General features: G+C 36.4%; 7 protein-coding genes across 10 annotated transcripts in view; 2 read left to right on the forward strand and 5 right to left on the reverse strand.

Moving 5' to 3' along the window:
- Nucleotides 1–676, reverse strand: part of LOC122308054 (RNA exonuclease 4-like) — a 2,317-nt gene extending 1,641 nt beyond the window's left edge. The window contains exons 1-3 of the mRNA XM_043121213.1: nucleotides 520–676; nucleotides 199–350; nucleotides 1–107 (exon numbers count right to left, since the gene is read on the reverse strand). The exon at nucleotides 1–107 is cut by the window's left edge and continues 24 nt beyond it. Coding sequence (XP_042977147.1) covers nucleotides 1–107; nucleotides 199–350; nucleotides 520–554 — 294 coding nt within the window. The 5' untranslated portion in view covers nucleotides 555–676. The remainder of the gene's footprint in view (nucleotides 108–198; nucleotides 351–519) is intronic.
- Nucleotides 677–13,507: 12,831 nt separating this feature from the next.
- On the forward strand, nucleotides 13,508–16,967 carry LOC122307218 (protein KINESIN LIGHT CHAIN-RELATED 2-like). Its single transcript, XM_043119948.1, has 3 exons — nucleotides 13,508–13,817; nucleotides 14,328–16,322; nucleotides 16,538–16,967. Exons 2-3 carry the CDS (start codon nucleotides 14,332–14,334, stop codon nucleotides 16,749–16,751), a joined length of 2,205 nt encoding a protein of 734 aa, XP_042975882.1. The 5' UTR covers nucleotides 13,508–13,817; nucleotides 14,328–14,331; the 3' UTR covers nucleotides 16,752–16,967.
- Nucleotides 16,968–17,524: 557 nt separating this feature from the next.
- On the reverse strand, nucleotides 17,525–22,903 carry LOC122307220 (L-aspartate oxidase, chloroplastic-like). Of its 3 annotated transcripts, none has more exons than XM_043119950.1 (9): nucleotides 22,732–22,903; nucleotides 22,490–22,592; nucleotides 21,676–21,817; nucleotides 21,132–21,486; nucleotides 20,646–20,888; nucleotides 20,321–20,377; nucleotides 20,136–20,216; nucleotides 19,219–19,280; nucleotides 17,525–18,752 (listed from the first exon to the last, which is right to left on the reverse strand). In XM_043119950.1, exons 3-9 carry the CDS (start codon nucleotides 21,807–21,809, stop codon nucleotides 17,744–17,746), a joined length of 1,941 nt encoding a protein of 646 aa, XP_042975884.1. In that variant the 5' UTR covers nucleotides 21,810–21,817; nucleotides 22,490–22,592; nucleotides 22,732–22,903; the 3' UTR covers nucleotides 17,525–17,743. The 3 variants fall into 3 exon arrangements, with proteins under 3 accessions (XP_042975884.1, XP_042975883.1, XP_042975885.1); XM_043119949.1 differs by having other exon boundaries at nucleotides 21,676–21,820; nucleotides 22,732–22,902; XM_043119951.1 differs by lacking the exons at nucleotides 22,490–22,592; nucleotides 22,732–22,903 and adding an exon at nucleotides 22,339–22,446 and having other exon boundaries at nucleotides 21,676–21,820.
- Nucleotides 22,904–26,256: 3,353 nt separating this feature from the next.
- Nucleotides 26,257–29,856, forward strand: LOC122307540 (protease Do-like 1, chloroplastic). The gene is made up of 8 exons (XM_043120466.1): nucleotides 26,257–26,846; nucleotides 26,939–27,061; nucleotides 27,476–27,647; nucleotides 27,970–28,007; nucleotides 28,459–28,657; nucleotides 28,786–28,938; nucleotides 29,100–29,234; nucleotides 29,528–29,856. The coding sequence occupies exons 1-8, from the start codon at nucleotides 26,383–26,385 to the stop codon at nucleotides 29,603–29,605; spliced, it is 1,362 nt and encodes a 453-aa protein (XP_042976400.1). The 5' UTR covers nucleotides 26,257–26,382; the 3' UTR covers nucleotides 29,606–29,856.
- A 790-nt stretch (nucleotides 29,857–30,646) lies between these two features.
- On the reverse strand, nucleotides 30,647–34,286 carry LOC122307541 (carbonic anhydrase 2-like). The gene is made up of 9 exons (XM_043120467.1): nucleotides 34,047–34,286; nucleotides 33,244–33,305; nucleotides 32,990–33,136; nucleotides 32,845–32,893; nucleotides 32,602–32,718; nucleotides 32,370–32,423; nucleotides 31,674–31,759; nucleotides 31,441–31,546; nucleotides 30,647–30,980 (listed from the first exon to the last, which is right to left on the reverse strand). The coding sequence occupies exons 1-9, from the start codon at nucleotides 34,236–34,238 to the stop codon at nucleotides 30,816–30,818; spliced, it is 978 nt and encodes a 325-aa protein (XP_042976401.1). The 5' UTR covers nucleotides 34,239–34,286; the 3' UTR covers nucleotides 30,647–30,815.
- Nucleotides 34,287–37,337: 3,051 nt separating this feature from the next.
- Nucleotides 37,338–38,788, reverse strand: LOC122306932. Its single transcript, XM_043119507.1, has one exon. The coding sequence runs from the start codon at nucleotides 38,544–38,546 to the stop codon at nucleotides 37,677–37,679; it is 870 nt and encodes a 289-aa protein (XP_042975441.1). The 5' UTR covers nucleotides 38,547–38,788; the 3' UTR covers nucleotides 37,338–37,676.
- A 7,977-nt stretch (nucleotides 38,789–46,765) lies between these two features.
- Nucleotides 46,766–53,291, reverse strand: LOC122307805 (probable phospholipid-transporting ATPase 8). Of its 2 annotated transcripts, XM_043120900.1 has the most exons (12): nucleotides 52,832–53,291; nucleotides 51,272–52,626; nucleotides 50,265–50,375; nucleotides 49,897–50,173; nucleotides 49,691–49,779; nucleotides 49,498–49,606; nucleotides 49,185–49,415; nucleotides 48,965–49,090; nucleotides 48,447–48,545; nucleotides 47,927–48,002; nucleotides 47,811–47,837; nucleotides 47,413–47,637 (listed from the first exon to the last, which is right to left on the reverse strand). In XM_043120900.1, the coding sequence occupies exons 1-12, from the start codon at nucleotides 53,222–53,224 to the stop codon at nucleotides 47,564–47,566; spliced, it is 2,967 nt and encodes a 988-aa protein (XP_042976834.1). In that variant the 5' UTR covers nucleotides 53,225–53,291; the 3' UTR covers nucleotides 47,413–47,563. The 2 variants fall into 2 exon arrangements, with proteins under 2 accessions (XP_042976833.1, XP_042976834.1); XM_043120899.1 differs by having other exon boundaries at nucleotides 46,766–47,637; nucleotides 47,811–48,002.
- Between the last annotated feature and the right edge of the window lie 275 nt (nucleotides 53,292–53,566).

Here is a 53,566-nt window from a genome sequence, read left to right on the forward strand (position 1 = left end):
TCTCTCTTGGTGATTCCATCGAGCATTAGAGCTATCAAGGATAGCTAAACAGAACCTGCATCCTCGGATGTTGAAAATGTTTTTACACTCTTGTTTTGGCAATGGCCCTGAAAGAAGCAAATTATGTCTCAATTTATTGATCATGGAAGTAAGTTCCTGGAACTTATGCTAAGCTATATAATTTTGGAGTTCAATTACCTATAAGATGCTCTCTGAGAGATTCAAAGGACCTGCAGTGTTTCTTACAGATTCCACAAATAGGTTCATGAACCGAATGATATGAGGTCCTCATGTGCTCCACGAGGTGCTCAATTTTGTTGAATTGTCTGAAGCATGCTGCACACTTGTTCCTGTTTACAATAGTCACCAAATTAGCATAAAATAAAACAATCATGCATTTCAATATTTGATATATATAAAAAAGGTTACTTTGTAATCTCTATATCTTAGGTATAATCTAAGTTCAATATAAATAATTCAGTGTGCGTGAGTGTGTGAAAGATGTGGGTGAGGAAGAACCTGAGAGTTTCTGATGACTCATTTCTGCTGTCCATGATAAGAGTTGCAAAAAATTAGTGGTTTCTACTGAAGAGAAGATCGAAGAATGTGGGCTTGTGGAAAACACGGTAAGGATGGGAAGGTATTTATATTACTGGCCGGGGAAGAAAGTTGCCTACAACTTGAGAGTAAGAATCATTCCTTAATAATGTTGCCTGAATTTTGGAGTTTTCTCTCCCTCCAGAAGTTGATGTTTCATCATCCTATCATTGAAAACACATTCGTAGTAATCCAGATGTTAGGGGTCCACCATTCAACCAGAATATTTCTCTTGCTACCTGATCATTCTGCTCCCTCTCTCTCTCTCTCTCTCTGCATGAGCTAAGATGCCTACAACTTTTCATTTCATGGCTTCTGCTAAGATGAATTATGCACTAGTAATTTTCTTATTCTCGCAAGAACAGTAGTCACACTATATATTCCAGGTGGATCGATCCTCGCCAGTACCATCGATTTAAGGCGGATCATAACTCATTTGCCTAATTTTTTTTTTTTTACTCTGCTATGTGAACGCTTACAACCTCTGCACATCATGGAACAAAATTAACGGTGGTGGCCAGTCGTATTGGAGAATGTTTCTTTTTTATGTATGCATGCATGAAAGGCACAGAACAATTCAGCTGTATGCCAAAAGTGATCATCCCTAGTAAGGTTCTTCTCTACTTAACGACAAAAATCTACTTACAATCAAAAGAATTTCGAAGAGAGAAAAGTAACAAGGTAGAGTCTTGAACATTCTACATTCTATTGATACCAATAAAAGATTACTTCCAAGAAGGGGATCAGGGGGAAACCTGCTTAGAAAGGCTGATATCCGGGGGTTTTTATTGAATATCCTTTCATGTGTTTTGTCTTGTAACAGGTATCAAAGAAAAAAAAAAAAAAAAAAGAATGCAAGCAATTGGTAATAGGCATGTAGGGTTAATAGATAGGTAATTACCGAATAGTAGTACTAGATCTCGGACAACATGCATTAATATCATGTGGATATCGGATTTATTAGTCTCGATTGCCCAATAATTGCAGTTTCAGGCTTTGTATTCTGTTGTGCTGTTCTTTGCATGATTCTGTAGCGCACTCTGTGTTTATCGATCTCTTGATTAGGACTTAATCACCATCTATATATGACCAAAATGGCATCAGGCGAGGGTTTTTTCATTCACGTACGAATTTTGCAATTAGAAAGTCTAGTACGTACATTGGATATAGGCCAGCTATGACATCTGAGTCCTTTTGTAGAGAATGATCTTTCAGTACGTCGATCAGGCCTTCCAAGTATTCCCATGGGATAATGAAAGTTGTTATCACTTTTAATTACAAGCACATACAAAGCGTAGTCATGAGAGCAGTCACGAATATCTGAACGCGCATGTGGTGCTTAATTTACCATTGAGATGAGCACCTCATATGTCAATCCGATCTTTATCCGGATTTCTACTCGATCCGAGTACTGTTATATTTCTTGCTTTCCCTTTGCATGTATCAGAGATCATACAAGCTGGAAACCCTAAAACTTTAAGCCTTCTTTGGATAAAATTAAAAGTAGCAAAATGGCATGCAGCCTGCTCTGCTATGAGTTTAAAAAAAATGGAACCATGCATGTGTGTCAAATGTCAACTGGTTGTGGGAAAGGTCAATCTTCCTTACAACTTTCGGCAGAGGCGGATGGAGGCTGGAGCTGCAGATAACGAAATTCAACCTTGGCTATCGAAGCTTATCTTCTAATTTGCCCATATAGTATTTGACTTGAGAAACATGGAGAATGTCAGCAGAACTGTCTTTTGACTGCTAAGGGCGGGGACCGTCCTTCATACTGTGAGATTCGGATATCCAAAAGAAAAGTTGCACAGAAGAGAACATTACTTTATATATTGATGATTCTGGTCCACTAACATGCATGTAGCCAGATTATGAATATCCTTGACGTCACTATTTCGAATGTCAAACCAAAAACGAAAGAGAAGTGCATAAGTGCATGCATGCCTTACACAGATCGATCAGAGCGATTTGTCGGGGAGAAAAAATAACTAGGGGAATCTATATATCATGGCCGCGGGGTGTTGACATAACATCTTTAAGTTACTTAAACCAAAACTTCAATTCAAAAACTAGAATACACTACTAAATGTGGGATATGCAGGAATGGACGGTCCACTTGCATGCATGCATGCATCTAATATTCAGTCACTTGGAAAAAGAAGAGAAAGAGATCAAGCTAGGGACAAGGATTGTGGTTGGAGAAGGGGGGATGAGTGCTTAGCTAGTAACCTTACCATGTATGCATGCTGCATGAAAGATAATCGACCTAGCTAGGATATATCCTATGCATTATATATCATACTGATCACCCGGCCAATATCGATTGAGGAAAACGAAGACTGCTTTTCAGTGATCTCTGAATGAGATGATTAGAAACTCAAACCGTAAACTAATTAATTCATATTGGACGTTAATTAAATAAGAATATTATAAGAAATCATAAAATAAAAGTAATTGATCTAGCTAGCCGATCATCAGTACTGTGTGCATATATATATATGCATCCCCTGCGTTGACTTTATTCAATACCTCGCCTCGATTGCCCCACAGATGGTTGCATTCATTATTCATGTCCGTCCGTCGTAAATATCCTAATTATTCGTTGTCATCATTCATCATAATATATAATTATTGTCAAGATCTATATATCAAGATGCCATGATATATATCATTAACGTGACAACGTCATAATAGCCCCCCACTATATATATACACACAATTGCCGTGATCATCCAGTGTAGAAGGGATATTTGTACCTTCTAGCAATCAAGCCCACAACCTATAATATAGCAAAGAGATAAAGTTAAAAACTGACTCAGACTCCTAAGAGAGAGATGACTCACACTTCTAGCAGGAAATGAACTTACACTTCTAAGAGAAAATAGACTTAAATTCCTAAGAAGAGATAGGTTCCTACTTCTAGAAGGAAAATGCTTCACAAGACTAATTGGATTCCAATCACTCTAAGGAAATAACCTCTATAAATAGTCTACATGAGGTAACAAATTCTTAACTCAATTAACTACACTGTCTTACTCTCATATTATATTTCTGACTTTGGCATCGGAGTTTCTTTAGGGCAACCAGTGCCGCCCCTTTATTCATTACAGTAGGTGGCGGTGAAACAAGTCCTTAACACAATACTATTACTATTTAAAATCATTTATTCTAAGTACTGCTACACAATTAATAAGTAGCATAATATATATATATATTAAGAATACTAATGCTATACTCCTCTCTTATTTTCATTTTATTATGTAAGATGTGACATATTTATCATCATTAGATGATACAGAATCATCAAATAAAAAATTATTCAATAGTGATAAACGTGTCGCATCTTATATAGAAAGATGAGAATGAAATATTAATAATATTGTGTATTAAATTTCTCATATATTAATTGTCAATGTTAATTTGAGACATTACTATCGCTATATATCTATCTATAATAATAAGCGCCTATCGCGCTTCTACAGGAATGAGCAGGAATGAGCAGTGAATTGTTGCGTTCCGTTTTTTTCTTCCGTTTTTATTGCATAGTTACCTTTTTAACCTTTTGTTTTCTTCCTTTGTGTCCGTTTATATCAGAATGTTTTAGTCTTTAGTGAGATTGTGTCATTCAAAAGAATTTCAGACCACACAAATCTTTCATTCTCGTCTTCGTATTCCTCCCAAGTTCTCTCTCTAAACTCAGACCCATCCTTTATTCTCTCTCTCTATCTCGCGACTCTCAATTTCTCTTCATCTTGCTGAACCACTCTCTCTCTCTCTCTCTCTCTCCGTTTTTGAATTTATGTATTATTTTGTTTATGAATTTGATGATCTGTGATTTTTGTTTGCAGAAGGAACATATCACTCCGATTGGCTTGAAGATCGTGGTAATTTCAACTCCATGTCTTTTTGCTTTTCAACTCCTCCTCAGGAGAAGAAAAAGAGCAGCTCTTCTTCTTCTCCTCCTCCTCTTCTTCTCCTTCGTCGATGAAGTCCAATATTTACCTGCTCTTTGGGAGGGAAAAGCCTGTGCATAAGATTTTCAGTGGTGGCAAACGTACATTAAAAAACTCCTCTTTTCTATGATTGCCTCATGAAATGATATGGAAATTGTTTTCGAGTTCTTTTTTTTTTTTTTTTTCTTTGCTTCTGTCTATTCTAATTTTATTTCTGGTGTGGAAATTGCTGTTGGTGGCGCTTCTGCTGCTGCTACTGTTGGAGCTACGGCTGTTGGGGGATGGCAAGAAAGAGGGACTTGCGTTCTAATTAAGTTTCTTGATATCTTGGAGAGATTGACTCCATCGATGCCCTCTAAGATGCTTCAAAAACACACGGAGAGAGAGAGAGAGAGAGAGAACACCAAAAACCTTCCGGGGTGACTGCAATTGGGACATTTCTGATCTTCGTTTGGCCTTGTTCTACCCTTGTAAGTCTAATTTCAGCCATATTTAAGAAGAATTCGCAGCAATATTCACTCAAGATGGGGCATTTACAATGAAAAATACACTGAAGCCCGGTGGATTATTAGAGTCACTCGAACGTTATAGAAGTGAATAAAATCCCGAGAAATGAAGAACTGCTTCTTTGACAACAAAACTCTTCTTCTCCAAAATAGCCTCGGTACCTTGTAAACACACAGATATGAAAACTGGAAAGCTGTGTTTTATGTTGACTCTAGGATAATAATTAGAGTGTTAGTGGCTCTTTAATTTGTAAAGTTCAAGAATTTACCGGAAGGATTCCCCTCCCCAAAAAAAAAGTGAAAGTTAAAGAGGCGATGGCTATGAGGCTGGTGTTTCCTACTGCTTTAGCAATTTGTCTACCTCTACTTTTGATGATTGTGGGATTGTGGGTCACCTAAAAAGAAAATTAGTCATATTAATATATTAATATTAAAAGTTTGATAAAATAAATAATAAATTAAAGGTACACAAACCTTTAATTTAAGTCTTTCTTTTCTTTTCTAAGATTAACAATAATTTAAGTGAAAGATTTTCATAAAAATAATTTAAGATCAACTCAATCATATATATATATATATATCTTATATGTATGTCCTTGTCGGAATAAAAATATTAATTAAGGAAACTAGGTATGAAAATAGTTGATATGTATGTCCTTGTCGGAATAAAAATATTAATTAAGAAAACAGGGTACGAAAATAGTTGGGAGGACTATTGAAATTTGCGATCGACGATTGTTTTGAAAATAATTGGGGGTTCGAATAATTGACTTGACTCCACTCGATTAGGAAACGTAATGGGAGATTGAAATAATTCAATAATTGCCCCCACTACTTTTTTTTTTTTTTCCATTCTTTAACCTGTCCCAAACGGCACAAATGTGTGGTTTCGCTGTGATTTCTTTCAAGCTCTAGAAAGAAACACACGTGATTATCGGTTCACAAACTCTATGTTGGAAAGCGATATTCCAGCTACTGTGTATATATTATGGATGATTTTCTTTCTTTGTCAGAGTTCTCAACTTTTCTTGAGAGAAAACGAAATATATATATATTATAGAAAGCCCCCTCCCATAATTAACGTAGCTTTATGTATTAGTGTTGGCTTTAGCGCTTAAAAAGTAAATGGCACTTTTTTTTTGTCAAAAAAACAAAAGGCACTTAATAATTTGTTTGGTGCGTGACAATCATCATTTCAATTCAGTTTTATATATTCCGTTTTACTTTTTTTTTTTCATTTAGCTGTAAATCTCTAAGAAAGTGAGAAACGTTAAAAGTAATTTAGAAAGAAAAGAAAAAAAAAGGACAAAATCTAATTGTAAAATAGTAGTAAAAAAAAGTAAAAAATAAAATAAAATATTAAATAATATTAACAATAAAGTAAAAAATAATAATAAATAATAGTAGAGTAGATTAAGAGGGTAAGCATTGTTTGTTTGTTTTGTCAATTGTGAGGCCATAGAAGTTAAAGTTTAAATGCACTCAACTACATGTTTAAATATTAAATAATATTTAAAATTGAATTGCACTCAGCTGTGTTTATCCTCCAACGAGTTTTTAATGTATGATTATTATTATTATTATTGTTGTGAACAGTTATAATCCTTTTTTTAATTATTTTTAAGGCAAGTTAGGCAACAGCTGTAAGACTTTATACTTCCGTGAACGATGAAATGCACTATATATATATATATATATATATAATGAGTGGAAGTATGTTGGTGCAGCAATCAGTGTGCTTTCAAATCAAGCTAACTTCTAGACTCGGATAGATAAGATTATAAGAAAGCGATTGATACAAATTAACAATTTATTAATTTATTGGCAACTTTACCCTAATCATTTCGAAGATAATAGTGTAGTATGGTCAATAGGATATGGCCAAGTAGAAGGTGTTGTCTTTCTGGGTTGGGTAGGATATCTTATCCTATAAAAAGTACTTATATATCCTATAAAAAAACACACGTGATTATCGGTTCACAAACTCTTTTTCTTTTTTAAGATTAACAATAATTTAAGTGAAAGATTCTCATAAAAATAATTTAAGATCAACTCAATCATATATATATATAAATATATATACATCTTATATTTACATCAGATCAAAAACAGTTTTACAAATTGCCTTCTAAACAAGTTGATTCACATGAATCACCAAAAAGTAAAACCGAAAACTGCTTTAAGGACGCCTGGTTTTCATTTGGTGGTAGAGAATCCACTTCTCAGCACAAATACATTGCATGTGGGTTTCCCTTGTGTGTATTGTCACGTACATAAACCTCCCACATTCCTCTCACGAAATAAAACTGTTTTCCATTGACCCACCCCGACTCCTATCATTTCGCTCCTCACCTTCTCTTTCCTCTCACTTATTTTCTCTACTTTTTTTTTGCCATATCTCATAGAATTTACATGTGGGTTTCCATTTTTGTTGATAAAGCTCTGTAAGAATAGATTTTGGTCGTTGTCTTCTTTGGTTTTCTCTTTTTTGCTCTGTTTGGAGGGTTTTCTGATGGAAAACGGTGCGGATTCGACCTCCTGGGATTTTTTCAGCTGTATCCATGTCTAACATCTTCGGTTTCAGTGGTAAACTCTCGATTGCTTTAAAAAAACATAAATGATATACTTTAAGTGTTCTTCTAAATAACATACTCAGTAAAGAATTCATCAAAATTAAACTGTTAACCTCTCTCTCTCTCTCTCTTTCAACAAAAACGGTGACCCTCTGTTTTAGACCAGACAACTCTGATCCGTAAGATTTTTACAGGTCTTCTGTAGCTGTCAGGCGCCGCAGCTATGATGCTACATCTCTTGTCTCTTATAGAGAGATGCTTCACGAAAGATGTTATGAAGCAATAGAGTGATACTTTGTCATAATTTTCTCTATAAAAGAATTATTCAGCTCATCTTCTTTCGTATCTCATCTTCTTCACTTTTCTAAATTTAGTCTGTATTCTTACTCTGTAATCTCTTTCTGCTTTCTCACTTTGCAATGGCTCAGCAATCTTCCCATCACCAATATATGAGGTATTCTGCACCTCATTCACCAATTGTTTCTGCTTCTTCTTCTTCCGTAGGTGCTATAATGCAATCCAATAATGATCTGACTAATAAGTCAGATAATGAAATTATATACGAGCTTGTGAGTCTCGGTACCCGATACTCATCAACCCTTGTCGCATATTCTCAGCGACTACAATCTAGGACTGGTGGGGTTGACAAACTCCACGAGAATATTTTTATCCTTCAGCGGCTTCTTATGGAGTCCAACATGAAGATAGAAGCAGTAAAGCGAGAGAACGGAGATTTAAAATATTTGCTTAACTCTTCTTTTCGAGTGGCTACTCATTTAGATAGGAAAGACATGCAGATTTTTGAAGAGCAATAGCGTTTAAAGATTGAGGCAAAGAGCCTTAAATTTCTGTAATTTTACTTTGTGATAATAAAATAATATTTCACAAATATTCATATTTGTGTTTCTATCTTCTGTTAGATCTTCTGTGTGTTCCATTTTATTTCTCCTTTAATAATGCACAATTTCTTACAAAATCGTAATATGAATCTGAAATACTAATTGTATTTAAGAGATGGTATTTTAGATCTAATAATTTCATTCATCTCCTCCATGAATGTTCTCTAAATCCCAACTGAAACTTCTCATTTTACAAATTTTGTTAGTTACAGTTCACTTGTAAAATCTTTGCTTGTTATTTGGAAAAATTCCATGGGATCAAGATATCAACAATCATGACAGTGTTGCTGCTCTCCTTCTAAACAGGTTGATTCACATGAATAACATCAGTTGTTTCAGTATACTGAATGAGATGTACTTATTTCTTCTGTTCTTTATTTTAGGGCATTTCACCCCTCTCTTACTTGCTGTTGAGCAGTGCATAGCGGTGTTGCTGATTGCTGAACGTGTTGCTAATTACTATTATTTACTTTCATGGGAAAGTTTTGCATAGTTACTTTTTTAACCTTTTGTTTCCTTTCTTTGTGTCCGTTTATATAAGAATGTTTTAGTCTTTAGTGAGATTGTGTCAGTGATATTTTTTCAAAAGAATTTCAGACCACACAAAATCTTTCATTCTCGGCTTCGTATTCCTCCCAAGTTCTCTCTCTAAACTCAGACCCATCCTTATCTCGACGTTCCTTCCTTTATTATCTGTCTTTCTAATGCATTATTGATATGCCTGTGCTCGAGATCTGTGTGATATCTTCCAAAGTCATCACCAAATCTTGCACTTGTGTCTAAAACAAAGCAAACAATATATAAAACCAAATGAAAACAGGGTATGGGTATCCCAAGTGGGCAGCCCTAATTGAAATGATCTGTCATTTATTAAATGGATTCACGAAGTCTTTCCTCTTTTTCGTCTTTTATGTTTTTAATGAAAGGAGGTCAGGCTGCAGCGTTTTCAAAAACAAAAAGTCACTTCACAGACTAAGTGAAAGAAAAAACAAACTGTAACCTGTTGTATTTGGGACACGCTAAAAATATAGGTTGACAGTCTTATCCTAACACTCTTTTTTTGTCATTTTATTAAGATATAAGTTTATTTAAAATTACCTACTACTTAATTAATTAAATTAAATTAAAATTAAATTATGTCCGCTTAAAAAGTTTACAGCAACAATACTTGCTAGAAATGATTGGTTGAAACAAAAAAAAAAAAAACAGGTTATGTACAGATGGATGACACTTTGAATTATGGAAGCTTGAGGCAGCTTCAAGATCACAATTGGATTGCTTGCCTTTTAGTGCGTGTCACCTTTTTTCCTAAAATATAATCCCATAAATTTCCATAAAAATTAAAATCCATCTACCAGAAGGGACTACAGACTGATGGTCCACTTGTTGAGAATTATTGACATTCGTATTAAGGCAATTGGGCCCAGCTTTATGACTGGAGACCAGAGACGTACAAACTAAAGGGACAGCTGCCGAAGAAAAAGATTTTATTTTTTCCATGTATTTTTAAAATACTCTTAAATATTAAAAATAAAAAATAAGACAACTTGTTATGTTCCAATTTCTAAGACATACAGATGTTTTAATACAATTGCTATATTTTTCTTTTATACTATTATTTGCTTTCATGGAAAAGTTTTACATTTATAATTTGCCTCTACTAGGCAAACGTCCCTTGGACGTTTTAATTCTACTAGTATAAATATATGTATATATTTAACACTCGATCGTCAAAATCCATTTGGATTTTAGGACAGTACTATAAGTACTAATTAGCACGATCACCGCCATCAAGTGCGCGAATATATTAATCAAGGATCAATCAATGGTGATCATTTTAGGCCATGACAAGCCATCTAATGTGACATTGTGGATCGTTTTAGGCTATGATTCTTTAAATATATATGGAGGGCTCATGGATTATAATATATATATATATTAATTCATGATGAGAGTTCTTTAATTTAGATTTTGAGAAGGCTAAAAGAGGTATTTTAATTATTATTTTTTTAAAGCTAGGGTTAAATGATGGATTTTTAGAAATTTTAAGAAATTATATATATTACTAATTTTTTATTCATGTGGTCCATATAACATATATAGTCCATACCATGATCGTCTTTCTTTTTCGTCGTCCCCACCATTTCCATACCTTCTCAGAGTCAGTGGTAAGAATGGCCAGAGGAAAGCTGGAGGGTTTGACTCCTTGGAAAACTTTTCGTGGAGTCACGGTGAAATCAAGAGGCCATGCCATGTCTTGTATATGGAGAAAATTTCATTGACCATTAGATCTTCATAAAGCAACAAAATCTTTAAACAATCAAAAGTCAAACTGAAAAGACTGAGAATCTCCCTTTTATCATTGTCTTTTTTTCTGAGCAGAAACAGAACCTTTCTTTTTTTTTTAGAAAAAAAAAAAAAAAAGGATATATAAACGATGCTTCTCGGACCAAATAATTATCCGACGAGCTTTTATGATTGTTTTTCATTGAAGCCACACGTGAAAAAACAGGATTCTCCTATATATATCCTAGCTATACGATCCTCTCCAGCCAACTGGCAGCTTTATTCCCTTTGGATAAACTCTAACCACAAGTAGGTAGTTCTGATCGATCTAGGGTTGGACATGAGACGACTCGTACGTGGTATAGAAACAAGATGCCGGATATATGTTATGCACGTACATAACATGTAGGGTAGATTTCGTATATGAGAATTTTTATTTTAAATTTTTATCTCATTATTATAATTTTTTTTAATTTTTATATAAAATATAATAAATCATTTAATTTTTTTAAATCTTAATATAATTTTTTTAAATTTTAAAATAATAATAATATTAAAAAATAATATTTTAAACTTTTATCTTAAACTCAAAATTCTTATCTCTACTTCCAAATCTCCCGATAGACTCACCGTGATCATCAATTCATGAGTGATTGTCAGCAAAATTGGCAAGATGCTCCCGGCGGCCATTTCAATCAATATTGCTCGCTAGCTAGCTAGGAATCAAGCAACCAGAATGCATGTAGAATTAGCACTGCTCAGGGGATGGAATTTTCAGAATTTGCGTACCATGCAGCATTGCAGCTGCTTCCACTACTACATTTGAAAGTAATGGCAGAATAAAGTCATTATAATTAAGAAACTCCATCCGGCCTGCAGGTGCAAAAAATAATGGAAATATTATATATATATATATAGAAAGAGAAAAACGAGCAACATCGCATGCATCCACGTACAGTTTAGTAGTTTAATATATAACATGATTAAGCAGTAGTAGTAGTACTGCCCTAGCTAGCTGCTGGCCTGCATCTTTTAATTCCCTTATTGGTTTCAATTATTTCTCATTTCTTTGGTGGGTGTGGTGTCTCATTGTTGTTGTTAAAGATGAGACAGATCATCCATGCAATTCGAATAAGAGAATATTAATTTAATTAATTTTAAGTTTACGCAATTAATAAACATTTAATTAACTTTAATTGATGGTTGGTGCATGATCAAGTTTTAGATTCTCCATTATGAAATTCGCGGGTCACCTACTGGTCATGATGATCATGATCAACTCAATTCATTGTTAATTATTATTCATGTTATGCAAGAAAAATATATACTTTTATATTAATTAACTCTCAAAATTATTAATATTTATATATATAAAATTGTATTCAATCTTTTCTGATATAGCTTTTTGCTCAATAATTACGCACCGTAACCATCAATCTATGTATTAAGCTATTATATATAGCAGCCCCACTCTGCGATATTTTAGACTAATATTTTATATTTGACACAAACCCATAGCTGACTAATTTAAATTCTCATCAATGTCGTTGGGTCCAGCTTATAACCACTAAGCAGGGCGTTGCACCATCATAATAACTGTACACTGTTCATGTTATGAATTAGGATAATATTAGTTATAAAAAGAGAAATGATTTAGTCATAAAAGAATTTCACAAAAATAAACTTACAAACGTCTGACATGGTTTAATGTGGTACCTTAACTCTTAGGATAGTTTGGATTCAGAGATGAGATGATTAATTTTAGATAAAAAATTAAAATTGAATAAAATATTATTAAAAAAATATTTTTTTCATATTATTATTTTTTAAGATTTAAAAAAGTTGAATTGTTTATTATATTTTGTGTAAAAATTTAAAAAAAATATAATAATAAGATGAGATGAAACATTTTAATACATTCAAATATGACATTAAAATTAGTTTTATTCTAAAGTAAATCAAACTGCAGAGCACATGACTTACACCAGTTTGTAATCAATCATGTCTTATTTTGTCTTCTCTATTATTTAATAAGAATAGAATATTTATTATGGTTGTGATATTTCCAAGTTCTCCACTTTGGACCTTAAAAAGTTGCAATCAGCTTATAATTAATTAATATGACTTCCAATTGGCAATAATTTACTCCAATAATTATTATTTGTACTCGATCGGGCTTTCAAATATCCTTTTTATTTAATGTGATTCAGCTAATCATTCTAATAAAATATTTAAAAAATATATAAAAATAATTATATATAAAAATTTTATAAAAAGAGAGTACAGTACAAAATACATATATCACAATAAGAGTGGTGAAAGAACTAAAGAAGCCCTTATAGCAAAGTGGGCCCAAACGGGCCTACATAGCCGTCCGGTTAAGGTTCCACTTCATAATAAAAATACAATAAAAAATGAAAGTAAAACAAGCCCAAAACAGCACCCAGTACGGCTGTTACACTGCAAAAACATCCAATCATTGGACTACATTAAACAAAAAAAGCTGAAACCAGCTTTTGACACGTGGTAATTTCGGAAAGAAATTCTTTAGACGAGACAAAGGCGCTGTCAGCCTATCATTTCCACACGTCTTTTTGGAGTTGAAAAGCCGTTAATCCCGCCAAGTTGTTTTGCTAACTATCACCGCCAAATTATGGTTAATTACTTTAATATCTAACTATTTGTATTTATTTGCTTTTGAATTCCCCAAGGCCGAGGGATTTGGGATGATGCTGGTGGGAGAGAGGTCGCCTTCCTCATTGCTTCAACTTCCAAACTCTGCAACTGCAACCCCACGCGTATGCATATATTTTCTCTAAAAATTCACCCATTTTTGTCCCCTCACTTCACTCATAATTCCACCTCCATATCTCGTATTTAAGCATTCAGAGGCATATCACCTCCCCATGCCTATCCTCTATCTTTCTGCCTGTACATAACACCCAGAGAACTTGGAAATTAGTCAAACCATCTTCGCTTTCTTTTTCTTGGCACATTATTAAGGTATGTTTAACTGTAACTTTTTTTTTTTTTTTTAAGTCTCGTTTATGATATATAAGTGCTTCTACATCTATAACTAAATTCTAATTTAGGCTTACTTGTGTGTTTTCCGTTTCGTGTTGTCTGTTATTTTCTACTTGTTGGCATTTGGAGTTTGGTGTCTGTTTTAATGTTTCAAAATTTTCAATGGATTTATGTGTTGTTCCTCAATCTCTGGTTCTTGATCATTGAATTACAAGTACTTCTCAAGTTGGCAAGGAACCCACTAAAACAGTGGAATTGCATTCTCTTCTGGGTTTTAATTATATGATATTTCATGCTCCTGATTAAAACATATGTTATTATGATTTTGGGTACATAGTTGAGGAATAGGAACAATAATTTGGGATGTGCGGATGGGAGGCTTCACAGCTAGGATTGTGTAATTCATTCTTAGATACTGTACAGCTCTACTTTGTTATTCCTCTCTGATAACTGCGTTTTTTCCTGTTTTATTTCACTATTCCATACTAGGTTGATGCCTGGACTAGCTATGGATGCTGTATATGGGGTTGGTGAGGCAGAGCGCGAATCCAGTGGCAGCCAAGCATCAAATCAGGAAGGCTATACCCAGCAAGGCTCTCCAAGAAGTTCATTGAGTTCACAAAGTGCTCGAAGTGACTCCATTTATCTTGCTGCCAATGGTGCGATCGACACCTCTATCGAGCAGCTGTATCACAATGTCTGTGAGATGCAGAGCTCGGATCAGTCACCCTCGATGGCCAGCTTTGTGTCATACGGGTGGGAATCAAGGATTGATTCAGAATTACGTCATCTTGTTGGAGCTTGTGAGGAATTTGAGGTAACAAAGGAGGTGCTAACAGAAAATAAGCAGAGGAGTAATATTGGAGGGGACTTTACCCCAGAGAAAGAAAACTGGTCCATGACTAAAAAGTCTACAAAGAAGGCTAAGACTCCATCTGCGAGTCCTAAGCAGCTTCCGCGCTTGCAAATGGACCCCGGAGCATTAGCAAAATCAAGTACTCGGAGTAAATCTTCTCATGAGAGACCTCCAATTGATAAGAGGTATGAGAAGAATTCAAGTAAAATAAATGCAATTTTTGCTATGAAAAAGCAGAGAAATGTTGCTTTACTGGGAGCAAAATTTCAGGCTGGATTTGAGGATCCTCTTGAGGCAGGACTAGATAACCCAGACCTTGGCCCCTTTTTGCTTAAACAAAGTAGGGATATGATCTCTTATGGTGAAAATCCTCAGAAAGCTCTTGAATTGGCTCTTCGGGCATTGAAATCTTTTGAGATATGTGCAAATGGGAAACCCAGTTTGGGGCTGGTCATGTGTTTGCATGTTATAGCAGTAATATACTGCAGCTTAGGCCACTACAACGAAGCAATTCCGGTTCTCGAGCGCTCAATTGACATCCCTGTGATAGAGGATGGCCAAAATGATGCGCTAGCTAAGTTTGCTGGATGCATGCAGTTGGGTGATACTTATGCAATGCTTGGTCAGATTGAGAATTCAATTCTGTTTTATACAGCAGGTCTTGAAATCCAAAGGCAAGTATTGGGAGAAACAGACCCTCGATTTGGTGAGACGTGTCGCTATTTAGCTGAGGCCCATGTTCAAGCATTGCAGTTTGATGAGGCCGAGAAGCATTGCCAGATGGCTCTTGACATCCACAGTGAGAATGGTTATCCTGCTTCTCTCGAAGAAGCAGCAGATAGGCGGCTCATGGGACTGATCTGTGACGCAAAGGGAGACTATGAAGCTGCTCTTGAGCACTATGTTTTAGCAAGCATGGCCATGGCAGCCAATGGCCAGGATATAGATGTGGCTTCAGTTGATTGCAGCATTGGAGATGCGTATCTATCCTTGGCTCGGTATGACGAAGCAGTCTTTTCTTATCAAAAAGCAGTCACAGTCTTTAAGTCAGCTAAAGGAGAGAATCATCCCTCCGTTGCCTCAGTTTTTGTGCGTTTGGCTGACTTGTACCATAAGATCGGGAAGTTCAAGGAATCTAAATCTTATTGTGGAAATGCACTTCGAATCTATAGAAAGCCAAATCCTGGGATCGCCTCAGAAGAGATTGCTAGTGGTCTTATTGATGTTTCAGCTATCTATCAATCCATGAATGAATTGGAGCTGGCACAAAAGCTACTCAAGAAGGCTTTGAAAATATTTGGTGATGCCCCAGGTCAACAAAACACAGTTGCAGGAATTGAGGCCCAGATGGGGGTCATGTATTTTATGATGGGGAACTACTCCGAATCTTACAACTCCTTGGAAAGTGCCATTTCGAAATTTCGGGTGAGTGGAGAGAAGAAATCTCCACTGTTTGGGATTGCTCTTAACCAAATGGGACTTGCCTGCGTACAGCGCTATGCAATAAACGAGGCTGCAGATTTTTTTGAAGAAGCAAGGAGTATTCTGGAAAAGGAATATGGGCCATATCACCCCGATACACTAGGGGTTTATAGCAATCTTGCTGGCACTTACGACGCAATGGGCAGGTATCATTCTTTTGTTACTTTTTAGCAAACTGATTGATCTGAGTTTTTATTGTGTTGCACTGTTACGGTATTTTGCCTCTGATCCTCTTCCTCTGCTTCGTGTTTTTGGCCATCAACATAGTATATGACAAGGCGTATGGACAATCCAAACACTGTTTAAGTTTACCTATTCTTCATAACATTATCTCTGTGCTTTTCAACTTGAAATTTGACAGGCTGGATGATGCCATTGAAATTTTGGAACATCTCGTTGGCATGAGAGAAGAGAAGCTTGGAACAGCAAATCCCGATGTGGATGATGAAAGGCGGAGGTTAGCGGAGTTGTTGAGAGAAGCGGGCAGAGTCCGGAACAGGAAAACCATATCACTGGTTACACTGCTTGACACCAACCCTGAGATCATAAATGACAATGGTATTATGGTATTGTAATGATGATTGTGTACATACGCTCCTTTGTCAAATATCTTTCAGAAGAGGTTTAGGTGTGGTTGTTTTGTTAGATTGGTGTTGTAAAATTGGGAAAAATAATCAAACAATAATAGGAGCTAGGAGGAGATTCTGGTTCAAATTGTTTACTCAAGTATTAGGTGTCAAAAGAAGTCGCATTCATATATTCTTGCACATTAATTGATGAGTTTTCTGTCACATTATTCCTTGGTATGTCTCGATATTAAAAAAACTATGGTGTGACATCGTTTTTATCAACTTCAAAGTTGATAGAACTTCATTATCTATGATTGGTGCAACTGCCATTTAGTTTGTTCTGCAAATCTTCACGATTTCAACATCCAGGAGCTGTTATATAACATCTGTGATGCTCAACTCCGTCGAATATGGCGTTTAAATGCTTGGTGGCGGTAGTTGAGCTACAATTGTCTTGAGGTGAAAGATCTGTAAATATTGTCATGGCTCAAAGTAGCAAGCAATTTTGATTGATTAACTTGAACTCAACAGCATCTACAAGCATCCTTGCCCTTCCCTTTCTCTGAAAGTTACTTGGACTAAGAACTATCCTATCATGAAGCTGCTTCGACTTGACTAACGATAGAAGACTAAGCTTTCAAAGACAAATGCCAACACACCCTCTCAACCTACCTCGACGGTTTAACTTCCAAATGTGATTGTAATATATTTTTTTATTAAATTTTATTATAATAAATTAAGCATAGAGGAAATGAGATGTAGTGAAGAAAGAGGAAGTATTCCAAATTTTAAAGTGCCCAAGTGAATTGTAATAATATTTTTTGTCACCTTTTTGCAATTAGTTTAAATTTAAATGATCAAATTTATACGTAACAATGTATGACCTATTGAAATAAAAGCAGAACTTCTGCTTCTTAAATGATAAATGTTGTAGAAAATTATAGATGTTAAAAGACCTAAACATGCGAATCTTGCAAGCACGGCTGAGTTGTTGACTGCTATAAGGGCTGCCTGTATAGTTGTCGTGAACTCCAGGTACTCTGTACTGATGAACAGGGGAAAATAATTGTTGGCAGCCTCTTACTTTCCTCTAGATGAGGAAAGTCAATGGTGTAGTGGAGTCCACGGCTTTCGTGCCTAGCAAGGGCACTGCTAACCACGAGCTTTGCACAACAAAAGAGGTTCCTCATTTCACAAGCCTCAAGCCCCACCATTGTTGGCTCCCAACCGTGTTGAAATAAGTAATCCTCCCATTTCCCCTCCAGCTCACCAATCTTTTGCTCTGCAAATTCCAGCCTTGTTGTTGACCGAACGATTCCAACGTAGTCCCACATGATTGATTGCAGTTCTTTCCTTACTTCCCTTGTCATTATTTCCACTCTGTTCATAGCATCACTTCCAAGTGCTAAAGGAACAACTGGTCTTGCCCACCAATTTGAAGCGCTGGGATCATGTTTGGAGCTCTTCATGTGATCAATTGAGGGCTGGACAGCTCTTCTTGCAAAAACTAGTGCTTCAAGCAATGAGTTACTAGCAAGTCGGTTTGCTCCATGCAAACCTGTGCATGCAACCTCACCAGCCACATACAAGCCACGCACATTTGTCTCCCCTTGGAGTCCAGCACGGACACCCCCGCACATGTAATGAGCTGCAGGAACCACTGGAATTGGTTGGCGAGTTATGTCCAGGCCATGTTGTAGGCACTCAGCAGCAATGTTGGGGAAGTGAGAGAGAATTTTTTCCCTGGGCTTGTGGCTTATATCTAGGAGCACATACTTCTCATTCCGCTTTTTAAGCTGGTCATCTATACTTCTTGCCACTACATCCCTGGGAGCAAGTTCTGCTCTCTCGTCATACAATGGCATGAACCTTTCCATTCCCAAATTGTACAGAATGCCTCCATCACCCCTAACAGCTTCAGTGATAAGAAATGCATTCTCTCGAGATTTGGCTGGTTTGATGGGAAGGCCTTCGTCAGCTAGGGCAGTTGGGTGGAACTGCACAAATCTGAGCAACAAAATAATGCCAAGAAAATATTATTTCCATTATATCAATATATAAAGATAAATAAAATCCTATTGCATACACAGTAAATGAGATCTTCTAATACTAAAATGATTTGCGGCCATGTAAGCAGAGGTGTAATCCTGATTTAGGAAATCTAAATTCACAGGCTAATGCAATTACTCTAACAAAATTGGCGGAAATGATGGGTTTCATTCTTCAAAGCCCCTATATAAGAGCAAAGTAGCTTATCCGGTATTGAGCTATATATATATATTCCCCAATTCCGCTCACCATCCCAAATGATGACCTTGCACATTCAAAAGTTACAAAAACAGGCATTGTGGGTTTGAATTTGGATCTTCAAAATTCTTCCTGAATTCTTGCATGATTACTTCAAAACAGTTTTGTTTGACATTTATCTGGGAGAATTTATAATTTCAAACAAAGTTCAAAGAAATTTACTCACTCCATATTGGATATTACAGCTTGAGCTCGATGGGCCATGGCCATTCCGTCTCCAGTGGCAACCTGTAAGAACCAATTGAGCATAAAGTAGAAAACAGAGAATGAAACTTGTGATCGAACAGGCTATATCTTTGAGATGGTGTTTTACTGCCACGTGCAGTCACAATCCACCAGATATAGGTAGAATTATAGTAGTATCTGAACGAATGCTAAATGGAGTAGTACAATAATAATGGATGAAATTAATATAACAAACAGAGAGAGAGAAAGAAAATCTATTACCATATCGTCAAATGATAAGATTAATTGTGTCTTTATACTCTTTCTCGGGTTTATTTTTTTCTATAGTTATGCAAGACTATCTGTTGAACCCAGGTATAATTTTGTCCTTCTAAGTAAAGAATCCCATCAATATCACTTTAGTGAAATGAATTTCTTTGTTGCTACCTTATGTATAGCAGTTTTCCGTTCAGTTTGTTCTGCTTGACTCAAAATAAGACAAAATTAGTAATTTCTGAATTCTTGTCTTGACTGCTGCCTCATAAGGTTGATGTATTCATATGTGATGAGACTTTTAAGCTTCAAAAATTTGATTTAAAAGAGAATGAAGTGACCTTGTAATTCAGATGTGATTAGACCTTGAAAATTTCAAAAAATTTTAGTTAATAGAGGATGATGTAACTTCGCAAAGACAAAACTCCATGTTTCTAAAATTATATACAGTAATAGAAGTGTTCACACCTATAATACAATGAGTGAAGATTTCAACATTATTAAAGAACCACAAGAAATACTTCTTTCAGATACAAAAACGATTTTTATACTGGCCATGTATGAGAGCATCATCATCATTAAGAAGCAATTGGAGAGTCAAACACCACTTACAATGTTATACACTGAAAGTGTGAAAACATTTACCGGAGGATTTGTAGTTGTCGGATACATGTGTCCAGCACCACCTGATGCAAGTAAAGTCACCTTTGAAATAATCCTAATCACCTGAAAAATACAAAACAGCAAAGGTTACAGAATATAGATACTGATATTTGGAAAAATATTACCACAGAGTTTAAGAGACTTTAAGAGGTAAATTCTTTCTTCACCTCTAATGTTTCAGTATTCAATGTGTCAAAACCAAGACATACTGTGTCAGAACCATCCTGCAATGTTGGCAATATACTTTCTTTAGTGAATGCTGGTATTCAAACTATGGTGGTTTCAAAGTTTGTGCATGTCAAATTGACACAGATAAAATAATGAAGTCCAGAAGAAAATTCAGCTAATATCATATTTGAAACAGTGCCTAAAACTCACATCCAAAATATGCTTAATTTTTCTTTTTTAAGATCATTCGGCAGAAGGGTACCATATAGGAGCATGTACAATACAATGTGAAACAAACATTATAAAATAGAGTGAAAAAGTGACCTGACAAGTTAACAAATCTACTGCAAGATGGTGTTCGAAAACAGATATATTTGGGTCGTTGACAACTGCCTCTAGTAGAGCACGTTCAATCTCCCTTCCAGTCATATCAGCAGCATGAACAATTCTATGATGAGAGTGCCCCCCCTCTCTTGCTAGATGCAGATTGCCATCTTCCCCATGATCGAATGATGCACCCATGGCAATCAATTCTCTGATTCTGTCAGGTCCTTCTGTACAGACAACCTGGATAACATAACCAAACTTGATAAAAAGCTCTACCATTTATGCAAGAGGCAATGGTAATTGACACTCGATGAGACAATATTGAGAGAGCAAACACAACCAAAGTTTGCAGATTCTATTTTTCATTATGGCAATGTTCATTAATGCAAACTTATTCAAAGAAACAATATATCATTTTCAGCTTTTAAAAAAAATCTCAGCTTATATAAATCAAGGGCATTAATTGTAGTTAAGTGCACTAACTCTGACAGTCTCCTCATCACAGAGATAAGCACCGGCTACAATTGTGTCGTGCATGTGACTCTCCACAGAATCTGAAGGGCAAAGCACAGCACTAACACCACCTTGAGCATAGTTTGTGTTGCTCTCATGGGGCTCAGCCTTGGTAATCACAGCAACAGTTCCATGTTTTGCAACTTCAAGAGAATAACGAAGGCCAGCAACTCCACTTCCAATGACAGCAAAATCAAAATACTTTGTGGAACCATCTCTCAAGCAAGATGAAGTGACAGTTCTAAGGGGCTTCTGATTATCACCAAATGGAGATTGGGAAAAATTAAACCTTTGGAACCGCAAGAATTTTGATACACCACATGACCTGGAAGATCAGGACAAAAAAAGCATTCCACAGATTCAGTACGCAAGTGTGAGAAAAAATAAAAATAATGACGTAATATACAGTCAATGGAACTATCTCGGTGCTATCATGAAATAAGTTTCTGCGCTGTGTTTATAGATTAATAAAAGCAGTTCTGTAAAACATAAATATCGGAAACCCAATGAGTACCATGAAAGCTCTTTCTGTGTACTTCTCTTTAATGCTATACCAGACACCCAAGAAGTTTTTCTACAACCATGTCCTTTGCTTAGTGCCACGCTATAATGCAAGTTGCCGCTTCCAGCAGGTATACAAGTAGTCATTTGCAATACTTCTGCCAGATAAAATCAGCATCAATACCATTAAAAAAAATATTAAATCAATAGGGATAGAACTATTATTTCAATCTATCCCTTGAATGATTTCACCTCCCCTCTATTTATTTTTTGTATTTCATCTGAGCACAATCTCTTTTCCATTTTTTACGATCTCTTTGAGCACAATCTGCACAGCCCAACGCCATCATATCCAAGTTTTCAGAGTTATTATGAGGAAGAAAGTAAATGTCAATATGTCATTCCCGTTCATAACAAGCTACCCCCAAGGCGTTGCTTACAATAAATCGAACTTCATAACCAGGCATTAGTACCAAAAAAAAAACAAAAAGAGTCATGATTGACATCCCTAAAATCAGAAACAAGGAAAATACATTAAAAAAATGTAAGGAGCAATTCAAATTAGAAAAGAGCAACAACTCATCACCAAGTAAACAACAACCCAACATCCTCGCATCGAAAACATAACCACCTATTATCCATAAAGAGCAGTTACGACAGAAAACCAGCATAAAACCTTTTAAATGGATAATGACGACTGAACTCCGGCATGTTAAACAGACGTGCCAGAGATTCAAGAGCTCATCAGAACATTAAATCAAACAGCTAAACCTCAAGTCAACCCTCTGCGAAAGGAAAGGAGTAAAAGAAGAGCTTTTAATACTTACAAAAAGATTGTATCTCTCTCAAACTGTATAAAGTCTGGCTATAAGATAATGGAAACAAACGTATTTATATCTGGGTCTCTTCGCTTGTTTTCAGACGATAAACCTGGATCCAATTAACAATAGAAAGAACACATATTGATCCCAAGAATATTTGTTCGCATAAATTAAAGATGACAATAAAACAAAAAATGGGGTCGGAGTAATTTGTAAAGAGACACGCCAAAGGAGAGGGGGAAGCCTACGTTCCGCATGCGCCAAATCCAATATTTGCTCAGGAACCACCATACTTCGAGGCGCCATCCTCCTCCTATATATGTGTGCAGCCAACGTTTCCTCTCTTGTTTTTTCTCCTGTAGTAACGGTTGTTTCGATTTTGTAAGATTCAGCACTATTACGACTTCATACTCTTAATCTTGATATCTTTCATTATAGTTTTTTTTTTTTAATTTTGCAAGCACTATAAATAATTTTATTTACCCAATTCAAATCACAATATCACATCAATTTATAAAATTATTTTATAATTTTTTTTTAGATGTACAAGTACTCATATTTAAATAAATAAATAAAATACTACTATATTTATAAAATAATCTTATAAATTAATATAATTTTATATGATATATTAGATATATTTTACAATAAAAATAATTTTATAATCTCACGAATTATCTCAAATTAAATCAGTTTGTAAGATTAATTTTATGTAATTTTCTTATGGCTAAAACATTTTTATTAAAATAATAATACTTTGAATTTCTCAAAACATTAAAAAAAATTAAAAAAATTAAGGAAACTCCAATATTATGGCTTATGCCATGCAATAATTAAATTGCTGATTAATTGGGTATGAAAATGAAAATTGGAATGGCGATTTTGACACCAAGAAGGCGGTCCACCTGGTCAGAAAAAGGTTGTGTTTTTGTTGGGGTAATGAAAAAGGTCGTTGTTGAAGCACGGGACGCCCGCCCGCGTACCATATTAATGGTTATTTAGGAGCCACTGGACCATAATCTTCAAAAAGTGCTAATAGCCACCCGAATAGTCCAATTACATGGGGGGCCTCCTCAACTTTGCTTCTTTGACTCTCTTTTATTGGGTCGGTGGAGAATAATTTCCAGCGCTGCAAATTGGGAAGAATTTCCTCGAATCTGACCCGATATCAGTAGGTAAGTTCCTGCAAACAGTCGAATTTGCAAAGTCGATGCGTAAGCGGCTGACATGGTAGGTCCCACGTAGACAGAGAAAAAAAAAAATCAATTCCCATTTCTATCTCTCCCTTATTTTTGCACTCTGCTGTCCATAGCTCCTCCTCTCTCGCTCAGAATGCGTCGCACCTCCCCCTCTCTCTTGCTGCTCAGATCCCATCTCCCCCAATTACACTCGATTAATTTCTTTATAGTACTCTTGATCTCTAAAAAAATAATAAACAAGGTAGTTGCAGACGTGGTGAAAAGCAAGTACAATAGACACCTTATCTCTCTCTTTCTAGGGGCGTAAAATTCTTTTTCTTTCTTTTTTGTTTTCTTTTCTATTTGTAGATTTATATGACTTTCATTGTTGCTAACTTACCTCCACCATTGTCGGTACATGAAATAGAAATCTTCAAAACAAAACTCTCAATTTCTTTCACTAGAGGTGAGCGTTTTGGCTTATGCAGGGATTCCTCTAATCTACAGTTTGCAAAGTAGTGCAACGCCGCTGTTTAAATAAAACATGTGGACATCCCACGTCACCGACTCTGCGCCGGTTGCACACTGCTGCTTGTAAATCGAGTTTTTCATTGACTAGTCACTATGGAAAGAAAGAAATAAAAAATTGTAAAAAAAAAAATCAATAAACCAATAAATTGGATTAGATTAGACTAAATTGGTAAGATCGGTCAGTTCGGTTCGATCCAGTATCAGTTTTATTTTTTACCGGTCAAAATCAATCTAGTTCTAATTTTTCTTTTTAAAAAACCAGACCGATTTATATATTTTTTAATTTTTGCTATTATATATAATTTTGATATATAATATATAATTATATATATAATAGTTTAAATTATATGATAAATTACTAATTAATATAATATTAAATTTTAAAATCTTATATAATTTTGTTTATTATATTAATAGTTATACCAATATTATATAGCTTATATTAATAATTATACTAATACTATATCACTATATATTATAATATATTATTATAGTATATGATATAATTATAATATATATTATAATATAATATATTATAATATATTATATAGTACATTAAAACCGAGAAACTAGACCGAATCCAACGAAAATTAAAAAAATTGGATTATTAATTTAAAAGAATAACTAATACGTAATCGATTTTAAAATATATAAAATTGATGTATATCAATTCGATCTTTTGTTCAAAACCAGTTACACCCGTAAAGAAAACCTGTTAATAATTTTCCATTTATACTTCTTTCGCAGAAGAGAGTATGATCTCTTTATTGCGTGAAGTTCTGAACAAAATTGGATTTCTCCACCTAGGTTGGACTTTCCCACACTTGTCTTGTGCGGAGGGAATGCAATTGGGGCCACCTCCCACTTGGGCCGAATTATAATTCGTTTCGCCTCGTGGTCCACGAAAAATAGAGAATAGGTATGTAATTGGAGGATTGAATTAGATAATTTAGATCTATGTTGAGATTAGTTACATTTTTTATTAATATTAGTAAATTAAGATGCTGTAATAAGTTTTATAAGGCTCAATTAAGATGAATTTATATGTATGTAAATATAAATATAAATTTAGATATATTTATAAGAAGTTAAAAAAAATTATGAGTCTTGTATGTAAAGAGATATTGAGTTGAAAAAGAATGCGAGTTATAAATAAAGAAGTTTTAAGTTGATATAAATTTAATAATTTAATAATTAAGTGTTTGGATATTAAATTTAGTTTAAAATTAGACTAAATAAATTAATCTTAATTTTAAGAGTAAGGTTCGGAAAATTGAAATCGGGTAAGTAAGGGTTGATCCAATGTGGTAGGCCATATATTTGGTTAAAAGAAATGGGTCAGATCCTGCGTCTCAAAGGCCCACATTCCTGTGTTTTGATGGTTGGAGTTTTGGTTTTTGCTAAGCGGGGTCTCAGTTTTGGGAGGATTAGAGAATGTCAAGGTTCAAAATAAGCCATTTTAGTCAGGCACTCAACCTGTATAAATAAATATCAAACGCACACATTAAAGGTATCTTATGAACCTGAGTATTGAAATACTCATTTTACATTGTTTTAACTTAGGCATGGATGATGTTGCTCACCATACCAAGCCCCCTATTCTCTTCTTGGTGCAGGTTGCTAGAAATCATTAGCAGAGATACGAAACACATCCACATCACAATGAATTGGGTGGTTTAGCAAATGAAATTGGATGATTCATGAAAATTTGTAATAGTTTATTTCAATGCTGATAAAAAAATATTTAAAATTATATATAATGAAAATTAAGCATTTATATCACGTATAAAATAGTATAGAATATATATTCATTCACAAATTTTAATAAAAATATGATATAAATCTAAATAGTTTCAATAAACATGCAATATTTTTTTTTTTTTAAATATTGTATGTTAGTCACTTTTCAAAACTAATCGCTTTTAGTTATCGTCATAATATTTTTTTTCAGCAATGAGTTTTATCAATTTATTTTCGGGAAGTTACATAAAGTAGTTGTTACAGCGAAACTCTCGTCTCAAAAGAGTAGCCATACGATCACCCCCTTGAAAAGTTAACGGCTTTCTTCAATAAGATATTATTGTAGCAAAAACCTTGACGAGGGACGATCGCACAACAACACAGGCTCAAAGGAGTCAATCCACTCGCTGCAGCTGTCCAAAACGAAAAAATAAAAGAAAGCAGGCAGAGATGGCTGCTTATTCTTCGCTCCTCACGTCCTTCCACTCCCTTTCTTCTCCACCTTTTTCCTCTCCATTTTCTACCTCCCCCAATAGAAAATCCATTTCCTTTCCCTCCAAATTCCTCTCTCCCACTCCCCACCCCAACCCCCCTATCCTCTCCTTCCTCCAAGACCACCACCGCAATTACGCTTTCACCCCTAACAGTAATAGTTGCGGTAGCAGTAGTTCTAACACCACCACCAATCCTTCATGCCTTCGCAAGCTCCTATCATTCTCCTTCCCTCTAGCTTCGCCCCTCGTTCTCTGTGCTTCGCTCGCCTTGACTTTCTCTCTCCTTCTTTCCGATGTTGACCCCGCCACGGCCTTTGTGGTCACCACCCCTAGGAAATTGCAGACCGATGAGCTAGCTACGGTTCGCATTTTCCGGGAGAACACGCCCTCCGTCGTTTACATCACCAACTTAGCTGTCAGGTATTCTATTTTACTTGTACTATGTTTTTCTCACTTCGGGTAATCCATTCCGATTTCTCAGCACCACATATGTTTCCGTTTTGTGGCTTTAGGCAGGATGCGTTTACGTTGGACGTGTTGGAGGTGCCGCAGGGCTCGGGTTCGGGCTTCGTTTGGGATAGAGCAGGTCACATTGTTACCAATTATCATGTGATTCGTGGCGCCTCTGATCTCAGGTTGGCTTGTTGCTTGTTATCAATTCATTCAATGGGATGGAGTGTACACTCATACCACTTCTTATAAAGTGACACCACTAGGAATGAGGTTGTGAAATTTTTAGCCCTTAATATGGGCCGTATCGAAATTGCTTCAGTCAGCCTAGGAAACTTCCTCGCGTTTGTCTCTGGTAAATCATGGAAAATTTTGCATCAGTGACGGATTAGTGTCTTCGATTGATGGCTGTTTTACTCATCCTAAATTATCTGTTTGCTTTGATGCATGCTATCCTTTGTGCTCAGACTTGGGGACTGTGATATTTGTGTTATGCCTCCTCGAGATTTTTTATTTTTTATTTTTTTTAAATGTCATATCAGGTTGACGTAATTAAGCTTCTTATTGTTGACAGTTAAGTTGTTGCTGATTGTTTACAGGGTTACCCTTGCTAACGAGACAACTTATGATGCAAAAGTTGTTGGATTTGATCAAGATAAGGATGTTGCTGTTCTGCGTGTTGATGCATCCAAAGAAAAGCTGAGGCCCATACCTATTGGTGTCTCTGCGGACCTGCTTGTTGGTCAAAAAGTTTACGCTATTGGAAACCCTGTGAGTATGACCTTTTTTTTCTTATGCTGCTTTCATAGAACAGTTCATCTCTAGGAAAGCAACAGCGCGAAGGATTCTTTCTATATTTTTTAATCCATATGTGCAACAGCTCAGTTAAACATCAAGCATGAGATAAATCTTTTGTTCTTTTCATCTCATCAGTCCAAAAAAGTGCCTAGAAAAATATTTTGTTGGCATATCAGGATTAAATGCTACTTTCCAAACAGTTGTCAAGACTTTGATCATACCGTCAACGTTATTTTTTGCATTTACTATGTATCCAAATAAATTAAGAATCTGCTTTATTATTCCTTTCTGGCAGTTTGGACTTGACCATACTCTTACTACTGGCGTTATCAGGTATAAATTATAATTCCCATAGAAATTCACATTGCTTCTTGCTAGTAAATGTGATACAAAAAATTTTGAGTTTCCTCTAGGATGGCCTAATTTTTTCTCATGAACCATTTTATGTAAACAAAGTCACGTTAATGCTAGTGGAATTGGCTATGATGATTTGGTTGTTCCACATATCGTGAGCCCTTTTAGAGCAACCTATATTTAAAAATTTCAGTTCTTATATATTTTCATCATAATGGAGAAAATGTATGCATGATGTGTGCGTGCCTGTGGCTCTGTGATTAACATACCAATAACCGATGAATATTCATATTGGTAGTGTATCCCTAAAATATGCTGATATCCCCTCATGTAAATGTGGGTTTTCATGTTGCTTATCAAGAAATAAGCATATCTAGACATGTATATAAAAATCTCGTTTGCTAATGTGTTTTTGATGTTCTCTTCATAGTGGGCTTCGCAGAGAAATTACTTCTGCTGCTACTGGCCGACCCATTCAGGATGTGATACAGACAGATGCGGCCATTAATCCTGGCAATAGTGGAGGGCCACTATTAGATAGTTCTGGAAACCTAATTGGTATAAATACAGCTATATACTCTCCATCTGGTGCATCCTCAGGTGTTGGATTTTCAATTCCTGTTGACACGGTGAGCTACTATTAGACTATTTTTTTATCCTTTGCAGGAGAATCTCAGTATAGACATCATGTCTAATTGAGGCACAAAGCCTCTCTTTTGATGATGTAGATTAAGTCTCTTCATTCCTGCATATCCAGGTTGGCGGCATTGTTGACCAGTTGGTGAGATTTGGGAAGGTCACAAGACCAATTTTAGGTATTAAGTTTGCGCCTGATCAATCTGTGGAGCAGTTAGGAGTAAGTGGGGTGCTTGTCTTAGATGCTCCTGCGAATGGTCCAGCTGGTAAAGCGGTGAGATTTCTGTAAACTTTATCTACATTGAAATGTATTTCCTGTCTGCTGAGTGGAACATTCATCTGTACTTCAATATTTCTTGGTTCACTGACATGCTTATTAAATTTGAAGGTTTTCTGCTTCCACTTAACCAGAATTGATCAATCTCTGTTCTACAGGGCCTGCAACCAACTAAACGGGATAGCTATGGTAGACTTATTTTGGGTGACATCATAACATCTGTGAACGGTAAAAAGGTCACCAATGGCAGTGATTTGTACAGAATTCTTGACCAGTGTGAAGTGGGTGATACGGTAAGGTGGCAGTTTATTTATTCAGTCTCTGTGTGTGTGTGTGTGTGTTTGTGTGGGTGGAATGGCGCAAGGGGAAGAGACAGCAAAACCAAACTATCCTAGTGAAGTAATCATTGAAGAGAACACAATACAACCTCTACTCCTGTTTTTCTGTATTGAATCTAGCTAAACTTTAGTATTTAGAAGCGGTTGATTCTGATTGACCCGAGCATGTTTAGATAAATATTTCTTTAGTTCTGAAGCTGATTTAATTAGTTTTCGAAAGTGTATATGGTGATTATTTTGGCATTCAGGTGACTATCGAGGTGTTGCGTGGTGATCGTAAGGAGAAGATACCTGTAATACTAGAACCAAAGCCAGATGTGTCATGATGTGCTAGCGGTCCGGCATGTATATTTTAGGCACATGTATACTTAAAGCACAGCCGTATATATTATTTTTGTGCGTTAATTGTTTCATACTGAGGGGCCCTGACGTACATATGTATTTCAACTGCTGTACTGCCTCTGATAACAAAGTTTTCATATTGTTGAGGGCAGACTATCAAACAGTAATATCCTTTTGTGGGTATCACTGGAAAGTGAAGAATATAGAAAGTCTAAAGTGGGATGTAAGAGCTGCACCTATTTGTTCCTTGCACTAACTGCACTAATTGAACTTTGGTTCTTTCAACTGGTGCCATTTCATCTCGAAGAATTCTACTCATCATCCATACACGGCATACCTATTTTTATTTTTTATCTTTTTATTTTTTTTCTTAACAAGTATATGGTATAGAGATGATGAGTAGAACAGCTCGATTAGTTTAACAGGAATTAAAAAAAATTTTAAACCATCAGTGGTGTGAAGTGGAGACAGCTAGGTAGCATTCCTCTTTCATCTCAGGCTCCAGAATGCATATGCTCATGCCTGTGTATTGGCTATCCAAGGCCTACTTTTAAAGATCAACTACATGCGAATAGATTTGGTGTTCTTGCCCAAATTATAAATGGTGCAGTTTTATTTTTTATTTTTACAGAGAGTTGATGCATTCAATCTTGTACCATAATAAACCAGCCACTTAAAATTCCTAGAAAACCAAATTCAGTGGCGAGAAGTAAATGGATTTGACTTCCCATAGATTTTTATTTTGTAATTTTGGCTTCCAATAAATTAAAACCTATCTGTTAATGGTGATAAGGTTTTCTGGCTTTCCTTGAAAAATTAAACTCTTTTGATTATATGATATGAGATGAGATGAGGTAGTCTTGGGACACAACTAAAATGAAGAAGAGCCTCATCTTTGCAGGAATGACGTCTAAGCAATAAGCATGCATGCCCTAGAGATTCCAATGCAGAACTGTGGCTACATCCTTTACCTAACAAAGAAACAAAGAAGGAAAAAAAAATGCAGTACCCAAAAGAAAAAGAAATATCAATCAGAGTTTGCATGTTTATTCTTTATTGAAGAAAATTAGGAAGTTCATCATACAGTTCTAATAGGAGCATGGGTGATCTCCTTGTTATTTAACTCATCAAGCCAATTACAGAGTACGTTGGACTCTAGCTAAGACAAAGTCACATGATAATGGTTGATGATGTTCAAACGGAGACAGAAGGAGAAAGACCAAACTCAAGCCCCCATAGCTCAAAGCTTCCTTTAACAAAGTCGTAGTAGCCGCCCTTCAATGCAAGGGTTTTCTTCATCAAGCCTTCCCTCACAAATGGGTAGGTTAGTAGGTTTCCCAGGGATACATTTACTGCCTCCTGTATCATCCAATTCCAACATACAATGGTGCGATAAGAAATTAAACTTCAGGAAATGTTCTAAAAAACTATGAATAAATTTAATGAATAATATCTATAATTTTATAATAATAATACGTACAGTCATGAAATGTACAAGTATCGTGCTGTCGCTTCAAAAAAAAGTAAAGTCTATTATTAAAAAATTAATTTTTATTTTATTAAGATCTCATATTTATTCACATTTTTTAAAGTGATTATGCAGTACTTGCACACTCACGATTGTAAATATCATTTCTCATATTAGATTAACTTTGAATGTAATACGTAACTTTTTATGCATAGACATTATAATTTAATGTTCTATCTGGTTTCGAATGGTACTAAAAGTTTATGTGAGAAGGTAAGATTCCAGCTTCTTTCTTTTTGCCCCCACGCATACATTATTTCATTGAATTGGGTGAGGAAATGAAGGATTTACCTTTTCACAATGTCCACAGAGTTCTGGGATTGGTGCATCACCGAATTCAGCTTTCACCTTGGCTTTGGCAGGCAAAGCGATTTTGACCCAGTCTTCTATAAAATCGCTGCATGCACATATATCCCACATGATCAGTAGTAAGTACTCATGAAGGTAATCCATTTGATCTTACTCCAGTCAAAATGTTTTAACTGCAGCTTGAACATAAATCATGAATTCTAGTTGAAATTTACGTAGAGGGAGGTCCCTGATCTGGGAAAGAGAGCAGTCCCTTAATTCCACCACAAGCACTGTGCCCAATCACCACAATGTTTTCCACCTGTAAAATATATATAATTACCAAATATACTATATGTTAATTCCAACAATAATTACCTACTGCTCGGATTAAACAAAAACAACTACTTAAAAAAAAAATCTAATATTTATATATAAATATAATATCTACTGCTATTAAGTAACTTAATTACAAAGGTGGGTCTTTCCCACTGTGAAAGTTAAATAGGGAGAGGGGAATTATAATAAGTGAAATTTTTCCAAACAAAACTTTGGAGGTGATCCATTGCGCGATAGAATGTGTGTATCGATTTTCATTTCGACGTATTTTCCTGATTTCCAAACAAAAACTACTCAATGTAAAGATTTGTTTTTTCAAGACCAATAATTTGATACCATGTCGATGAAAAAATAATTAAAATAATAATAATAATAATTAACATTTACTCCCAAGAAAAAGTTAGATAAATATATAATGAGAAATGATTTGTACAAATTTTAAATAAATAAGTTATGCGCAATTTTTTTTTTTAAAAAGTAAACCTCATTTTAAAAAAATATTAAAAAATTATTCGTTATGAGTAAGATCTACTTTTATAAGTGTATATATATATAATTTAGGTATTTAGAACTTCTAACCGCCATTATTATACCTTGAGATGCAAAACAGCGTACTCAACGGCAGCCCCAACTCCAGCGTATCTAACCTGTTGCAGAAATATACAAGACCGAATGCCCATGCACGTACGTACGTCAGAAATGTGTAAATTAAAACTATAAATACCAAGAACGAAAAGAAAAGGCCGGCCGGGGGCTCAAAACAGAATAATTACAGAATTAAATATTAATGATCATCACCAAGCCAAAGGGTCATAAAGCTAAGACCTTATCATAAGGTGGAACCAAGTTGGCAACATTTCGGACCACAAAAGCTTCTCCTGGTTGGAAATGCAGCACGTGTGACGGGCAGACCCGGGAGTCCGAGCACGCAAACACCATAAACTACAACATATTGACATTCATTATATATAGTAATTATAATACGGAAAAAAAGCCCAGAGTTTAAAAATAAAAAACCAAAAACAAAACCAAGCATGTATGACGACGTTGCAGATCATCTTGCGGTACCTTGGGGCTTTGGCCTTTTGCGAGTTCACCGTACAAAGCTGGGTTCTTGCTGCAGAAAGCATTCTTTAATTAGCAGCTTTATATATATATATATATGTATGTACGTAGCTGCACAAAATGCGAAATATGAAAGTAGGTTACGGACTCGAATTTCTCGTTCTTGAAGTGAACATATCCGTTTTTTATCTTCTCAATTGGGTCAAAAGGTTTGCCTTCAGAAGTTTGGGTTTGTAGCTCAGCCGTTATCTGCTCCACTTTTGTAGCCGCAACAGCTTTCAAGTCCCCCTTCTCACTGTCACGAAATATTTACATGAGAGCAACATAATTTCATGATATTATAATTATTAGATCGGCTATAGTACTCGATGTCAGATGATCGATCGTGCACAGTACTGTTACCTGAGCAGCTTCTTGAGACCCTCAATAGCTTCCTCGTATGCGTCTTTGCCCATTTCTTCTCTCTGCAAATTGACTCCACCGGAAAGGAAAGAATGTCGTGCATGTAATTATGGAAAAAGTTCACAAATAGTACTGCTAGTTCTCACTCTTTGTTTTTGTTTTTGTCTTTTTTTAAAAGGAGAGGTTTTGACAGTATGCATGCATGGAATATCCTATAAATAGTACCTACATATTTTTCAGCTCTTTTCCAATTCTCTTTAGGTTTGAGAAAAATCAAAAGATAAAATGTCTGGAGGTAATCAACTTGAACCATATTTTAAACTCGACTTCTCAAACGTCGGTACGTACTTCTGTGCTGAATATTGGGACCATATTCTTCGCAATTCAACTTGTTCATTTCAACTGCATGCCTCAGCTTCCAGTTGAAACGAAGTTATGATACTTTCCCACGTCTAATACGTACGGTACGGTGGACTTAATTATCAGTGTGATGAACACCCTTTCTAGCTAGTACTCATGATGAGAAATTAACTGAAAGTTATGGATTCGTTGGTCCTGCTTACAAACTTTCATCGGATCTCTAGTCTCATTCAGCTAGCACACTTTACATCTGGTTGAGACTTGAAAATTGTTTAGAAAACGAAAAAGAAAAAGTACCGGTACATTGTGACAATACTCGCTGTTATCATGATCTGCATTATCAAACTAGCTATCTAATAATCATGTTAGATGTCGATGGAGAGATTATTGAAAACACACGCATAATTCAAACAATGATAATTCGGAGAGAGAGAGAGAGTTACCCAAGTACTGGGGCTGATGATGGGAGCGGGGGCAGCGAAAACGGGCTTGTTCTGGATAAGCGAAGGAGGAGAGGGAGAAGAAGAGTACTTAAGCCTAGCAAAAACTGAAGGACGTAATGCAGCTTTCTTGAGAGAAGATTGGGCAGGAGAAGTAGATGAAAGACGCCAGCCGTTGATGGAAGCTGTCGACATTGCGCACACCACCCTCTTGTTGGGTAGATTTATAAATTAAATATTTACTACGTACCCTGACCCGCACTAGATAATGAAAGCGAAACCCCAATGAACGAGAGCTTCTACCGTGGTGGATGAGGTTTGGAATGCTGGAGGTGGAAGCGGATGTCCATGTTCTGGCCCATGGGCATGCGAGTCACTTTGTAAACGACTTATACCAGTACACGTGTCTACAATATTGTGGTCGAGCCCTTGACAAAGGTTTTGAATTTTGAAAAAAATATAATTACAAGTATAAATGTATATTAATAAATGTATATTAATATATGTATATTAATATATGCATTAATTTAATATAATTGGTTAAAAAATATATTTTATTAAAAATAATATTAATTTAAATTTTAAATATAAAAAAATCAATATTAATATGTAAATTAATACACGATTTTATTTATACAAAACTTTTAAATTTTACACTAGTCATGAATCACGTACGATGTTGTATCTGACCCTCTCTTGTTGAAACTTGTAATAACCTTCAAGCCGAAAAAAAATTAATCACTCGCATTATATATGTACACCCTCCAATATCTCTTGTCCAAACAAATTTTTGTCGACTAATATTCGAAGGTAGCACATAACAGGATGACTTAGCTTGTTCCTCGGATGCCAAAAACCTCATGATCTCCCATATTTTCACAACTGCATCCATGCATTAATTCTCCCCCATCTTCAGAGTAACATTAAATGTTACCTTTATATATTGTGCTCTTACAGGGGACCAAAGGTCAGGCCGCGCGGGTAAGATTAGATCGAAAAAATAAAAATAAAAGTGTTTGTGTTTGTTTGGTAGAAGACAAACGTCTGGCGTCCATTCGTTATCAAAATCTAATGGTTTACAAGGGACAGACTCAATGTGTGATGGAGTATAGAGATAAGGCTAGCTCCATGTATCCTTAATGGATGGATGTTCTTGTATCGTGGATCGATCCTTTAATGGAGGACGTTCTTACGACTCTATCCCTGGAGTGTGTCAACGTGGTATATCAAATTGCCGGCTGTAGACTTTGTGATTCCATCATGGCCTTTTCCCATTAAAATAAATAAATCATCACTCCTAGCTGCACTGCATGGCATGCAATTCTCTTCTGATCTACATTCTTAGCGCCGCACTGCTAGCAAATCTCATGCCCACATGAATACTAGTACTCTACCTAGCTAGTTGCAGAATTGCAAATTATGCTCATAATTATCCAACCACATGCATGTACTTAACTAAGGTCACCAATATCTTCAACGACGTACTGCACAGATGGAGATGATCGATCATCAGAATTCAAATTGATCACAACGCCAACAGGGTGACTAGCTAGAAGCTCCCAAATGGTTTGCAAAAATGGAGTGCCAAAACTGCCATTAATTAATGCATGGTTTAATTGTGCTAAAAGCTGGAGCCTAACCTATGCGTGGTTTCACAATGCATGTGCTCTAAGTAAGATATGGGTAAGCGCACATATAATATAGAATCATAATCTCAAGTATAAACTAAAGAACTGACTATATATTCACGTGCGGTAGTACTCTACATGATGCTTTTATCAGGGAAAACAAGGCAAGGCAGATTATCAGGACACCATGTTTGTTTTTGCTGTACCAAATTTGTTGGATACACGAGGGAGGGCGGGAGCAAACGGCCGGTATAAGATCTCCAGAGAGGCACCGGCGCTACTCATGAAATGAAACATGACAACCATTTTCCATTGCACACTGCACATGAGATGCTAGTTTTTTCTTCATATATATGTTTCTCTATCTTGAGAGACAATATTGTGGGTAATTCAGCGTATCACATGAATTAGAACACGCACGAGAAAGGAGAGGGATGCGTATGTGGTTTTATTTGGGGAACTATGTGCTTTTGTAAGCTAAGCCCAGCCATAGTGTCGACATTGTTTACAAGGAGAATGTCAACACGATGTTGCCATTAATTAATTTTGTTATTCTATCAACACATTTTTGTGCATTAATCAAACCTGCAGCCAGGCCAGGTGAATAATGTAATATTTGGCAAAGTCGATTGTAATCTTTACTTATTTATCTTTTTCTTCTATTTATTAATATTTCAAAATTTAGAAAAAAATGTAGTAATTTTGTTTATCACTTTTAATCATTTATATATTTTCTTCAAATAATTAAAAATTAATGTTGGGTCCAGGACCAATTATGAGGGAGAGAGAGGAAGGGGGGGGATGATCGTATTGGCATGTATTTCGCGTGTGCATGCCTAGCTTGGCGTCGCATGCATATAATAGCAACGAAAGAAGATCATGTGCCGTGCATGATTCACCTGTTTCTACTCATGTTATATAACCATCTGGTTTTGAGGATCAAAAGGTGTGACTGTGAGTCCCAAATTAAGGACCCACCAATGCAGTGATCAAGTTGCCCATGTATACGTATATAATTAAATAGCAGCTGTAAATTAACTAGTGTATGACATTTTCCTTAATTTTATTGTTCCTCTACAATATCTTCCTTCATACACGTTATTTAAAATATAGCATGCAGCTGTAAGACTAATTTTAATATAGACTTCATGACTAGAAAAGGGGACCATTCCTCGGATTAATGTTTGACACCCATTCTACCGGATTCTCCCAAATTAATTAATTAACACGCAGTCCCCTCCTAACAATCAGGCCCAACCCACAAGCAGCTAGCTAGCTAGCTCACGCCCACCATGCATTTGCTCTTAACTTTCGATCCAAGTTTCATGTTATGAAACAGAGTAAAGATAATCGTTGAAGAGTTCAAGTATAGTACAATTTTTTTATAAAATAATATAGTTTATTATTAAAAATTTAATTTTATTATCATGTAAATTTTATATTTATTCATTTTTTTAAAAAGATTACACTGCTCTTTTACATTCTACAATTATAAATATCATTTCTTTATAAAATATTATTGAAGAATATTTGCTCACATGCATGCATATATTACCTTATATATATATATATATATTTATATCTATATATGCGTGTATTCATGTACACTCATTATCCCCCAAAAAAGGGTATATTGTTCATATCCACATGTTATAGCAAAGGAAAAAAAAATAATTACGGAAATTATATATAGGAAATCAACGTGCATGTAAAGTTCACATTGTACACGAAAATATATCGTGAAAACTTATTGACAAATGAAGTAATTATTTACATAAATCATGTAAAAACCCGATCATGCCCATTAATTCCATGGCTGATCTCTTCTTCTTCTTCTTCTTCTTCTCCCTGGCCGGGCAAGCAAGCAATCATATTTCATAAAATTACCTGCTGAACCTCTCAATATAAAATTAATTGTAGAAACTAATATATTACTAAATAAACCCTCCCCCAAAAAATAAACGGGTCAATCAAAACTCGATCCAGAGGATCGATCCGGAAAACCTCAGAAAGGAGGCAAGTTCCTGCCCAAAGTCCCCATGCTAGTCCAGAACCCGACCAAGTCTTGCCTGTATGGCAGGTATGTCCGCCTCTTGTCCCCCTCTTTCATCGCCCTGTTCCTCACGTAAAACACCTCGTGCGCCGACGGCATCGTTTCCCTCGCCACCTTCTTCACCTTCTTTTCCTTCGAATCCGTCTTCTCGGTTTTGATCTCTTCCTTCTTCGGCGTCAAGAATACCAACCTGTCCTTGCCTTCGCTGTTGCACCTGCGAAGCAAGCTGAGCAGCCTCCAGCGTTTTGATGCAGAAGACGATCCAGTACCTGTGGAACTGCTTTTCTTGCATTTGATGCTGGGTGAGGCTTTGGCAGAATTGTTGTTGCTATTATTATTCGGGGTCCAAATACAGTAAGTTCCCGGAGGAACCCCATTAAGCTCAGCCTCCACATCTTCCTCCGACGATGTCGAAAACCTGGGGCTGGGATCGCTTTCCTCGACGAACAGCTTCTTTAACGGAACCTGGAGAGACAGTGCCTCGTGACCCTCTTCCTTCTCCGGATCGTAGGCGAAGTTGGTTTGCAGTTGAATTTTCTCCGGTACTAGAAAGTCGCGATTGAATATCGGGAATACCGGACCGAACTGGCCTTCGAGGACGACCACATCGTCGGCCTTAGAAACTGAAACGAATTCGAAATCGTCCTCGTTGTCCAACTCCCCGAATTCTTCACCCTGAAAATCATCACCAACTTGTCGTCGCCAGTCCCCTCCACCTCCAAACTCGCTGCGAGTTACTTGAGCAGCTATGTCTGTGAGTCCATCAGAAGAATAGCTGCTGAAGCTGGGACAGACCGAAAGTTCAGAATTTGCTTCTTGCATTTGGAGTACTTTTGCCTTTCACACCGTTTTGTCTCCTAGACGACGATGATGACGTTGATTCTTTCTTCTTCTTCTTCTTCTTCTTCTTCTTCTTATTGTTCAATGTAAATCTGTTTGGGAAACGGAAAGAAATTATATATATATGGGGAGGTGGGTGATTGGTGCGTAATTAATGATGTTAGAAGACCAACAACTGAAGATTAATAAATGAGGAGAAGGGAGGCGTCACTGTACGTCGGCTGTTGGGGTCCATGGTACCATTCTCTTCTCCTCGCCTAATTTCTTCTTATTTCCGTCGTTTTTACGTTAAATATGGTTAGTTCCCACGTGAATTTTAGGGTAATTTGGTATTAGAATGTTACTAGAATATTTTTTTTATTTATTATTTTTAATTTTAGTTATATTTTATTTTATTTTTTAATATTTATTATTATATCATTATTATTCACAAAATATTTAATATCACCCCCATTATCCGAATCCAATCATAATAAACAATCAGATTCTAATATATTTGAGCTGATCATTGGTATTCATATTTTATAGATCTCATCTATTTTAATCTATTAATTTGGTTCAAGTAAGTCTTGTTTAGTTATACAGTTTAAATGAAATATTTTATTAAAAGTTAAATAAAATATTTTAATAATATAATTTTTTAATATTAATTTTATTTTAAAATTAAAAAAATTAAATTATATATAATATTTTATATAAGAATTAGAGAAAATTATAATGATTATATTAGATAAAATGAGATGAGATGATTTAATTTTATATAACCAAACCAGCCCTTAATTATTATTATTATTATTTTTTAAGCAAGTTTCGTTTCATTACACTAAAGATATGATATATGAAGGAGTGTAGTTCTTCAAAAAAATGTCTCAAAATAATAAATAACAGAGTATATTACTAAAAAAATAAAAAAATTAATTTATTTAAAATTAATTTCTTAATTCCTACCTATATCTTATAAAAAGACGCCGTCTTATTAAAAGATAAAAAAGTATTCGCATAAAAGCGAAACAAATGAACCACCGCCAGCCCTTAATTATTTTGGTTTTACTGTTTTAAATCCAACCAACAACGTACACTGTTGGGGTTGCATTAATTAGTATACGAAATGGGTCTCTATAATAAAATGGTTATTTAAAAAAAAAATTAAAAGTATAAATGTTATTCTTGAAAGAAAATGATGTAATAGATTTTTTTTAATCCCCACCTTTTTCACACAATTCTAAAATTAAAAGAAAATGTTAAGAGCACTTTTAAATAAATATGCATATGCAAAAAAGAGTCATTATTACATACTAAAAATTAGCTACAATGGATTATATAAATTCATAAAATTTGACTTTTAATTACAATATTTGTAAAAATAAAATAAACGGTTCAATGATCAAATATTTAGTTTATTATTTTTTTGAAAATGCTCTCTCTCTTTTCTCAATATTTTTTCAAAAAATTATCAATTTCTTTGACTTTTACTGTAGTAATTAATGTCAACAAGGGTTATTAGCATTATATTGAATTTATTCTTTGACATTTATATTGAATTTTAGATAAGTTTAATTAGACATTTGTAGTTATTAATATTAAATGACTATTAAAAATATGATTTTTTAACCAATAATTTAATTAGAATATAATTATTAATTAACATATAATTAATATAATGGTAAAATATGATATAAATAAATATATTAAAAAATATATTAAATTAATATTATTTTATTGTTATATAAAAAATAAATAGATAATTCAATATATGAACTTTTATGAATAAAATAGATAAAAATTAAATTCATCTTATATTTATTAAAAATATAATTAATTTTAAATAATCTATTGAAGATGCTTTTCCATCTGTCAAATTGTTTATAAGGTCAAACTGTATATATTTTAATATATTTTTTTAAAGTATCCCTAAATCCGTATCCGCCTGCGCCGTCATCCATGACGGAAGAGGATGTTCGAGAACATGAAAAAAACTTTAAAACTGAATCGAACACTACTTTCCCAGGAAGAGCCTTCCTCACATTGGATAAGATAAGGTGGTGGGAAAGTTACCACCCCTTCAGTCCAAACAAATGGGAAATAATTAAATAAATAAAATTGAAGAATGGCACGGCAGCCGAACTGCAGACTTTCTAGAAGGAGAGAAAACCCGGTGCCAGAAATAATCTCGATTGCACACGCATGGCATGACTAAATTCGGATTATTCATCGGAGTTTTATAATATTTCCCTTGTTTGGCAAGCAAAGACAACTTGCCATGGAGTCACTCAGTGACTCAGTCCCCCCATGTTCCTTGAAGAACAAGGAGACAGAAATTTTCACCCTCCCTGCAAATTTTTAGTTATATTACCATTTTCAATGCATTACATTTGTTTATCGAACGTTGTATTTTTTTTTAAATCTCTTAAATATTTTAAACAAATTTATAAAGTTAATAAAAAATACTTTCTTAGTTATTAAATTAAAAAAAATTAATGACACACCAAGAGTGACATTTCCCTAAGAATATTTATGTTCATTTTCACCCTCCAAGTGTCGTCAGTTCTGACCTCTCATGCTTCACAAATCCCCCCTTTTTATGATCCGGAAATCGATACGACATTTATGTTATCATTCTGTCCATCTTTCCTGTGTTTTTTTTTTAATAATTATTTTTTATAGAAAAAAGGTCAAACTTTCCTCGTGAGTTTGAGTCGTAATTGGTGTTGTTTGATCTGGGGATGATCCTGATCGTAATCCCACTGTTGATGAGTTGGTGATATTGCAGGGTGGTGGGTCGTTTCCCACTCGTGAATCAATATTTCCTTCCTTCGTGTATGGTACAACATTTTTTTAAAAAGGTTGGCTTGGAAAAAAGGCCAACTCCTTTTATCTTTTGACCTTCTTCAGATCAAGAGAATACTAGCTGGCTATTGGGGTAGTTATCTGATTGGAATAAAGATCATCGTATCTCCATTACTTCAACAGGAATCATTTGATTTATGCAACGCATTGACTGCCAAATCCTTGGCGTACGCCAATGTTGGCTTTAAACCTGTGTTTGAAATTTTGGAATAAATTCAACACACCAGTCTGCGCCATTGGCTCCAGTCTGGGAGGTTTTCAAGCTCGAGGAAAATGCATGCAAGAGGTAGCCCCTAAAGTGGAGAAGTTTGTTATGAAAGTTCCACGCAGATATGAAATGTGACACACGGATAAACAGAGGTTGCCGCCTATCAAGAAAGACTAACGATGATTTAAACATTTCCTGTCTTTTATGTTTTGTGTTTTTCCCTTCCTTTTTTTTTTCAACATCTTCCAGATGAAAATATTGGATATGAAGGTTTGATCAAAAACCACCACACCTCAATCGTGGTGAGTATACTTCTATATATATTCAATATGTGCATAACGGTTAATTACAAAATAGGAAACTAGAATCAATTATCAATTTGTACAATATAATTCCTAGAATTAAGCTAGAAGATATGAAGCCTTGAATCAAGGCATAGTTTCCTTAACACCCCCCCGCAAGCTGAGCGTCGGATTGGAGCAGACATGAAGCTTGGAGCGAAAAAATTCAAAGAGAGGGCGAGGGACACTTTTGGTGAAGAGATCAGCAACCTGTAGATGAGAGGGCACATACTGAGTCCGAAGTTTGCCAGCGACAACAAGTTCCCGAAGGAAATGATAATCAAGTTCAACATGCTTAGCTCGTTTGTGAGAGACAGGATTAGAACTTAAGAAGAGAGCACTTTTGTTGTCACATAACAGAAGGGGCTTGTGTGATAAAGAAACTCGAAGATCCTGAAGAAGATGCATGAGCCAGAGAAGTTCAGCTGCAGTAGTCGCGAGAGCACGATATTCAGATTCACAGCTAGAACGAGAGACAGTAGGTTGCTTCTTAGCACTCCAAGAAATCAAATTGTCACCAAGATAAACAGAATAACCAGAGGTAGAGCGACGAGTGTCAGGACAGCCAGCCCAGTCAGCATCAGAGTAAGCAACCAAGGCACCGGGAGCATTAGAAGGGCGAAAAGTAAGACCAAAGTGAAGAGTGCCCTTGACATAACGAAGAATGCGCTTGACTGCAAGGAAATGATCTGTAGTAGGAGCATGCAAAAACTGACTGACAGAGTTGACAGCATGAGCAATGTCGGGCCGGGTGATGGTCAAATACTGGAGGGCACCAACAAGAGATCTGTAGAGAGTAGGATCCGAGAAAGGGGAACCAGTGCCAGTCAAGTGGTGGGAGACCACCATGGGAGTGGGAACGGGCTTGCTATCAAGCAACTGAGCCCGAGTAAGGATGTCCCGTGTATACTTCAGTTGACTGATAAAAAGACCATCATTAATGGCGGTGGCTTCCAAACCAAGAAAATAGCTAAGAGAACCCAGATCTTTGGTAGCAAACTCGGAATTGAGCTTGCGAGTAAAGCTGTCAAGAAGAGATGAGTTGTTGCCAGTAATAATAATGTCATCAACATAAAGTAGCAGATAAATAATGTCTGAATGCTGATAAAACACGAACAGAGAAGTATCAGCACGACTGCAAGAAAAACCAAGTGTAATGAGAAAGGTACTGAAGCGCTGAAACCATGCACGAGGAGCTTGCTTGAGGCCATAGAGAGCTTTTTGCAACTGACAAACATGATCAGGGTAGCGAGGATCAACATACCCGAGAGGTTGCTCCATATAAACCGTTTCAGTGAGATTACCATTGAGAAAAGCATTCTTAACGTCCAGTTGACGAAGAGGCCATCGATTGGTAACAGCAAGAGAAAGCACAACACGAACAGTAGTGGCCTTGATAACAGGACTAAAAGTGTCAGTGTAGTCAAGTCCAGGTACCTGAGTGTAGCCTTTGGCAACAAGACGGGCCTTGAGGCGCTCAATAGATCCATCAGGTAGATACTTAGTCCGGAACACCCATTTGGAACCTACAATGTTGGTGTGAGAAGGCCGAGGGACCAAGATCCATGTACGGTTGTTCTGCAGGGCACGAACTTCGTCATCCATGGCAGCAAGCCAAGCAGGATTTTTGGCAGCAGATTTAAATCCTTTAGGCTCAGTAGAGGCAAGGAGGGCATGAAGAAGGCCAGAGGAGCCCAGAACACTAAGATCTGCAGGATGACGAGTCTTAAAAATACCAGCCTTGGCTCGGGTGACCATCGGGTGGGAGCCCAACGGAGGTGCCGGAATAGAAGAATCAATGGTAGTCGTAACAGGAGGCAGACTAGGCTCCGGAACTGGTGAAGAGGAACCTGCAAGAGAAGGAGGAACCTGCAAGGACTCAGCCACGGGGTCAGTACAAATAACACAGGGGTTAGATCCGGATGGAGTAATATGTGAGGAATGATGCAAAGGGGAGGAAGGCAAAGGATCAGTAATCAGAGAATTTGGTTCAAGAAAATTAGAAAAATTAAGGGATGATATGGGCTGAGCATGAGAGCTAGAGTGAGAGGGAAAAAAGGTTTCATCAAACTGAGCATGTCGTGTGATATAGAGCCTAGAGGTAGAGGTGTCAAGACAGCGAAATCCCTTATATGAAGAGCTATAACCCAAAAAAATACAAGGGATGCTACGAGGAGAAAATTTGTTAGGCATATAATCACGTAAACAAGGGTAAACACGACAACCAAAAGGATGAAAATTCTCATAATTAGGTGGAGAACCATAGAGAAGCTCAAAGGGAGACTTACCGTCAAGAAGCGAGGCGGGCAAGCGGTTGATAATGTAGGCTGCAGTGCTGAAGGCGTCAACCCAGAAGCGAGTAGAAAGATGAGAGTGAAAAAGGAGGGCTAGACCAGTCTCAGTTACATGACGATGTTTCCGTTCAGCACGACCATTTTGAGCTGGTGTATAAGGGCATGAGAGTTGATGGTGAATGCCAAAGGTGCGAAGATGCGTAGTAAAGCGATTGCTGGTAAATTCAGCACCACCATCACTTTGAAAAATTTTGATGCGGGTGGAATGTTGATTTTCAACGAATTTTTGGAATTGAAGAAAAATATCATAAAAATCAGATTTTAATTTTAAGGGATAAAGCCAAGTGAAACGAGAATGATCATCAATGAAGATAACATAATAAATAAAGCCCAAATTTGATTTGACGGGGGAAGGGCCCCAAATGTCGCAATGAATAAGATCCAAGACATGAGAGGACCTACGTTCATTCCGAGTATATGGTAAGCGATGATTTTTGGCAAGTTGGCATGTATCGCACAATTTTGGGGAAGGCAATAAAGATGTAAGGTGAAGATGACCTTTTTTATTCAAAATAGAAATAACGGAATGGTTTACATGACCAAGACGAGCATGCCATAAATCATAAGATGCATGAAGGGCTTTATTTTTAAGAACAGAAATAAAAGCAGAGTTGCCACGCTCCAGCACATATAAGCCACCATCACGTTTACCAGTTGCCACCACCCTTCCCGTGTGACGATTCTGGACAGAGAAGGAATTATTAGTAAATATAACAGAGAGAGGAAAATCAGATGTTAATTTACTAATTGAAAGGAGATTTTTAGTGAGACGAGGAACAACTAAAACATCCAATAAATGAAGGTTGGGAAGAGGAGAGATGGTACCGGTATGAGTAATGGGAAGGGAAGCACCATTCCCTACAATTACACAATCCTTACCCGTGTAGTTACTTAACTGGGCCAAAGTGGAGGAGTCTGAGGTCATGTGGGCCGAAGCCCCAGTATCCAAGTACCAGTCACTTGGTTCGGGCCCATTAAACCCACAAGAGGCATTGAAGGCCTCGGCAAGGTGAGCTGCAGTCTCACCCCGTGCAGTGTCATCCCGAGCATAACGTTGATGACACCGGTCGGCATAGTGGCCCTCCTGCCGGCAGATTTGACACCGTGGTGGACGGCGTGGCTGACCGGAGCGATGGCGTTGATTCGGCTGCCCGTTACCACGATGGGAGGAAAAATTTCCAGATCCAGTCCGAGTGCTCTGTTGCGGACGGGATGAGGAATTTCTTTGGTTTGGCCGATTGTGGCCACCATGGATGGTGGCGGCGAAGGCAGCAGAGGAAGGAGGAGCCGATTGTTCAAGGGACTTTTGGAAGAGTTCAAAACTCTCAGCTTTGGAGACAAGATCGGCAAAACAGGGCAGGGGTGTTTGGGCCATTTGAGCGGTGGAAAAACTAGTGAAATCGGACCCAAGACCCCGGAGAAACCAGTGGGATTTATCAGTGCCATCAACAGGCCGTCCGATGGCATGCAGCTGATCACAAAGGGATTTGAAGGTCCGGGCATACTCAGAAACCGTACGGGTGCCGCGTTTCATCAACTGTAAATCATCTTTGAGACGAAGTTCTCTTGCTTTGGAGCGATGGCTGAAGGAATTTTCCAGTGCAAGCCAAGCGGCACGTGAGGTAGAAAGTCCCACAACCTCAGCCATAGCTTCTTCGGTGAGGGAGGAGAGCAGGAGGCTCAAGAGGCGTTGGTCAGTTTGTTTCCACGCCAGGTGTTTGAGGTTGGGTGTCTGAGAAGTTGGGGGATCAAACGGTGGAGGAGGGTCGAGAGTGCCATCCACATGGCCTAACAAATCTTGACTTTCAAGGAGAGGGAGTAATTGGCTCTTCCACAGGAGGTAATTTGAGGAAGAAAGCTTGATAGTAACCATGTGAATCATGGTGTTGAAGGGAAGAAGGGTGGGGTTGGATTCGGCAGCCATGGGAAAAATCAGAGGATGAGAATCCGAGTGGCTCGTGATACCATATGAAGGTTTGATCAAAAACCACCACACCTCAATCGTGGTGAGTATACTTCTATATATATTCAATATGTGCATAACGGTTAATTACAAAATAGGAAACTAGAATCAATTATCAATTTGTACAATATAATTCCTAGAATTAAGCTAGAAGATATGAAGCCTTGAATCAAGGCATAGTTTCCTTAACATTGGAGTCTTAGCTTTGAGGTGGATAGTAGATGAATACCAATGTATTCTACAAATTCCATAAAATTTTATCATGGGTAGTTCTCAAGATCTGTCACTTGCACCGACAACCTCAGGTGCTGTTAGGCTCTCTCATTCATGTAAAAGTTTGATCTGGACTCTGTAAAACTTATTTGAAAGGTCTCAATCCAAATAAGACATCCGACATTCTTGCTCCATGGAATTTTATGTTGGGATCCCTATTCATATATTGTATGCAAAAACATTTTTGCATTTGTAATTGAGAAGCAACCAGTTGGTGATCTTAAAAAGAATGGAATGCCTTCAATACAACTCAGAACCGAAGAGTTGCTCAGATAAAAAAATATTTACACATTTGGTATGCTGCGAAAAAAACAGAAACATAAAAGATCTGGCATTCCTGGGAAATGAATAAATCAATGTCTTACTAATCTACATGTAGGAGGTAAGTTACACAGGTCTTGCCTATGCCCACATGATCATTCCCCAAATGATGATTCAAATACCAACCTCGACATATATAGACACCCAGTTCACATAAGCTAAGAGATGTTTTTGTATTTCATAATTCCCTATGCATCAATCTCTCCCTGAGATGTAGTAGTCTGTCCTTGAGTTGCCTGGGTAATGTGGGAGTGTTCCCGGAGTCTTCCAACCGTTTTATTTGTATTATGTCATGGAGCATTGGTTTAAATCGTGTTTGGAAAGCCCTATAGCAAAAATAAGGTAGCAGAGTGCAAATAACTACCACTGGGGTGACCAACCAATAGAGAACACTTGGGGCACAGGCTTCCACAAAGACCTGATATGCTGTTGTTGATATGGTTGGTGGGAGAGAACCATAAATGATTAAGAATATGTACCAGAAGGCGATGCTGCCCCAGATGAAGAGGTGCTGGATCCAAGTGAAGTAGTTGATGGAGATTGCCATTTGGCAATTTACAGCCCACACCACACAAGTATACATTGTGACACCAAGGATTTCATAGTCCACTACTTGCCCATCTCTTCGGAAGGCCTGGTTAGTCATTAACTTGGTTGTAGAGAAGAAGATAATTATGGAGCTTATAAATCCATTAAACATCCAACCAAGGATGCGGGGCCAACTGAAGAGGATGTTTTCTACTCCCTCCGAATATAAGATGGGGTACTGTAATCGAAAGAAGCATGAAAATTACATGTTTATTCAGGCTTCTATATAAACCTTCAACGAAAATGTGGAAAACAAGCAGGTTGATTGCCAAGGAGTCTATAGTCATTTATTCCTGGCTTTCTGTTAATCATTTTATTCTATAAGCTCAGACAAGGATAATAATTTTATACCTCGAGGCAAAGTCGTGCAGAAACATCCTGGTCAAAAACACCAAGCGCAATTACAGGAAGTGAGGTGAAGAAGACATTGTAAAATGACATGTACCAATCATTGTATGCAGGCTGACCAGAGAAAGAAGCCTGGGCCTCGAACCAAAATAGAGTAAACCCAAATGTTATGTTCTTGTAAAAGAAGTAGCATATCTGCACCAACAAAAAGAATACAGTAGTGTATGTCAACCAAAGATATGTTTTTTGTTGATTACTTGTTGTATCTTCACATACAGCAATATATTGGTAAGCAATCACTTCCGTAACAAGGAAACTGGAGCATAAAATTAATAATATGCAGCTTAGAATCCCCGAATCACACCATGAGAAGGGACTAGAAAGGGGAAAGGAGCAGAAGCAAACTTTTCAGTTCCCATGCATGTTTATTTCCACCATGAAAAGTTTTGAAGGAACATCAAGTCCAAAGATAATGGACGTGATTTTACTTACTCAATTTCTTGACAATTAGAAAATTTATGAAGGAAACACTTGAGTCCAAAGATAATGGGAATGATTTTTCTTCCTCAACTTCTTGACAGTATAGTTTTTTCCTTCTTTTTCAAGATTTAAGTGCAATAGATGGAAGCACAGTTTTACCATCATTGCTATTCGCCTGTAACACCAATGGCCATGTACCAGCAACAAACGTTCTAGAAAACGGAATTGAGCTACTGAGTAATCACTAGCCATCACAGCCTGCAGTTAAGAGACATTTGGAATCAGAAGTTGGGTCTTTTCTCTTATTCAAAGTGAAAACCTTGAACAAAGTAGTGCAGAACATAATCAATAGCAATGGAATATACATATTTTACAACTGACAAATGATATGGCTGGGAGTTTAATCATCAGTGAAGCAAATAATAAGAACAAATAGTGTTGCAAGTCAGGAATTCTTTTCAAATACATAATTTCTAATGGATTTCTATATTAATATAATTTGATTTTAATTTTCACCTGCTGCAGATCAGATACAATTCATTAGTCACTTAAAAAGGGCACTACGAGTGTAAAACTCCAATAAATTCAATAGAAGTCTGGGTGACATACATGAGCAAAAAGATGAAAAGAAAAAGGCATTTGTGGGAAGAGAGAGAAGACAAAAAAGATATAATGACCTGCATCCCTTCAACTCCACTGATGCCAACTCCAATATCAGCCTCTTGAAGCATGCCAACATCATTTGCCCCATCACCTATAGACAGTGTTGTCTTACTTGTTCCCTCTTTTACAAATCTGGTCACCTGCAAATCTCCTATATTACTATCAGACTATTCTGATGTTGTGAAAAACATAAACTACACGGAAACTTCAAACTGGCATGATCGGAAAACTTACACGAGCTTTCTGCTTGGGTGAAGAGCGGCAGCATATAACGGAAGAACAATTCATTGCAAGTTCAAAAAATGACTTCACCACATTCTTTTTTAGAGAAAAATCCAAGGACTTGCCATCTATTATCAGGCCAAACAAAAGAGTACTTTCTTTAGCTGAATTAGAACTTTGCTTTGCTGAGTTTATCTGAGATATCCCTTCTCTAATTTGCTTCATTATGCTTTCAAGCGAAGCCTGTAACAGCCAATGTTTCAGAAAGTTTTTTGAGCATTTGACCATTAAAAAAATCAATGTTGTTTACTTCAAAATCCTGTACCTTTGCAATGGCCTCTTTATCCCCTTGTTTTTCCAAGGCATCAATATCTGGCGAATCAAGAGTGATTGTGATTTGTTTCATATCTTGTCTAAGCAAACTACAAGCATACCTGGAACAATTAAAGTATTTATAAATTTACATAAATATTCACATATCACAAAATAATTATTCTGCGCTGCATCTTTTACACTACCCAATGTTAACTGCTGTTTCCATTTTATCGCCAGTTAATACCCAAATCTTAATTCCAGCTTGGGAAAGCTTCTTGATACATTCAGGTACCTGAACAACAGAGAGTGCTATTAGATCAAAACGGATCATAAAATAATGAACTGAAATGTTCTAAAAAATAGAATGAGTGATTTGGCTCAATTAATAGAACAAATATTCAATCCTTACGCCCTTTTGTAGTTTATCTTCGACGGCTGTTGCACCAAGAAGAATCAAATTCCTTTCAATCTTATCAGCAGCTTCATCTACCAATGCATCATGGTCTGCAGTAACAGATGTTTTGGCCATTCGAAACTTCTCTTCCCATGATTTATATTCTTCTTCACCAAGCTCACGGTATGCAATTACCAGGGTCCTTAGACCAGCTTCAGCATATTTTTTTATGTGGTCCCTGGTCTGAGACTCAAATAGCCGCCCGTCTTGTGAAAGCCTTTCAAACATTACACTATAGTATATGCAGATAACAATATCATATCAATTGACTCAACTTGTAAATTCATTCATGTAACAAGTAGTGTATGCATCAGTTGTCTAACCTGTCTGCTCCCTTGCAAAGGAGCAATAACTGATTTTCCACATTCCTTACAACTACAGACATTCTTTTGCGGGCACTGCTAAATTCTAATACTTGGAGAAGCTCATATACTCTGGGATGTAGAAAAACAGGTCATACCAAGTGTAACCAAAACGTCATAAATGAAACTGTAAGAAATAAAAAATAAATAAATGGAAGACTGGAAAAAGAAAAAGAAGAAGAAGATGATGTATTAAAGAAAATATATAATAACATGCCTCACCCAAAAGTAGCCATTTAGGCCTCTCTCATAAAATTGAATCTAGATATATCTGCCACGGATTTGATTGCCACAACAAAGAATCCTAGTTTTGCACTAAAAAAAGATGAAAGGAAAAAGATAAAAGGAATGCCCTAAAAAACAATCATTTTTCATATAAATGTAATGAAATATTACAGAACTTCTTTACAGATTTCTTGATATTAAACTCTTTTTTCTTCCCTCCTTCCCCAGTTCATTATACAAGAAGGCCTCATCTAAGTAAAAGCTGCATCCCTCCACGTATCATCTTGAAGTCTGCTTTGTGATTTCAAGACCTTCAAGAAGCCCTATATTCTGGACATTTAATTGAGAAACGGTAATTTGCTACCAGTTTTAAGGCTTTGTTTATGATAGATGACATTGGCTAAAAAAATTGTTAAGAGCAGAGAGAAGTTCTTAAGAACAAAAGAAAAACTCAAATTCATATTAGGCACATTGCACTTGCAGACATCATGAGAAAGTTTTTTGCTGCAAATGGCTGTTTATGAAAGTGAGAAAGATGGTATATTATTAAGTTAAATATGCAAGCAGGATTTTCTTTTCAAAAACATAAGCTCAACAATTATATATGTAAATAGAAAACATGGTCCCTCAAATATGACAAATGGACATCATACTTCATATAGACAATTGGCCGCATAGGAAGCAGACACTGCACTTGAATGAATTTATGATATGTACCATAAAATGTCACGTGAAGAACTCACCTGTCAACCTTTTTGCCAGTTTCATAATCTAACTCATGCAATGATATGCTTGCTTGTGTCCTTCCATTAAACTCAAAGCCAACCTCCCTAGCAGCTATTATAAAAGCTGCTTCATCCGGTGACTCAGCTTCAAAGAGAATTTCTCCTGACTCTTTATTGACCACAGGAATAGCTGTATGACAGATTGCTAAGACCCGAAAGAATTTCTGAATGATATCAGGATGAGGGTCATTAACCCATTGCCCATTCATAATACGTTCATCTCTGAAGTTGAATCCCCTAATCGACCTTCTGGAGTCCATGGCATCACCATGATGCCTTTGTACATCATTTACTGCATCTCCTGGTTCAGACAGTGCACCCCTCCTCCTCATCAGTGCCCTCTCCACTTCTGTCGTACCATGGCCATAATCAGTGCCGGCTATTGAACATTTCACAAACTCCATGGAATTACATGTCAAAGTGCCTGTCTTGTCAGACAGTATTGTATATACCTGACCAAGTTCCTCATTCAAATTTGATGTGCGTGCACGTGCTGGCCTATTTGTTTCTTCATCATACATATCCTGATCTTGGTTAATGAAAATACTCTGTAAAACCTTTACGATCTCAATGGATACATACAAAGATATTGGTATCAGGTATCCATATAACATTAGGGCTGTGAAGAAATGAAGAAACGCGGCAAGGAATGGTCTTTTGGGGTCATAAAACACAGTTGAATCATCTGGACGAAGATACCACCTTCTGTACTTTCCACCACTAATATCTTTTTTGGTTTCAATTCCAAAAAACACTGATCCAACAGAAGCTATCACTATCAGGGTGCTGAAAAGTATGTAGATTATCTTGTCCATTTTCTTCTCAATTTTACTTCTCTTGGAAGGAGGATCTGTAGCATTCTGCATCACTTTTGTATCATGTCCCGTAAAAACAACCACTCCATAGATATATTCAGTGTTTTTAAGCTTAGAATCTCTTAAAAGCAACTGTTTTATGGAAAGGGGGTATTCTTTGCCATCATAGGACAAAGCTCCAACAAATGAAAATAGATTTTCATTAGGGTCCTCACACTTGATCACGGCCCTAAATTGTCTGAAGGAATTTTCATCATGAAGATGGGATGTCACCTCCAAGGCATGCTTCAATTTTAAATTAGTCTCTCCGTCAAGGTTCATGGTCTCAACATAACAAATACCATCCTCATAGCTTGACGAGAGCAGAATAATATCAGCAGGAAAGTATTCATCTTTACACACCTTTACGAGATCACCAACTCGAAGTTTCTTCCATTTGGTTTCATGGAATGTATAATCTCTATACACTCTGACTTTTTGATTGTTTGCCTCAATATCCTAAAACCATGTCAACACTCAGCTAGAAACAACATAATTAAGAAAGACAGTTGGTTATTAAGAGTTTCATCCTATCTCTCTCAATGTCTCATACTCCTCTTTTCCATTTCAATTTCTATTATATTTTCAATTCTATCAAAAACAAAATTTAGAAGATTCACAATCATGATAACAAAACGAATTAAAAAGGGCATTCAAATATTACCTGCTTTTTTCGTCTCCAATCTTCCACACCCTCCTTGGCCATAGTAACTCCAATCACCACTAACAATGGTACAAGAACACTAGGAGCTGAATAAGGTGCCAACGGAGAAAATGAAACGCAGGCCACAACTAGAAAGTATATATTTGCAACCCTCCTAAACTGCTCAAATAGAGACTTTGGAATAAAATTAACCGCCGTATACTTGGTAGTCGAAACAAAATTTCCTCTGTATTTCAACTGAACTGCCCCTGGATTGCCCGGATCATTACAGTACACAACCCTCGAGTACCCTCTCCGCCCAATTTGGGCATGCTTGTCTTCGAACTTAGATAGAAAACAAGCAAATGAATACAGTTTACTAAAAAGTATCCCTCTCCTCCGCTCTTCTGGCATTTTCAAACCTCAACAACAAACGGGTTTTTTTTTTCCCCAGGGAAACCAAATAAATCACCAAACACACCTCAGCCCACAACTCATATTTCTTTTCACTTTCCAGAACAAGCACCAAGCAACCAAACAAATCTTTAGCTTACAACTACTTATACAAACTCAAACCCATTATTTGCAATTCACACCCTCCTAATGCAAAATAGTTTAAATCACGAACAAGATTTTTTCTTTTTAAGAAAAAGAGAGATGGAGAGAGAGATGAGAGTTTGGGTCATGAATGCTTTCAATCTAAAAATGACGATTTGATAACTTCACGAGCTCTGAATGCTTTTTGTGAGCTATAGC

This window comes from Carya illinoinensis, chromosome 4 (genome assembly GCF_018687715.1).
Source record: "Carya illinoinensis cultivar Pawnee chromosome 4, C.illinoinensisPawnee_v1, whole genome shotgun sequence".
Taxonomy (NCBI): domain Eukaryota; kingdom Viridiplantae; phylum Streptophyta; class Magnoliopsida; order Fagales; family Juglandaceae; genus Carya; species Carya illinoinensis.

Bases quoted from the DNA above. Each gene is read 5' to 3' on its own strand.
- LOC122307220 (XM_043119950.1), bottom strand. From the start codon at position 21,809: ATGACTACTTGTATACCTGCTGGAAGCGGCAACTTGCATTATAGCGTG. The intron at 21,487-21,675 runs GTACTCATTGGG...CTGATCTTCCAG, and splicing joins ACACAGAAAGAGCTTTCATG to GTCATGTGGTGTATCAAAAT. The intron at 19,281-20,135 runs GTAAATGTTTTC...TGGTTCTTACAG, and splicing joins CGACAACTACAAATCCTCCG to GTTGCCACTGGAGACGGAAT.
- LOC122307541 (XM_043120467.1), bottom strand. From the start codon at position 34,238: ATGTCGACAGCTTCCATCAACGGCTGGCGTCTTTCATCTACTTCTCCT. The intron at 33,306-34,046 runs GTAACTCTCTCT...GTCAATTTGCAG, and splicing joins TCATCAGCCCCAGTACTTGG to AGAGAAGAAATGGGCAAAGA. The intron at 30,981-31,440 runs GTAAATCCTTCA...TGGATGATACAG, and splicing joins TCTGTGGACATTGTGAAAAG to GAGGCAGTAAATGTATCCCT.
- LOC122306932 (XM_043119507.1), bottom strand. From the start codon at position 38,546: ATGCAAGAAGCAAATTCTGAACTTTCGGTCTGTCCCAGCTTCAGCAGC.
- LOC122307218 (XM_043119948.1), top strand. From the start codon at position 14,332: ATGCCTGGACTAGCTATGGATGCTGTATATGGGGTTGGTGAGGCAGAG. The intron at 16,323-16,537 runs GTATCATTCTTT...GAAATTTGACAG, and splicing joins ACTTACGACGCAATGGGCAG to GCTGGATGATGCCATTGAAA.
- LOC122307805 (XM_043120899.1), bottom strand. From the start codon at position 53,224: ATGCCAGAAGAGCGGAGGAGAGGGATACTTTTTAGTAAACTGTATTCA. The intron at 50,376-51,271 runs GTGAGTTCTTCA...TCTACATCCCAG, and splicing joins ACTGGCAAAAAGGTTGACAG to AGTATATGAGCTTCTCCAAG. The intron at 49,416-49,497 runs GTACAGGATTTT...TGGCTGTTACAG, and splicing joins ATAAAGAGGCCATTGCAAAG to GCTTCGCTTGAAAGCATAAT.
- LOC122307540 (XM_043120466.1), top strand. From the start codon at position 26,383: ATGGCTGCTTATTCTTCGCTCCTCACGTCCTTCCACTCCCTTTCTTCT. The intron at 26,847-26,938 runs GTATTCTATTTT...TTGTGGCTTTAG, and splicing joins ATCACCAACTTAGCTGTCAG to GCAGGATGCGTTTACGTTGG. The intron at 27,648-27,969 runs GTGAGTATGACC...CCTTTCTGGCAG, and splicing joins TTTACGCTATTGGAAACCCT to TTTGGACTTGACCATACTCT.